Genomic DNA, 72,089 nt, shown 5'->3' with positions numbered 1-72,089 from the left:
GCAGAGTACAGTGAAAATCTCAGGCTCTGAGCTTGAACATGCAGGACTAAGTGAAATAAAATAATGAAAATGGTTATAAAAATAAAACATTTGAAATAGCATTATAAATACTTGTCCATTGGGTTGGAGGCAGAGTAAAAACTGCTAATGTTGTAGGGGGGAAGGACCATAGGGGGAGCAGCATGACCATTGAATGGATGTGGGGATCAAGTTAAGACAGACCTAATTTGTAAAGTATCCTGAGGTTGAAGAGTTGCTGTTGTGCTTTATTCCTCACGGTGTCTGTGTGGTTCTGGGTCAGTTTGACCCAGCAAGTTGACCTTGACCGTGGTCCATGTAATTATTGAATGCTTTGTCCTTGAAACAAGCTGCTTCGTGCACCAGAATGGTGAAACCATGCTGATCACATTGATATCATGATGTCCCTATGATGCTCAGGCACTGAGGAACAGTGATCTGAAGTCAATTTGACCTTGACCTTTGTGTTAGTAACAAATTGTATTCTGTGCAGTAAAGGTCTATCCATGCTGATCACAAGGATATAGGTACAGTTGAAGTCGGAAGTTTACATACAGTTAGGTTGGAGTCATTAAAACTAGTTTTTCAAACACTCCACAAATGTCTTATTCACAAACTATAGTTTTGGCAAGTCGGTTAGGACATCTACTTTGTGCATGACACAAGTAATTTTCCCAACAATTATTTACAGAAAGATTATTTCACTTATAATTCACTGTATCACAATTCTAGTGGGTCAGAAGTTTACATACATTAAGTTGACTATGCCTTTAAACAGCTTGGAAACATCCAGAAAATGATATCATGGCTTTAGAAGCTTCTGATAGACTAATTGACATCATTTGAGTCAATTGGAGGTGTACCTGTGGATGTATTTCAAGGCCTACCTTCAAACTCAGTGCCTCTTTGCTTGACATCATGGAAAATCAAAAGAAATCAGGCAGGACTTCAGGAAAAAAATCGTAGACCTCCACAAGTCTGGTTCATCCTTGGGAGCAATTTCCAAATGCTTGAAGGTACCACGTTCATCTGTACAAACAATAGTACGCAAGTACAGGAATGAGATGCGTTCTGTCTCCTAGAGATGAACGTACTTTGGTGCGAAAAGTGCAATCAATCCTAAAACAACAGCAAAGGACCTTGTGAAGATGCTGAAGAAAAAAAAAAGTACAAAAGTATCTATATCCACAGTAAAACCAGACCTATATCGACATAACCTGAGATGAACGTACTTTGGTGCGAAAAGTGCAAATCAATCCTTGAACAACAGCAAAGGACCTTGTGAAGATGCTGAAGAAAACAGGTACAAAAGTATCTATATCCACACTAAAAACCAGTCCTATATCGACATAACCTGAGAGGCCGCTCAGCAAGGAAGAAGCCACTGCTCCAAAACCGCCATAAAACAGCCAGACTACGGTTTGCAACTGCACATGGGGACAAAAATCCTACTTTTTGGAGAAATGTCCTCTGGTCTGATGAAACAAATAAAGAACTGTTGGGCCATAATGACCATCGTTATGTTTGGAGGAAAAGGGGGATGCTTGCAAGCCAAAGAACACCATCTCAACCGTGAAGCACGGGGGTGGCAGCATCATCTAGTGGGGGTGCTTTGCTGCAGGAGGGTCTGGTGCACTTCACAAAATAGATGGCATCGTGGGAAAGGAAAATTATGTGGATATATTGAAGCAACATCTCAAGACATCAGTCAGGAAGTAAAAACTTGGTCGCAAATGGGTCTTCCAAATGGACAATGACATCAAGCATACTTCCAAAGTAATGGCAAAATGGCTTAAGGACAAGAAAGTCAAGGTATTGGAGTGGCCATCACAGAGCCCTGACCTAAATTCTATGGAAAAGTTGTTGGCACATCTGAAAAAGCGTGTGCGAGCAAGGAGGCCTACAAACCTGACTCAGTTACACCAGCTCTGTCAGGAGGAATGGGCCAAAATTCACCCAACTTATTGTGGAGAAGCTTGTGGAAGGCTACCACGTTTGACCCAAGTTAACTCTTGTAACTACCCATCCCGGATCCAGGAGCGTAATCATCAACTGACACTAATTAGCATAACGCAACGGACATAAATATTACTAGAAAATAGTCATTATTCAAAATCACAAGTGAAATATATTGAAACACAGCTTAGCCTTTTGTTAATCACCCTGTCATCTCAGATTTTGCAAATATGCTTTACAGCCAAAGCAAGACAAGCATTTGTGTAAGTTTATCGATGGCCTAGCATAGCATTATGCCTAGCTAGCAGCAGGCAACCTGGTCACGAAAATCAGAAAAGCAATCAAATGAAATCGTTTACCTTTGATGAGCTTCGGATGTTTTCACTCAGAAGACTCCCAGTTAGATAGCAAATGTTCCTTTTTTCCAAAAATATTATTTTTGTAGCCGAAATAACTCCGTTAGTTCTTCACGTTTGGCTGAGAATTCGACCGGAAATTGCGGTCACGACAACGCTAAAAAATATTCAAAATTAGCTCCATAATATCGACAGAAACATGGCAAACGTTGTTTATAATCAATCCTCAAGGTGTTTTTCAAATATCTATTCAGTAATATATCAACCGGGACAGATGGCTTCTTAGTAGGAAAGAGAGAAACAATGGCCGCATTTGTCCTTTACGCACAAAACACTCTGAGAGGCTTCAGCTGACCACTGATGCAATGTTGACGTTCAGGCTCATTTTTCAAAATAAAAGCCTGAAACTATGTATTGTGACACTAGACACATTAGGGAAGCCATAGAAAAAGGAATCTGGTTGATATCTCATTCACTGCTCAATAGGGACGCATAGGAACTCAGAGGTTTCTAAATAAGAGTCACTTCCTGGTTTGATATTTCTCAGGGTTTTGCCTGCAATATCAGTTCTGTTATACTCACAGACAATATTTTGACAGTTTTGGAAACTTTAGAGTGTTTTCTATCCTAATCTGTCAATTATATGCATATTCTAGCATCTGGTCCTGAGAAATAGGCCGTTTACTTTGGGAACGTTATTTTTCCAAACATAAAAATAGTGCCCCCTAGCTTCAAGAGTATAATTATTAATGCAGGTAAACTTAAATCCGTTTGACCAAATTTCTATCAGCATGTTGGGGATAGACGTCACGCTAGCGGAACAACTTCCATTTAAACTGGAGGGCGCGTAACTCAAATAAATTCAAATAATTATTATAGATTTTAAACATTTAGGTACACATAAGAGTCTTATATCGGCTGAAAGCTTAAATTATAGTTAATCTAACTGCACTGTCCAATTTACAGTGGCTATTACAGCGAAAACATTCCATGTGATTATTTGAGGCACAGGTTTCATACATTCACATATTAAAGATGAAATATTCACTTACTTTTTGAAAATCTTCCTCTGATTTGTCATCCAATGGGTCCCAGAGATAACATGTAGTGTCGTTTTGTTTAATAAAATCCTTCTTTATATCCCAAAAAGTCTGTTTAGTTGGCGCCATCGATTTGAGTAATCCATTCGTTCAACTTGCAGAGAAAGGAATCTGAAAACCTTCCCCTAAACTTTGTTTCAACAGGTCAAAATTCATTTGTATTTTCTCCTCAGACACGCTAAAATGTAATCAAATTATAATATATATTTCAGAAAGAAGTATGTTCAATAGGAAATAGGATTTTAGCAGGTGCCCAACTTCATCATTACGCTCGGTGACACAGATTTTGCAGACTGTGACCTCATACAAAAACTCTTATTTGTTTTTGAAGTTACAATCCTACAATGTGATTTTCTGGATTTTATTTTTCTCATTGTGTGGGAGAACTTGCACAATTGGTGGCTGACTAAATACTTTTTTGCCCCACTGTATATACACTGTACTCGATACCATCTACTGCATCTTGCCTATGCCGTTATGTACCATCACTCGTTCATATCTTTATGTACATATTCTTTATCCCTTTACACTTGTGTGTATAAGGTAGTAGTTTTGGAATTGTTAGGTTAGATTACTCGTTGGTTATTACTGCATTGTCGGAACTAGAAGCACAAGCATTTCGCTACACTCGCATTAACATCTGCTAACCGTGTGTATGTGACAAATATTATTTTTTTTTATTGATTTGATTACTGTACCATTTGGTTTTTGAAAACAACTGCATCTGAAGTTCATTCACTCCCATTTGTTTTTGGGCAAAAATTAACCAATGAAAAAGGAATGAGGCAGGCTAAGTCGGAGAGCATTTGGTTTGTTTATTGCAGCTAAAGGCCTATATTGACTCTGACATTTCAAGTACTGTCAATTGAAGTCTAGGTCCTACTTCTAGAGTGTGAACCTAATAAGTCTTGTTTTGTCTGTCCCCTGCAGGTAGACAGGTTATAGCAGCAGCTGCCACGGATGCGTGGAGAAACATCTGTTCCTCAACATGTCTGTCTTCCGCACACCAAGGTTCCTCCTGGTGCCACAGGCCCTCAGTGTGTCACTGTACAAGGGAGAGGATCAAGCTACAAGGCCAAATGCAGGCTAGTGCTGTCCCAGTTGGTTAAGCTAGAACCAGAGCCCAGATACCTCACAGCGCAGGCAGAGAACTGGCATAAACCGGGTCATAACTATGGACTGGTGCTGGAGCTGCAGCCACATCCAGGCCACGCACTGACCACAGACACCTTCATATCCCACCACCCGGGGGAAGGCTGTCCCGTTCCAGTTGAGGGTTACCTGCCCACTGTCATTATTGTATATAATTATCCAGCAATCCTGTTCAGCTCAGCTGCTGGTAATCATGAGGGAGCAGTTGGCAAAATGGAAGAGCTTCACTGGTCGCTGTATCCCTAATTATAAATAAACTATTTACTAATCCATTACAAATTCTTTAGTGTGATACCCACTCTCTATATTCACAGCATCTGAGAGAGCTGCTCTTAAGTGATCCCTGACCTGTCAGCAGTGATGTAGTGTTGAAGTGTCTTGCACTGTAGTTTTAAATAATTAACGCATATAATGTAGTAGTTATTTATAAATGTGAGAATATCTGAGTAAAATTTTGCAAATGTGGAATTAATAATAAATGGTTAACACTGTAAATGCCTTAGAAATGGTTTATAACTGAACATTATAAAGTGTTACCAATAATTGCATATTCTTACATTTTACCATCAACTACTTACACAATTTAGTTAGACCTGGATGTTATCTGATATCTTGCAGTATTGTACATTTCAGCTTTACAGCGCTCGTTGCAGGCGTTGTGTCCAAATTACACCACTAGAGGGTGATGTTAGACAATACATAGAATGACTCATGACATTCTTGAAATGAACTTTTAGAATACTTACATACTATTTATAATTTTGGTGTTTATTAGGATCCCCATTATCCACTGCAAAAACATCAGCTAATCTTCCTGTGGCCCACATCAAATACCATGGGACATCAACAGGCTTTGATATTTGGAAAATACAACCCTAAAATTACTACAATGTATTTTATATAACAAGCTTATACCTTCTCCAAGTCATTCCAATCCAATCCAGACAAAACATTCTACACCACATGTATTTATGATGACAACACTGAGATAAGTAGTGTCAGTGTATTGTTACATGAAAGACGAAATTACAACAATTCTATAACATAACTATATCAAACCTACGTTCGTCAAATTTAGGAATAAAAACATAGTACTATGAACGCCTTAACTTGAGAGATAAAATAAGTTTAGCTGTCACTCTGAACCAAGGATAAAAGAAAGCATAAATTATTGGATTAATTAAGGAATTAACAAGTGGCACAAAACGGATGAAAAGTGATAAATTATCACTTAAAAATGACAAAAAAAAGAAAACAAATAGAGATGGAATCCAACAAACGAAATAGTTGACAACAACAATAGAAAGAGTTTTTGCTGCTTTTCTCTCAGACTTATTTGTCTGTACAGTTTTAACACCAGACACTCTGGCAGCCTCTTTTGAAAACACCTTTCTGGCCTGTGATCTGGCCACCACAAAGATTTTCATATAAAGTGTTATAATAATAGAGCACGGGACAACCATTGTAATAACAATGTCCATTATTTTACCCCACATAAACCCTTCAACAATAAAACATTCATTCAAACACCTACTGGGTACCTGTACATTTACAAAGCTATTTACAATAGCAGCACGGTATATGATACAACAACACCAGGTAATGGATATACAACACGTCATTCTTGTTATTGTTGTTTTAGAGTGGTACATTAAGGGATCACACACAGCAACATAGCGGTCAATAGAAATCAAGACCAAATTGCCCAGAGATAAAGAAGCACATAAAAAAGCCATATATAAATGAAACACACAGAAATATTCCCCAAAGCCCCAGCATGATTCCATTATTGCTACAGTCGTTACTGGTATCACAATCAGTCCCACCAGGAGATCTGCTACAGCCAGAGAGAGGATGAGCAGGTTGGTTGTAGTGTGGAGCTGCTTGAAGTGAGAGATGGAGATGATCACCAGTAGGTTCAAAAATACTGTAACTGCTGAAATCAATGAGAAGAAGATGTACAGTGTTATGTAGATAGATGTCGATAGCAAAGCCTTTCTGCAAGAAGAGTTTCTGTCTTGAAAACAATATTGAACATCTTCATGTTTTTCCATTTGTAATAAAGGGTAGAAATGCTGAGGTCCTGCTCCTGCTTGGTCCTGTGTGTGACCCTGTCAGGTCAGCCTTCTGACAAACTCTGAGCTCTGCCTCTCTATTTATCCCTGAGTTACTGACAGAAACTCCCCTCCCCAGCGTCTCTCTACACACACACACACACACACACACACACACACACACACACACACACACACACACACACACACAAATTAACTAATGTTTAGATAAACAAATAATTTATGATGTAATATATGAGAGGATTGGATGTTTCTGTGCCCACTTAGCCTGTCCTTTCAACCTTATTGATAGTTAGAAATTAGAATAAAGATACATTTTCTCAACTGAGCATTTTAATATGGAAAATATAGTATAGGTGATGTTTTGGTTACTCAAAGGCTATTTCACATGGGAAGTAGGGTGACTGTGCTGACTAACTGGTTTGGGGGATGTCAGTGCTCAGTTTGGACAATATTCCACAACCTCAGGAGAGATGACGGCACACCACATGTCAGCTGGTCAGTGTTTAGGAAAGTTGACAGTAGGAAAGTTGATGAATGGCATAATTTGATGCTGCCCTACAAAGACAAAACGCAGTAACTACGAATTCAGGTATATTATCTGATTAATGTGGTATTTAGTTTCCTGACACAAGAACAAGCCAGTTGATCAGAATATATCATGGAGTATCAGCAATTGGTGTCTGTCTAGACAGAAAAAGACTTTGAAGTCAGATTTTGCAGTAAAATAAATGATGTAGTAACTGTGTTTTGCCTTTGTAGGGCAGTATGGGGTATGCACTAGAGCACATGCAGTCAAAATGAATAGTGGCATTCTATATGAACATTCCATAGACGTTTAGAAATGTCCATCTGAACGAAATTATGAATAGTACTTCTTCAAGTTGAGGTAGACTCTGCCTCAGTTACATCACGGGGACAAATATTATTTGTCAGACATCAGAACAACAACACTGTCTGACCCAATCACCCCGTAATGTTGTTTTCCTTTTCTGGTGTGTTGTTTTCTCTGATTTAAACAAAATAATAAATGTAATTTCCATTTAATTTAGTTGAATAAATCATCTCAAAATCACTTATAAAATAACCTTTCAGAAAAAAATGACAAATCTTTTGGAATAATTCAATATTAGCCATTTAATCAAGTTAGCCCTCCGGGGCGGCAGGGTAGCCTATTGAGTAGAGCGTTAGACTAGTTGGACTAGTAACTGAAGTCAAATCCCCGAGCTGACAAGGTACAAATCTGTTGTTCTGCCCCTGAACAGGCAGTTAACTCACTGTTCGTAGGCCGTCATTGAAAATAAGAATTTTTTCTTAACTGACTTGCCTCGTTAAATAAAGGTTAAAAAAAACAGCTTCAGCGGTAGCCCCCAGACCCTGGGCACAAGGACCACCTATAATACAAGTCTAAATACTGTTCTGTAACAGTAAACAGTGTGATTGTGTGAATCAGACTTCAGACAAACACTTTATAATAACATTCAGTAATAAAGCATTTACAGGCCTTTACAGTTTTGTGACCATTTATGAATCATTTCTCCCATATTTGTTAAATGTTAGTCAGCTAGGTATTTTCACATTTATAAATAACTTTTAAATGATGTTTTAATGAGTCATTGGATTTTGTATATTTAAACCATTTACTAATCAATAGTACTAATAGTACTAGTACTAAGCTCTGTGTTGTGTGATTATTGTTTAACCATTGATATGTTCCAGGTCATTCTGAGAGTGTATAAAAGTGTAAATCGCATAATTTTGGTAATATCTCACAAAACATATATATATATTTTCATTTAAGTAACCTGGTATTTTCCTAGATCACTTGTAAATTTGACGGTTGAGTTTTGAGTTGAGTCCTGCCCACTAACAGGGGATGGTGTAACGCCAGAATTGTCATGCATGGAGAAACTGCTGCACAGATTGCGCTCTAACCAATCCTACAATAGAACCAGTGAGACAGAACAGTGAGACAGGCCTGCAGCAACTCAGACATGTTAGAGTGGAGAGGAGGAAGACTGGATAGGAAGAAGAGTGAAAGAGATAGAGGAGGAAAGGTAAAGATATGATTACAGAGCCTGGCAATTTATTATTGCAAACCCTTTTTTTATAGATAAAATACAAAAATGAGGCAAGCAATGGGAATCTGTTAACCAAAGTATTTTATCTAATAGTGTACTATTTATTATTAAAGATTGGAGAGGAAGGAGAAGGAAAAGTTAAGGGAGTAAAAGAGTGAAGCGAGGAGAGTGTGGAAGAGTGAGGTGGAAAGGTAAAGAAAGGGAAAGGTAGAAAGAGCAGGAAGACGAGTGAAGAAAAGAGGAGGAGAAGAAAAAGTTAATAGTTAGAAGAGTGACACAAGGAGAGTAAAGAAGAGCAGACAGAGGAGGTACAATGGCTCTTTCCAAGAAACGGAAATGCCATTTTAATGACAACATGATGAGAGAATTTCCATTTATACGCTCAGGTTAAGACGATAGAATGGTTTACTGCACCCTTTGAAATTCCTCTTTTTCAATTGGCAGTGGGGGAAGAACGGCAGTGGTAGAACATCAACAGACGAAAAAGCATAAAGCCTCTCTGATTGGCCGTGTTAGTTTGCCCTCTGTCACCACATTCTTCAAGAAGGTAGAGCCTTCCCAAGAACAATATGATTTAGCTGTGCAGGAGGGTGTCTTTGCATACCACACTATGCGACTGTCACGTTCTGACCTTTATTTCTGTTGTTTTTGTAATTATTTAGTATGGTCAGGGCGTGAGTTGTGGTGGGCAGTCTATGTTTGTTTTTCTATGATTTTTGGATTTCTATGTTTCGGCCTAGTATGGTTTTCAATCAGAGGCAGGTGTCATTAGTTGTCTCTGATTGAGAATCATAGCCTGGGTTTCACTGTTTGTTTGTGGGTGATTGTCTATGTTAGTGGCTTGTGTCAGCACAGTCCTTATGATAGCTTCACAGTCGTTATTTGTTTATTGTTTTTGTATTCAGTGTTCAGTACTTTCTTTAATTAAATATTCATCATCAACATATACCACGCCGTATTTTGGTCCTCCGATCCTTCTCGCCTCTCCTCTTCAGATGAAGAGGAGGAAGACCGTGACAGCGACACAATCATAGTTACTGATCTATGGACTGCACAGCACAACTGACACGAAAGCTTTATGAGCCGAAGTTTACATGTGCTAGGACAAAATGTGAAGCCACAGTGAGTAACGTGTTAGCAACATGGGCAACTACTTTGGTAACACAGGACCTAGACCAGGTTGAATTTGTGTCCCTGTCCATTGATGCGTCCAATCATGGACATGTAAAGCTGCTGCCAGTAGTAGTCAGATATTGTAAGATGTATGGGTGCAACACATATGGGGAAACAAAACTGCATGATTTTGTTGAATTGAAAGGAGAAACGGCAGAGGAGATTGCAGCTGAGGTCCTGGGGGTCATCCAAAAATGTAACCTGGAAAACAAAGTCGTGGCATTCTCTGCCAACAACACAAATACCAACTTTGGATGACTGAATAGGCTGGGGAGGGTTAATGTCCATACCAAAGTTAAAAATGCTCTGCAGCGGGAGGTGTTTGGCTTAGGTTGTCCTGCCCACATCATTCATAACACGGCCAGAACAGCTTTGGATATGATTCCCCTTGAAGTTGAGTACCTGCTCACAAAAATATTTGGATCTTTTCACCATCAGAGTAGAAAGACTGAAGAGCTTTTGTGAGTTTGTTGACCAGGAGTACCATAACATTTTAAGACACAGCAATGTTCGCTGGCTGTCCATGCGCCCTGCTCTAGAAAGAGTGTTGAAAAGGTATGTGCCATTGAAATCCTTTTTTCTTTCTGAAGACAAATGCCCTGTTGTCCTGTGAGCAATGTTCGAAGATCAACTGGCTGAACTTTGGCTGGCCTTTGTCCATGGAAATTGACCATATTCAGTGATGCTTGAATGCCAGGACCGCTGTGCTGTGGAGTCAGCTGCAATTCTGAGAAACATTGAGGCAAAATTGACTGCAAGATGTGATGACAACTTCATTCCAGTTTTGGTCAGAGGACTTCTGAGAGAGCTAGAGGGAAATGAAGGAATGTCTTTTTTTTATTTCACCTTTATTTAACCAGGTAGGCTAGTTGAGAACAAGTTCTCATTTGCAACTGCGACCTGGCCAAGATAAGGCATAGCAGTGTGAACAGACAACACAGAGTTACACATGGAGTAAACAATTAACAAGTCAATAACACAGTAGAAAAAAGGGGAGTCTATATATACATTGTGTGCAAAAGGCATGAGAAGGTAGGCAAATAATTACAATTATGCAGATTAACACTGGAGTGATAAATGATCAGATGGTTATGTACAGGTAGAGATATTGGTGTGCAAAAGAGCAGAAAAATAAATAAATAAAAACAGTATGGGGATGAGGTAGGTGAAAATGGGTGGGCTATTTACCAATAGACTATGTACAGCTGCAGCGATCGGTTAGCTGCTCAGATAGCAGATGTTTGAAGTTGGTGAGGGAGATAAAAGTCTCCAACTTCAGCGATTTTTGCAATTCGTTCCAATCACAGGCAGCAGAGAACTGGAACGAAAGGCGGCCAAATGAGGTGTTGGCTTTAGGGATGATCAGTGAGATACACCTGCTGGAGCGCGTGCTACGGATGGGTGTTGCCATCGTAACCAGTGAACTGAGATAAGGCGGAGCTTTACCTAGCATGGACTTGTAGATGACCTGGAGCCAGTGGGTCTGGCGACGAATATGTAGCGAGGGCCAGCCGACTAGAGCATACAAGTCGCAGTGGTGGGTGGTATAAGGTGCTTTAGTGACAAAACGGATGGCACTGTGATAAACTGCATCCAGTTTGCTGAGTAGAGTGTTGGAAACAATTTTGTAGATGACATCGCCGAAGTCGAGGATCGGTAGGATAGTCAGTTTTACTAGGGTAAGTTTGGCGGCGTGAGTGAAGGAGGCTTTGTTGCGGAATAGAAAGCCGACTCTTGATTTGATTTTCGATTGGAGATGTTTGATATGGGTCTGGAAGGAGAGTTTAGAGTCTAGCCAGACACCTAGGTACTTATAGATGTCCACATATTCAAGGTCGGAACCATCCAGGGTGGTGATGCTGGTCAGGCGTGCGGGTGCAGGCAGCGAACGGTTGAAAAGCATGCATTTGGTTTTACTAGCGTTTAAGAGCAGTTGGAGGCCACGGAAGGAGTGCTGTATGGCATTGAAGCTCGTTTGGAGGTTAGATAGCACAGTGTCCAAGGACGGGCCGGAAGTATATAGAATGGTGTCGTCTGCGTAGAGGTGGATCAGGGAATCGCCCGCAGCATGAGAAACATCATTGATATATACAGAGAAAAGAGTCGGCCCGAGAATTGAACCCTGTGGCACCCCCATAGAGACTGCCAGAGGACCGGACAGCATGCCCTCCGATTTGACACACTGAACTCTGTCTGCAAAGTAATTGGTGAACCAGGCAAGGCAGTCATCCGAAAAACCGAGGCTACTGAGTCTGCCTATAAGAATACGGTGATTGACAGAGTCGAAAGCCTTGGCAAGGTCTATGAAGACGGCTGCACAGTACTGTCTTTTATCGATGGCGGTTATGATATCGTTTAGTACCTTGAGCGTGGCTGAGGTACACCCGTGACCGGCTCGGAAACCAGATTGCACAGCGGAGAAGGTACGGTGGGATTCAAGATGGTCAGTGACCTGTTTGTTGACTTGGCTTTCGAAGACCTTAGATAGGCAGGGCAGGATGGATATAGGTCTGTAACAGTTTGGGTCCAGGGTGTCGCCCCCTTTGAAGAGGGGGATGACTGCGGCAGCTTTCCAATCCTTGGGGATCTCAGACGATATGAAAGAGAGGTTGAACAGGCTGGTAATAGGGGTTGCGACAATGGCGGCGGATAGTTTCAGGAATAGAGGGTCCAGATTGTCAAGCCCAGCTGATTTGTACGGGTCCAGGTTTTGCAGCTCTTTCAGAACATCTGCTATCTGGATTTGGGTAAAGGAGAACCTGGAGAGGCTTGGGCGAGTAGCTGGGGGGGGGGGGGGAAGAGAGCTCTAAAGAGAGCTTTCCCAAAACATCCCAATCATTCTTCACTACGGCTGTGAACTTCTTGCAAGCATGGGGAAAGCACACAGATAATCTAAAATATTTACATGGTCTCCTTTTAAAAAGGCAACCTCAGCGTGAAGAGATCCAGACGGCAGCAGGCACACTGCAGGAAAAATGCCCCAATGTGACCATCAATGAGGATACATTGTTTGACGAGGTTACTGGCCTGCAAGAGTTCCTAACGGGGGGATTGCTTAAAGAATGGAAAACATCTGAGACACGACTTAGTCAGAGATGGAGCACGGTGGTTATCCACTTCAAAGAGAACGACATCCCACACACTAACGTGGCTAGATTAGCGTCTATTGTCATGTGCTTACCTGGAAGTAATGCACCAGTCGAGAGAGTGTTCTCCCAAATGAATGATAAATGGACAGCAGCAGGGCCTCCCGGGTGGCGCAGTGGTTAAGGGCGTGGTACTGCAGCGCCAGCTGTGCCATCAGAGTCCCTGGGTTCGCGCCCAGGCTCTGTCGACGCACAATTGGCCTAGCGTCGTCCGGGTTAGGGAGGGCTTGGCCGGTAGGGATGTCCTTGTCTCATCACGCACGACTCCACCCTCCGACACATTGGTGCGGCTGGCTTCCGGGTTGGATGCTCGCTGTGTTAAGAAGCAGTACGGCTGGTTGGGTTGTGTATCGGAGGACGCATGACTTTCAACCTTCATCTCTCCCGAGCCCATACGGGAGTTGTAGCGATGAGACAAGATAGTAGCTACTACAACAATTGGACACCACGAAATTGGGGAGAAAAAGGGGTAAAAAAAATGGACAGCAGCAAGAAATGGGTTCACTGTTCTTACCATCAATGCCATGCTTATTGTGAAGACAAACGTCAACCTCCCCTGCCAGGAATTCATGGAGAAGCTGGCCAAAGACAGAGCAATCCTGAAGAAGATACATTCTTCTGAGAAATATACAGATTATATGGTAGTTACCAATCACATCATCGTCTTATTTCTTTATTATGTTGTTAAGTATTTCACATATACTATTGTCTGTTTTTTCAGTTTTGCCCATGTTCTCTTCTGCTCTTAGTCTACCCAGACTACCAGGACCACTGAATGGCTGTTCAGATTGGACTGTCTTGTCTTGAATGGCTGTTCAGGAGTTCTGTCTTGTCTGTAGTGTTTCTGTAATATAGTTGTTTTCTCTATCACAGTGGACCTGTTAGACTAAATATATGAAACCGGAATTATCCCCCTTTTTTATTTCATAGATAACAACATTGGATATTTTAATGATACAGTGCCTTGCGAAAGTATTCGGCCCCCTTGAACTTTGCGACCTTTTGCCACATTTCAGGCTTCTAACACAAAGATATAAAACTGTATTCATGAAGTGGAACGACATTTATTGGATATTTCAAACTTTTTTAACAAATCAAAAACTGAAAAATTGGGCGTGCAAAATTATTCAGCCCCTTTACTTTCAGTGCAGCAAACTCTCTCCAGAAGTTCAGTGAGGATCTCTGAATGATCCAATGTTGACCTAAGTGACTAATGATGATAAATACAATCCACCTGTGTGTAATCAAGTCTCCGTATAAATGCACCTGCACTGTGATAGTCTCAGAGGTCCGTTAAAAGCGCAGAGAGCATCATGAAGAACAAGGAACACACCAGGCAGGTCCGAGATACTGTTGTGAAGAAGTTTAAAGCCGGATTTGGATACAAAAAGATTTCCCAAGCTTTAAACATCCCAAGGAGCACTGTGCAAGCGATAATATTGAAATGGAAGGAGTATCAGACCACTGCAAATCTACCAAGACCTGGCCGTCCCTCTAAACTTTCAGCTCATACAAGGAGAAGACTGATCAGAGATGCAGCCAAGAGGCCCATGATCACTCTGGATGAACTGCAGAGATCTACAGCTGAGGTGGGAGACTTTGTCCATAGGACAACAATCAGTCGTATATTGCACAAATCTGGCCTTTATGGAAGAGTGGCAAGAAAGCCATTTCTTAAAGACATCCATAAAAAGTGTTGTTTAAAGTTTGCCACAAGCCACCTGGGAGACACACCAAACATGTGGAAGAAGGTGCTCTGGTCAGATGAAACCAAAATTGAACTTTTTGGCAACAATGCAAAACGTTATGTTTGGCGTAAAAGCAACACAGCTGAACACACCATCCCCACTGTCAAACATGGTGGTGGCAGCATCATGGTTTGGGCCTGTTTTTCTTCAGCAGGGACAGGGAAGATGGTTAAATTGATGGGAAGATGGATGGAGCCAAATACAGGACCATTCTGGAAGAAAACCTGATGGAGTCTGCAAAAGACCTGAGACTGGGACGGAGATTTGTCTTCCAACAAGACAATGATCCAAAACATAAAGCAAAATCTACAATGGAATGGTTCAAAAATAAACATATCCAGGTGTTAGAATGGCCAAGTCAAAGTCCAGACCTGAATCCAATCGAGAATCTGTGGAAAGAACTGAAAACTGCTGTTCACAAATGCTCTCCATCCAACCTCACTGAGCTCGAGCTGTTTTGCAAGGAGGAATGGGAAAAAAATTCAGTCTCTCGATGTGCAAAACTGATAGAGACATACCCCAAGCGACTTACAGCTGTAATCGCAGCAAAAGGTGGCGCTACAAAGTATTAACTTAAGGGGGCTGAATAATTTTGCACGCACAATTTTTCAGTTTTTGATTTGTTAAAAAAGTTTGAAATATCCAATAAATGTCGTTCCACTTCATGATTGTGTCCCACTTGTTGTTGATTCTTCACAAAAAAATACAGTTTTATATCTTTATGTTTGAAGCCTGAAATGTGGCAAAAGGTCGCAAAGTTCAAGGGGGCCGAATACTTTCGCAAGGCACTGTATATTGACTGGAAATGTCCCCGGTTTTAATTTCAGAAATCTGGTCACCATCTGGTCAGCCTAGATGTTCAATGTTCCTGCTAGCTGCTAGCTAGCGTCATTGACAAACACAGAGATGGAACTTAGCTAGCAAGCTAGTGATTTTCCACACTGATAAACAGCTTATAGCTTGTGCTTTATTTACTACAGTTTGACAGCCTGCTGATGGAGTTGTAGACATGTTCTCAGAAATCAGTCATGAGCGCAGCAGCAGCTGACTCAATACTGTCTGCAGTGCACTAACTATAGTTTTCATGCAATTTTTTAAACCTTGAGAAATACTGCACCAAACACCTTAGCTAGATGTAAACTTCCAAATGAATTACAGATTTCTTGATTGATCTTAATTCTGACTATTTTGAGGGTGAAAGGTTGCTACCATTACTCAAGAAGGACAATAAACTGTAACTTGGTCCTCTGTAGCTCAGTTGGTAGAGCATGGCACTTGCAAAACCAGGATAGTGGGTTCAATCCAAATCACTTTGGATAAAAGTGTCTGCTAAATAGCATATGGGTACGATGTAGCGAAGTTAAGCCGTCATTTGGCTTTATACGTACCACTTACTTATGGAGATATAGCCATGCGAATCCTACCAATTAGAACCGATAAAGATGGTTGGTGGCCATTTTGGAAAACTGGTTAAATCTGCAATGGAACTAGATATATTCATTAAGACCTTTACTTGCTTTCTGCATAGGATAAATGGTCTCATCATAAAGGCATTTAGTTCAAATGGGTTACATCTCTCTATGCTGGATGTAATGCATTCCTATGGGGTTCTATTAACAGTGATGTGTAAAGGCCACATTTAGTTGAAATGGGTTACATACAGTGCCCTCCGTAATTATTGGGACAGTAAAGCATATTTTATTATTTTGGTTCTATGCTTCTAAAGTTTGTGTTTTTTTGTTTGTTTATCTGCGTTGTTTGTGACTTATTTTTTAAACTATTTTTGTACATAATGTTGCCGCTACCATCTCTTATGACCGAAAATAACTTCTAGACATCAGGACTTCGATTACTCACCACGGACTAGCAGAATTCTTTTTCTTCTTTCACGACTCTCACGAGCCCGAGGTGGATCATATGCGGCTCCCTCGGGAACAGGCCCCGACCCCAGTGATCTGCATGAAGAGGAGGCGGAGGAAGAGAGGCCGCAGGGCGGACTGCCTTCTGAGTAGTAGGAGGCGATCGAATAAACTCCCACTCCTCTGAATTCTGCTCGCAAACATGCAATCTTTGGACAATAAAATGGACAAGTTATTGGGAAGATGAAACTACCACCGGGACATTAAAAACTGCAACATTTTATGCTTCATGGAATCGTGGCTGAATGACGACAATATCAACATACAGCTGGATGGTTATACGATGTATTGGCAGGATAGAACAGCGGCATCTGGTAAAACAAGGGGCGGCGGTCAACGTATTTTTGTGAACAACAGCTGGTGCGCAATATCTAAGGAAGTCTCAAGCCATTGCTCGCCTGAGGTAGTTTCTCATGATAAGCTGCAGACCACATTACCTGCCGAGAGAGTTTTCGTCTATATTCTTTTTAGCTGTTTACGTACCACCACAGTCAGAGGCTGGCACCAAGATAGCATTGAATGAGCTGAATTCTGCTATAAGCAAACAAGAAAACGCTCACCCAGAGGCGGTGCTCCTAGTAGCCGGGGACTTCACTGCGGGGAAAATTGAATCCGTTTTACCTCATTTCTATCAAAATGTTAAATGTGCAACCAGAGTAAAAAGAACTCTGGACCACCTATACTCCACACACAGAGATGCATTCAAAGCTCTCCCTCGCCCTCCATTTGGCAAATCTGACCATAATTCTATCCTCCTGATTCCGGTTTACAAGCAACAATTAAAGCAGGAAGCACCAGTGACTAGATCAATAAAAAAGTGGCCAGATGAAGCAGATGCTAAGCTGCAGGACTGTTTTGCTAGCACAGACTGGAATATGTTCCGGGATTCCTTCAATGATATTGAGGAGTACATCACATCTGTTATTGGCTTCATCAATAAGTGCATCGATGACGTCATCCCCACAATGAACGTATGTACATACCCCAACCAGAAACCATGGATTGCCGCTTTCAAGAAGTGGGACTCTAACCCGGAGGCTTATAAGAAATCCCGCTATGCCCACCGACAAACCATCAAACAGGCAAAGTCTCATTACAGGACTCGTACTCGAGTCGTACTACACTGGCTCTGACGCTCGTTGGATGTGGCAAGGCCTGCAAACCATTACAGACTACAAAGGGAAGCACAGCAGAGAGCTGCCCAGTGACACGATCCTACCAGACGAGCTAAACTACTTCTATGCTTGCTTTGAGGCAAATAACACTGAAACATGCATGAGAGCACCAGCTGTTCCGGAAGACCCTGTGATCACGCTCTCCGCAGCCGATGTGAGTAAGACCTTTAGACAGGTCAACATTCACAAGGCCGCAGGGCCATGCGCTTACAAACTAGCAAGTGTCTTCACTGACATTTTCAACCTCTCCCTGTAGCCATGAAGTGCTTTGAAAGGCTGGTCATGGCTCACATCAACACCATCATCCCAGAAACCCTAGACCAAGCACCGCCCTCCTTTTGAAGCTTTCAGTCTGTTATTCGAACTCAATCAGCATGACAGAGTGATCTCCAGCCTTGTCCTCGTCAACACTGACACCTGTGTTAACGAGAGAATCACTGACAGCTGGTCCTTGTGTTGCAAGGCTGAAATGCAGTGGAAATTTTGTAAATTTTGTAAATGTTAGTAAATGTTAGTAAGTTAGTATTTGTAAATGTTAGTAAGGTAGTTGTTCACATGTTTATTAACAAGTGATAACTAGTAAGCTAGTTATTGACACATTTATTACTAAGTGATGAATAACCTATTTATTAATCCAGTATAAATGCTTTATTACAGTGTGTTATTATAAAGTGCTACCAATTAGGGTTACAGTATGAACGTTGTAAACATCTCAAAAAGCAAACTAATGTCTACTTTGAGTAAACAACTTGAAAAGGCCTTATCAGTGGCCTGCTTCAAGTCATGAAACCAGTGCTGCATTTGTGAAGCAAGCATTTAGCATGTAAGATGTGTCTATATTGATCCTGCATCATATTATATCTGGGTTAATCCTGCATCATATTATATCGTTGTTGATCCTGGATCTTCATATATCAGTGTTGATTCTGGACTGGACATATATCAGTGTTGATCCTGGATCATTGTTTAGATGTGTTGATCCTGGACCCCATGAAATCTGAGAGAGGCCATATAAAAAAATACAAGTTCAGTTGGGTATTTATGAAAATTACTTGTTATCTGTCTAACCCTAACCCATAGAGGGGGGTGTAGGATTGAGACTTAAATAAGGTTAGGGGAGGTGTACTCTGAAAACCTACCTCTTTATGAATATCTTGATTAAATCCCCTAGAGTCTAGTGTAGCACAATGTAAGAAACATAATAAAAAATCCCCATCAAAATCCATCAGTTTAAACTAGATGTGTCTGCATGGGCTGCGCTTCAATCCACCGCATCCGCCCATGGCGGTCTTCAACAGCTGCGGTGAAAGGTGGCCGATCTACAGCGGTATTTGACAGACCATGAGACATCCCGAAAATCTCACAAAAAAAGTCTGTTTGGCCTACAAATTTATAAGGACCACTTTGCTCTACGACCCTCACAAGCCCCAGGGGACTTGTCTGAGTTCGGTACCGTCAATATTCCAACTTCTGTTTGTAGCATCCAAACCGTTTGGGCTACAAGCTAATGTGAAAAGGAAAGATTCTCCGTTTTATTCTACTACCCCCAGTTTTGTGACAATGCAAAAAAAAGGGGTTAAATATGTGTAAAAAAAAATCCCTTCGCATTTGCTAGATTTTGTTATGGTACAAGCTTATTCAAAAATGTATTAAATTCATGTTTTTCATCAATCTACACACAATAACCCATAATGACAAAGTGAAAATAAGTTTTCATAAATTTGCTAAAAAACTGAATAGCTTATTTACATAAGTATTCAGACCCTAGGCTATGAGACTCGAAATTGAGCTCAGTTGCATCCTGTTTCTATTGACCATCCTTGAAATGTTTCTACAACTGGATTGGATTCCACATGTGGAAATTAAATTGATTGGACATGATTTAGAAAGGCAAACTTTCTACATAAGATCCCACAGTTGACAGTGCATGTCAGAGCATATACCAAGCCATGAGGTCGAAGGAATTGTCTGTAGAGCTCAGAGACAGGATTGTGTCAAGGTACCGATCTGGGGAAGGGTACCAAAACATTTCTGCAGCATATACGGTCCCCAAGAACACAGTTGCCTCTATCATGCTGAAATGGAAGAAGTTTGGAACCACCAAGACCTCTTCCTAGAGCAAACTGAGTAATCAGGGGAGAAGGGTCTCTGCCAGGGAGGTGACCAAGAACCCAAAGGTAAGTCTTACAGAGCTCCAGAGTTCCTCTGTGGAGATGTGAGAACCTTCCAAAAGGACAACCATCTCTGCAGCACTCCACCAATCAGGCCTTTATGTTAGAGTGGCTAAACGGAAATCACTCCTCAGAAATCGACCCCCACCCCCCCCCCCCCATCTGCTAAATGACTGAAATGTCAAATGTGTAGCAGAGGTGAGACAGGTCAGACTCTCACAATGACGTAGCCCTGCCTGGTACTTCAAAGTCAGGGTCACCCTGGGCCTCGGTCGAAGAGGAACTTTCCTCTTGGACAATTGATTAAGATGTTTATTTTCCACACAGGATGGCGAGTTTCTGGTCAGGTCACTTAGAATGTTTATGCTCTATTGGGGCCTTATTGGGTCCCTTGAGTAAAGCGTTTGTGTCTCTAACACCTTTAATTGGTGGAATTCCTTAGAGTTTTGGACCTCATTATTCCAGAGCCTTGCATACAGGTGATAACAGGACCCTCTGGTGTGAGAAACTTAAAGTCAAACTAATATCATTAAAGAGGTGTTCACTTACAGTATTGTGCCAGTGACGTCAGTCACAGAGCACAGGTTGAGTTTTGCTAATGCAATATGCTCTTTGAGAATCATGAGTGCTAGAGAGATCAAATTACAGTGTACTATATGTTTGTATGTGCTTGTGTATGTGTTTGTGTGTGTCTGTCTGACTGTGTGTGTGTGTGTCTGACTGTGTGTGTGCGCACGCGTGTGTGTGTTCTTGTTTGACACCTTTAATTGGTAGAGTGATGTAAGTGTCATTATTACAGAGCCTTGCAGGTCAGTGCTAACAGGTCAGTGCTAACAGGTCCCTCTGGAATCTGAGACAACAACTAATTAGACAAACAATATGATTGGGTCAGAATACTGCAGGGTGATGTCTGGCAAATATTATGTGTCCCAATAATGTAACTGTCTCTGTTGACTTGAATCATTGTTTCATAATTCAGTTCAGATGGACATTTTTACAAGTCTATGGAATGTTCCTATGAAATGCAATTAGCAAATACACCATAAAGATGTACCATCTTATCAACTGCCTGACTGTCAATTTTCTAATGCACTGGCCAAATGACTTATGCCTTGATGTGTCCTGTAGTTTCACAAGGCCATCCTTCTGAATCTTATTTCGTTGTATTGAATATTGGAAGTCTAAAGAACTTCAGTTTCACATCTTGCATTTGAATAGGAGGGCTGGCATCTAACGCTCACAGTTAGTTTTGTATCTTACGATAGCTAGCTTGTTGCTGAACATTTTTCAGAAACACAACCTCAGTTTGGAGCTCCATATAGGCAAAATAGTTGATTGGTTTGATAAGTGGCAACCTGTCACCAGTTCACAGAACCTTTTTACAACCTTATGAAAGGGTTCTATATAGCACCATAAAGGTTTCAATTAGAACCTTACGATCATGGTTCTTTATACCTTGAACTGTCTCTTCTTGAAAAACATGATGACATTATGTTACTATTACTAACAAATCAAATAGCAATTTCCAATATAATTTTTTGGGGGAAAAAAACTAACTCTACCAGGCAGTTGAGAAGTCAACAAGGTGAAACCAGCAACACCATTATAGAATGGCAATTTGTGTAGCATTAATACAGGTAACGAGTGGAGGACAGAGGAGCCTCTTAAAGAAGAAGTTACAGGTCTGTGAGAGCCAGAAATCAACTTACCTGGTAAAATGACAGAAAAATAAAAAAATCTTTGCCTTCTTGGGTACAGGAACAATGGAAGCCATCTTGAAGCATGTGGGGACTACAGACTGGGATAGGGAACGATTGAATATGTCCGTAAACACATCAGCCAGCTGGTCTGCGCATGCTCACACTTCTTAGTCACATTAAAAAAACATTGGGTCAGAACACAGATTGGTTGTTCTGATGTCTGATGTCTGATGTCAAACATTATTTGTCCCCATGATGTAAATGAGCCAAAGTCTGCCTCAACTTGAAGAAATATGGTTCATAATTCAGTTCATATTGACATTTTTTAAGTCTATGGAATGTTTCAATGGAATCCCAATATTAATTTTGATTGAATGTGCTATAAGCGCATACACCATCAAGTTCGCCATCTCATCAACTTCCTTACTGTCAGTTTTCCTACACTAGCCAGCTGACGCGTGGCGTGCCGTCTAATTTCCCGAGGTTGTGGATTATGTTCCAAACTGAGCATTGGCATCAGCAAAAACAGTTAGTCTAGCACAGTTATCCTATTTCTCATGTATAATAACCTTTAAGTGACCAAATAATCACCCCTACTATATTTTCCCATTTAAAATGCTCAGAATGGACTTCCTGACTCCATGTGGTAAGGGTAGGTAACAACACATCCGCCACACTGATCCTCAACACCGGGTTCCCTCAGGGGTGCGTGCTCAGTCCCCTCCTGTACTCCTGTTCACTCATGACTGCATGGTCAGGCATGACTCCAACACCTTCACTAAGCTTGCAGATGGCACAACAGTGGTAGGCCTGATCACCGACAACAATGAGGCAGTCTATAGAGAGGAGGTCAGAGACCTGGCCGTGTGGTGCCAGCTTCAAGTTCCTTGGTGTCCACATCACCAACAAACTATCATGGTCCAAAGACACCAAGACAGTTGTGAAGAGGGCACGACAAAGCCTATTACCCTTCAGGAGACTGAAAAGGTTTGGCATGGGTCCTCAGATCCTCAAAAACATTCTACAGCTACACCATCGAGAGCACTGGTTGCATCACTGCCTGGTATGGAAACTGCTCGGCCTCCGACCGCAAGGCACTACAGAGGCTAGTGTGTATGGCCCAGTACATCACTGGGGCCAAGCTTCCTGCCATCCAGGACCTCGATACCAGGCAGTGTCAGAGGAAGGCCCTAAAAATCGCCAGAGACTCCAGCCACCCTAGTCATAGACTGTTCTCTCTGCTACCTTACGGCAAGCGGTACCGGACCGCCAGGTCTGGATCCCAAATATTTCTTAAAAGCTTCTACCCCCAGGCATTAAGACTGCTGACCAGCTAATCAAATGGCTACCCAGACGATTTGCATTGCCTCCCCGCCTCTTTTACACTGCTGCTACTCTCTGTTTATTGTCTATGCATAGTCACTTAAATAACTCTACCTACATGTACAGTTGAAGTGGGAAGTTTCCATATCCATTAGCCAAATACATTTAAACTCAGTTTTTCACAATTCCTGACATCTAATCCTGGTAAAAATTCCCTGTCTTAGGTCAGTTATGTTCACCACTTTATTTTAAGAACGTGAAATGTCAGAATAATAGGAGATAATTATTTATTCCAGCTTTTATTTCTTTCATCACATTCCCAGTGGGTCAGAAGTTTACATACACTCAAGTAATATTTGGTAGCATGGCCTTTAAATTGTTTAACTTGGGTCAAACGTTTTGCGTAGCCTTCCACAAGCTTCCCACAAATAGTTGGGTGAATTTTGGCCTATTCCTCCTGACAGAGCTGGTGTAACTGAGTCAGGATTGTAGGCCTCCTTGCTCACACACACTTTTTCAGTCTGCGCACAAATTTTGTATAGGATTGAGGTCAGGGCTTTGTGTTGGCCACTCCAATACCTTGACTATTTTGTCCTTAAGCCATTTTGCCACAACTTTGGAAGTATGCTTGGGGTCATTGTCCATTTGGAAGACCCATTTGCGACCAAGCTTTAACTTCCTGACTGATGTCTTGAGATGTGGCTTCAATATATCAACATAATTTTCCTACCTCATGATGCCATCTATTTTGTGAAGTGCACCAGTCCCACCTGCAGCAATGCACCCCCACAACATGATGCTGCCACCCCCATGCTTCATGGTTGGGATGGTGTTCTTCGGCTTGCAAGCATCCCCCTTTTTCCTCCAAACATAACGATGGTCATTATTGCCAAACAGTTCTATCTTTGTTTCATCAGACCAGAGGACATTTCTCCAAAAAGTACGATCTTTGTCCCCATGTGCGTTTGCAAACCGTAGTCTGGCTTTTTTATGGCATTTTTGGAGCAGTTTCCTTTTTCCTTGTTGAGCAGCCTTTCAGGTTATGTCGATATTGGACTCGTTTTACTGTGGATATAGATACTTTTGTACCTGTTTCCTCCAGCCTCTCCACAAGGTCCTTTGCTGTTGTTCTGGGATTGATTTGCACTTTTCGCACCAAAGTACGTTCATCTCTAGGAGAACACGTCTCCTTCCTGAGCGGTATGATGGCTGCATAGTCCCATAGTGTTTATACTTGCATACTATTGTTTGTACAGATGAACGTGGTACCTTCAGGCGTTTGGAAATTGCTCCCAAGGACGAACCAGACTTGTGGAAGTCTACAATTTTTTTTTCCGGAGGTCATGACTGATTTCTTTTGATTTTCCAAAGATGTCAAGCAAAGAGGCACCGAGTTTGAAGGGTGGCCTTGAAATACATCCACATGTACACCTCCAATTGACTCAAATGATGTCAATTCGCCTATCAGAAGCTTCTAAATCCATTACAGCATTTTCTGGAATTTTCCAAGCTCTTTAAAAGCACAGTCAACTTAACGTATGTAAACTTCTGACCCACTGGAATTGTGATACATTGAATTATAAGTGAAATAATCTGTCTGTAAACAATTGTTGGAAAAATGACTTGTGTCATGCACAAAGTGTATGTCCTAACCGACTTGCCAAAACTATAGTTTGTTAATGAGACATTTGTGGAGTGGTTGAAAAATGAGTTTTAATGACTCCAACCTAAGTGTATGTAAACTTTAACTGATCATACAGTATTATCTCAATTTCCTCGACTAACTTGTGCCCCCGCACATTGATCCGCACATTGATTCTGTACCTGTACCCCCTGTATATAGCCTTGCTATATATTGTTTTTTTTTACTGCTGCTCTCTAATTAGTTGCTACTGTTATTTTAAATGTTTTACTTAACTTATTTTTTTCATAAAACTGTATTGTTTGTTAACTGCTTGTAAGTAACCATTTCACTGTAAGGTCGCATGTGACAAATAAAATTAGATTTTAAAGAAAATGCACCTTTTCTCTCATCTCTAACTATCAGTAAGGTTGAAGGACAGGCTACGAGACCACAACAACATCCAATCATGTCACACATTACGTCAAGCTTTCACTAATTATTTGTTTATCCAACAGTTATTTTTTCATTTCTGTGCTCTATTGTGTGTGCAGAGAGACTCCGGGGAGGGGAGTGGTTGTCAGCTATTCAGGGATAAATAGAGAGTCAGAACTCAGAGTTTGTCAGAAGGCTGAACTAACAGGGTCACACACAGGACCAAGCAGGAGCAGGACCTCAGCATTTCTACCCTTTATTACAAATGGAGAAAAACAAAGATGTTCAATACTGTTTTCAAGACAGAAACTCTTCTTGCAGAATGGAATTGCTATCGACAACAATCTACATAACACTGTACATCTTCTTCTCATTGATTTCAGCAGTTACAGTATTTTTGAACCTACTGGTGATCATCTCCATCTCTCACTTCAAGCAGCTCCACACTACAACCAACCTGCTCATCCTCTCTCTGGCTGTGTCAGATCTCCTGGTGGGACTGATTGTGATACCAGTAACGACTATAGCAATAATGGAATCATGCTGGGGTTTTGGGGAATATTTCTGTGTGTTTTATTTCTACATTGCTTGTTTATGTACTTCTTTATCTCTGGGAAATTTGGTATTGATATCTATTGACCGCTATGTTGCTGTGTGTGATCCCTTATTGTACCACTCTAAAATAACAATAACAAGAATGATGTGTTGTATATCATTTACCTGGTGTTGTTGTATCATATACCGTGCTGCTATTATAAAAAACTTAGTAAATGTACAGGTACCCAGTAGGTGTTTGAATGAATGTTTTATTGTAGAGGAGTTACATTGGGTTAATATCATTGCCCTTGTATTTACAATGGTTGTCCCGTGCTCTATTATTATAACACTTTATATGAAAATCTTTGTGGTGGCCAGATCACAGGCCAGAAAGGTATTTTCAAAAGAGGCTGCCTGTGTGTCTGGTGTTAAAACTGGACAGGCAAATAAGTCTGAGAGAAAAGCAGCAAAAACTCTTGCTATTGTTGTTTTCAACTATCTAATTTGTTGGATTCCATTTTTGTTCATAAATATGTTTTTTTTTTCAAGTGACAATTTATCATTTATCATCGGCTTTCTGCCACTTGTTAATTCCTTAATTAATCCAATAATTTATGCTTTCTTTTATCCTTGGTTCAAAGTGACAGCTAAACATATTTTAACTCTGAAGTTAAGGCATTCATAGTTCCTATATTTATATATATTTTTTTTAATCTACAAGCATTGGTTGGATATAGTTATGTTAAACAATTGCTCTAATTGCTTCTTTCATGTAACAATACACTGACATTACTTACAGTATCTCAGTATTGTCATTATGGATACATGTGGTTTTGATACAGAATTATTTGGCTGGATTGGATTGGAATGACTTGGAGAAGGCATTAGAAGGAACAAGCTTGTTTTACAAAAGACATTGTAGTCATTTTGGGTAAAAAATTCCAATACCAAAATCTGTAGTTGTTCCATGTTATTTAATGATAAATAGTATGCAATTATTCTAAAAGTACATTTGGAGGTGCCATATGTTGTTTATCATTGTCCTCTAGTTACTGCATTGGGACACAATGCCTTCAACAAGTGTAGTAAAGGGTGTGGTATATGGCCTATAGACCACGGCTAAGGGTTGTTTTTGTGCACGATGCAACACAGAGTGCCTGGATACAGCCCTTAGCCGTGGTATATTGGCCACATACCACTAACCCCCAAGGTGCCTTATTGTTTTTATAAACCGGTTGCCAACACAGCAAGGAAAGGAAGACACATCTAAATTGAAAATGTTGTTTTTAAGAAATAAATTCATAATAAATACATTCTGCCAGAAAAACTAGTTCAGACAAAAGTTGTGTTGCTAGACTGGTTGCTAAGTAACATAGCTACAGGCTAGCTAACATTAAATGTATGCAAAAACAGAGCATTAGCGCTACTTCTACAGTGACCAACACATGCCAATTATTTATTCATGTTGATCAGAATGTTGCGATTTAATGAACACGAACGAAAAAATTGCCCCATTTTATTGTTGGCTTGCCCAATGATGTCGTTTTGTTTCCTCCACTCTGCTGGAAATGTAGCCATTATTTTAGCTGGGGGAGTTTCTGCTGTGTTGTAGATATAATAGTGCTCCACCACTTTCTCGCTTCCAGATTTGACCTCTTGTAACTTTGAAGAGAGGTTTTGGATCTGTGTCCTCTGACAGACATTATTTTCCGTGCCTCTAGACCGGCATCAGCCAGATTCTGGATACCTAAAAGAGTCCTAAAATTCAAAACCAAATAGCTAAATGATCCATGGTCGTACATTAAAAAAAATGCATATGTTAGTTTATTAACCCCCAAATGCTTAGCCTTTTAGAGGTTTTAAACATACTTGAAGCAGCTCGCTTACAAGCCATGGTGCAAGAAATTGTGTGCCCTATAGGAAATATCAAAATGTGCAGAAATAACCTTAGAAATAGATTTTCATCTGGCGCATTAAATTAGGCCACCTGTGTTAGTGGGCTATATCAGCCAATGGGCTGTAGTTTGAAGAGAGCAGAGTAGGAGAGACAGAGAGGACACGTGCACTTTCTCTTGCGCTATGTTTTGCATATAGCCTACTAAAATTGTCCTACTTCTAGGAGCAGGACAATTTTCAGACGGAGACAAATATGGATGGTGAATATTTATTTCTAGGCAATGTTGTAAACTATAGCTTAGACATACTTAGAAAATACATTTCTTTGGATAGACAACTGCCCCGTACTTCTATGCACATGCATAGGATATAGCCTACTCTTTTTAATTGAGACCGCACGCACACCTGATCTCACACGCCCAACTAGGAGAGGAGAGGTATGGCTACTGAACTTGAAGCAGCAAGAATGATTAAAGTGGACACTAGCTAGTAAAAAATGGTCCCTTTGCTAAATTAGCCATGGAAGGAGACTTAAATATCCGTACTGGCCAATGATTATAACGGTGATTTTGATCTAACCATAAATTAATACATTGTGCCCCATGTAATGTAGCTAGATGTAGAATTCTAATGTTATAACTAGCTGGCTTATCGTTTCCTATGAAATAAAGTTCAGCTAGCGAGCAAGCATTTTAGCCAGTTAGCCTTGGACAACAAAAACTCAAAGGGTGTACTTTATGCAGTGGGGATTTTAACATGCACATCTTGGTGGGGCAAACTTAACCAATGTTTTGAGATGCATGCCAGCGAAGCCACTACAACAACACTAAACAATACATTAATGGCACTATAACATTGACAAACGGTGCCCACAAACTGTTGGGGCATAAACCTGTCCAGACAGCGGAGCTTTCCTTCCAGCACCATGGAGTGAATCCTTACCAACGCTACACCTGGCTGTCAGAGGAGCCTCATCTGGCAGCAAAAAAAGGTTATTTCAGCCTCAGTGCTTCTACACCTGCATTGCTTGCTGTTTGGGGTTTTAGGCTGGGTTTCTGTACAGCACTTTGAGATATCAGCTGATGTACGAAGGGCTATATAAATACATTTGGTTTGATTTGATTTGATTTACTTTTTAAAAACCATAGCTGATATGACTGACTTGCTTATATCATAGTACATAGTCCATCGGTAAATAGTCCACCCAATTTACCTACCTCATCCCCATACTGTTTTTATTTATTTACTTTTCTACTCTTTTGCACACCAGTATCTCTACCTGCACATCTGATCATTTATCACTCCAGTGTTAATCTGCAAAATTGTAATTATTCGCCTACCTCCTCATACCTTTTGCACACAACGCATATAGACTCTTTCTTTTTTTTCCTACTGTGCTATTGACTTGTTTGTTTACTCCATGTGTTGTCTGTCACACTGCTATGCTTTATCTTGGCCAAGTCGCAGCTGTAAATGAGAACTTGTTCTCAACTAGCCTACCTGGTTAAATAAAGGTGATTATTATTTTTTTTTAAATTATACTTATCTCTAAGTATAAGCAATTGCAAGCAAACGAGCTGTGACGAGACAGGCCTTACGTCAGCACTTTCAAAATGGACACCGATAGAAATTTCCACTTCAAACATGGTTGCAGACCAAGTATCCCCTCCTCGTGGAGAAAAGCACATGAGCTAAATATAATACACAAAGAAAGAAAAACAGAGAAATGCATCATTCCAACATTGACTAAAATGATGAATACTGATGAGATATACTATATAAGCAATATAACAATTGAGATATACAAACTACGGCATTAAGGAACGATGAGCGGATAAGAGGCAAGCTGTAAATTCGATTAAGACATTAATGAGCGAGCTAAGACAAACAATATGCCTATTTGTTCAGCACTTTTGAAATGGACAGCGACAGAATTCAGAATATTGGCCAGCGACAGAATTCAGAATATTGGCCAGCGACAGAATTCAGAATATTGGCCAGCGACAGAATTCAGAATATTGGCCAGCGACAGAATTCAGAATATTGGCCAGCGACAGAATTCAGAATATTGGCCAGCGACAGAATTCAGAATATTGGCCAGCGACAGAATTCAGAATATTGGCCAGCGACAGAATTCAGAATATTGGCCAGCGACAGAATTCAGAATATTGGCCAGCGACAGAATTCAGAATATTGGCCAGCGACAGAATTCAGAATATTGGCCAGCGACAGAATTCAGAATATTGGCCAGCGACAGAATTCAGAATATTGGCCAGCGACAGAATTCAGAATATTGGCCAGCGACAGAATTCAGAATATTGGCCAGCGACAGAATTCAGAATATTGGCCAGCGACAGAATTCAGAATATTGGCCGTTCTTACAGCATTCTCCCTTTATTCAATGGCAGGTTGTGAGCATGTTAAGTAAAAATGTCAGTCTAATAGTTGTATTATCTTTATAAAGTTTGTATGAACAATCTAGTTTTGTAATTGGATACTTAAAAAATGTAGCACAGTGTTGTGTGCCATTTCTGCCGCCCACGCAACATTGTTGATGATCATCTTTCTTTCTTTTTTACATGACATCAACTGACACAGTATATCCTGTCTCTCTGCTCACACCGTATCAATGAAATTCAGTTAATGAGTGGAATATATATATATATAGGCATCATTTTATCGGATTCACATGGAATTGTTGTTCAATTGAAATGTTTGAATATTAAATTATTTATGATGGGATGAAATGTGATTTTAGCTTCTAAAATGTGAGAATTGGGTTTTCATAAGGCTAGGGCTCTGCTCAATCAGTGGCCCACCCCTGTGAAGAGTCATGGGTTATAAAACTTTTCAGACACAACCTTCTGGCTCCACTATATACAGCCTTGACGACAACATAACCTCCTGTTCCGAGGATGTGAGGACGACTGTCCGATGTCAGAATGGTTTAGATAATAACTACAGAACGAAGGACTTGGTTTGGCAACACGCTCTTCCATCTATCACCAACCTACTGAAGCGTAGCTCAGAGTAAATATTTATTGCATTTCCCTTTTCCAAATGGGCGGTAATTTAGAATGCATAAGATACTGTATTTACGATAGCACAGCGTCTTCCTTTGTTACTCAGTCTTCCTGCTCTTTCACTCAAACCCAGCCCATTTTCTTTTGTGTAACAAGCTGTCATATCTGTTCCGCCCGCTAATGACGTTTTCCTTTGTGACGGAATTTGTAATCAAGTTATGATTAATTATGTGTATGTGTAATTCTGTGTGATTAGTTAGGTATTTAGTAAATAAATAATTAAACCCAGTTTTGTATTACTGATTCAACTTGTTAGCCAGGGTTCTTGAAGATAACCAAGAATTTACAGCTTTCAGATGAGACTGAATTAAGGTGACGATTAATATTGACTGCTATTGATATAAAATATTACTAGGTTTTTTCGGAAGATAACAGCTCTATAAATATTCTTTCATGGTGCCCCAACTCTCTAGTTAATTACATTTACATGATTAGCTCAATCAGGTAATATTAATTACGAAGAAATGATTTTATAGAATAGCATGTCATATCACTTAATCCGGCAAAGCCAAAGACACGACAGCAGGGTATAATAGATATACGTCTCTAGCAGTTTGGGTCTAGAGTGTCTCCCCCTTTGAAGAGGGGTATGACTGCGGCAGCTTTCCAATCTATGGGAATCTCAGACGATACAAAAGAGAGGTTGAACAGGCTAGTAATAGGGGTTGCAACAATTTTGATGGATACTTTTAGAAAGAGAGGGTACAGACTGTCTAGCCTGGCTGATTTGTAGGGGTCCAGATTTTGCAGCTCTTTCAGAACATCAGCTATCTGGATTTGGGTGAAGGAGAAGTGGGGGAGGTTTGGGCGAGTTGCTGTGGGGAGCGCAGGGCTGTTGACCGGGATAGGGGTAGCCAGGTGGAAAGCATAGCCAGCCGTAGAAAACTGCTTCTTGAAAATCTCAATTATTGTGGATTTATCGGTAGTGGCAGTGTTTCCTAGCCTGGATGCAGTGGGCAGCTGGGAGGAGGTGCTCTTATATTCCATGGACTTTACAGTGTTCCAGAACTTTTTTGGGTTTGTACTACAGGATGCAAATTTCTGTTTGAAAAAGCTAGCCTTAGCTTTCCTAACTGCCTGTGTCTATTGGTTCCTAACTTCCCTGAAAAGTTGCATATCACCTGGGCTATTCGATGCTAATGCAGAACGCCACAGAATGTTTTTGTCCTGTTCAAGGGCAGACAGGTCTGGAGTGAACCAAAGGCTATATCTGTTCCTGGTTCTACATTTTTTTGAATGGAGCATGCTTATTTAAGATGGTGAGGAAGGCACTTTTAAAGATTAACCAGGCATCATCTACTGACAGGATGAGGTCAATGTCATTCCAGGATACCCCTGCCAGGTCGATTAGAAAGCCCTGTTCGCTGAAGTGTTTTAGGGAGCGTCTGACAGTGATGAGGGGTGGTCGTTTGACTGCAGAGTCATTACGAATGCAGGCAGTGAGGCAGTAATCGATGAGATCTTGGTTGAAAACAGCAGAGGTGTATTTGGAAGGCGAGTTGGTTAGGATGATATCTATGAGGGTGCCCGTGTTTACGGATTTGGGGTTGTACCTGGTAAGTTCATTGATAATTTGTGTGAAATTGAGGGCACCAAGCTTAGATTGTAGGATGGCTGGGGTGTTAAGCATGTCCCAGTTTAGGTCACCTAGCGGCATGAGCTCAGAAGATAGATGGGGGGCAAGTAAGGGAAGACCTCCATGAAATGGACAAAAATGAATAGCAACTTATTGGCATTGGGCAAAACATAAACACAATCGCAAATCCCACTCAAGTGGACGGCAGTTCATCAAAACCATATTGCAACTTGAACATTACAAATGCCAAGTATAATAAACCAACAATTCCATAGGGGGCGAGCGCGCTCCACCGTAGATTTTCATATGGGAAATGGTCACAAAGTCAGGTCCCAAGGGTGACATTTTAAAACCTCATAAAAAGTGAGTTTTTGGACAGTTTTTCTAAATGTTTTCAATGTTTTTGTCAATTATACATATGTAGTAACAGTATGGACATACATTTGTGTTATTTTATTGAGTTTGTCCATAAGGTTCATTTTTTGTCCATTTGACATATATGATCATAGGAAGTTGGCTTCCGAACCCGAAAGTCAATGAACCATGTCCAAATGTCATAAGAAATGTCCAAATGGCATAAATAAGTATTGAAAGTACCATATCAGGATATTATGTCCATTTGCATTATATGATCATAGGAAGTCGGCTTCTGAACCCAAAAGTCAGTGAACCATGTCCAAATGGCATACGAAATGTCCAAATGGCATTTATACTGACCAAATGATATATATCATGCCCTGAATCATGTCAAAGCCCTGAATCATGTCAAAGCCTATGTCAAGCCCTGAATCAACTAGAAGGTCTATTTGTCGTGTTTGATCATAGGAAGTCATTGGAAGTAAGAATTTCTCTTTGATGTTGATTCAGTATGTCCATTTCGTAGTGGGAAGTCCTTATGGATATACATTGGCAATGGAAACAGTCAACTTGCAGAAGACACTGTCCAATCGCTCATTGGTGTTGATTTCAGCCTGACCATTTGGTGATGTTAAATCCCTCATTAAATACATTGGAAGTGTACACTTGAACATTGTCCATTTGGAATGTATTTCAATGGGCATTTCCCATGATGCATTGGACATGCTCTAATATACTGCAGAAATGCCCAATTGACTGGCTCGTTGAACTCGGGATCTTTGTGGGCTATACTCAGCCTTGTCTCAGGATGGTAAGTTGGTGGTTGAAGATATCCCTCTAGTGGTGTGGGGGCTGTGCTTTGGCAAAGTGGGTGGGGTTATATCCTTCCTGTTTGGCCCTGTCCGGGGGTGTCCTCGGAGTGGGCCACAGTGTCTCCTGACCCCTCCTGTCTCAGCCTCCAGTATTTATGCTGCAGTAGTTTATGTGTCGGGGGGCTAGGGTCAGTTTGTTATATCTGGAGTACTTCTCCTGTCCTATTCGGTGTCCTGTGTGAATCTAAGTGTGCGTTCTCTAATTCTCTCCTTCTCTCTTTCTCTCTCTCGGAGGACCTGAGCCCTAGGACCATGCCCCAGGACTACCTGACATGATGACTCCTTGCTGTCCCCAGTCCACCTGGCCGTGCTGCTGCTCCAGTTTCAACTGTTCTGCCTTATTATTATTCGACCAAGCTGGTCATTTATGAACATTTGAACATCTTGGCCATGTTCTGTTATAATCTCCACCCGGCACAGCCAGAAGAGGACTGGCCATCCCACATATGCTCTCTCTAATTCTCTCTTTCTTTCTCTCTCTCGGAGGACCTGAGCCCTAGGACCATGCCCCAGGAATACCTGACATGATGACTCCTTGCTGTCCCCAGTCCACCTGACTGTGCTGCTGCTCCAGTTTCAACTATTCTGCCTTATTATTATTCGACCATGCTGGTCATCTATGAACATTTGAACATCTTGACCATGTTTTGTTATAATCTCCACCCGGCACAGCCAGAAGAGGACTGGCCACCCCACATAGCCTGGTTCCTCTCTAGGTTTCTTCCTAGGTTTTGGCCTTTCTAGGGAGTTTTTCCTAGCCACCGTGCTTCTACACCTGCATTGCTTGCTGTTTGGGGTTTTAGTCTGGGTTTCTGTACAGCACTTTGAGATATCAGCTGATGTACGAAGGGCTATATAAATAAATTTGATTTGATTTGATTTGATTTGGGATGGCCGAGCTGTGATAGTGGTTCCTCTCCACCGCTCGTTGGTGTTGATTTCAGCCTGTCCATTTAGTGATGGTAAATCCCTCAGAAAAGGAACACAGAAAGTCCTTTATAAACTGCATGTAATTTAAAATTGGACCCTTATGTATATGAGATATTTCTGTATTTAATTTAATTTGCAATATATTTACAAAAAATAAAGTAATGAAAGGCTTTGGTATTATTCATTCAGATTTTATGTATTTTACTAGGCAAGTCAGTTAAGAACAAATTCTTATTTACAATGACATCCTAGGAACAGTGGGTTAACTGCCTTGTTCATGGTCAGATGTTTACCCGTTCTACAAATTACATTTCTATCTGAACTTTCTGTTTTAGGTGAAAAGTGTGCCTTTGCCAAACTTAGAAGAAACCATCTTTGGGTGGCAGGTAGCCTAGTGGTTAGAGCATTGGGTCTGTAACTGAAAGGTTGCTTAATCGAATCCCTGAGCTGACAGGACATGCTTCTCTTTCATATAGAATGAAGTTATCCCTCTCAGTCACAGATTGTGAATTATACTGCCATCCTGTGGCCACTGCACCTACTGAAAGCAATCTATGCCCAATGGGTACAGATGTCAATTCAATGTCAACTCCATGTTGGTTAAATAATAAACAATGTTGATTTAACCAGCGTGTGCCCATTGGAATGTAAAACTCTGCAGTAAAATTGTTTTTAAAGTTGTCTCTTTACTCCAGCATTTTGGGTTTGAAATCAAATCTTTCATATGAGGCGACATCATAGAATGTCACTTTTTAGTTATTTTTATACATATTTTTATACATAAGAAAACACCTTATGTATATTGTACCCCACCCCCATTTGATTAAGTCATAACTATTTGGACACATTCACTTGTAGTGTATTAAAAGGTAGTAACCCTTTAAACGTGATATTCAGTTAAGATATATATTTAGATATCGGTTCCTTTACCCTGCAAGCAGTTTATGAACTGCTCTAATGAGTGACAGCAATCCACACCTTGGGTTTTGGAAGTCACTGCCAACAAACAAGAATGTAATCATTTTCAGACAAACACATTACTTCCTTCAGCACACTACTACAACAGTGTGACTGTTTTGGAATAAAATGTTCAATATATTTACTTTAACATCCTCTGTGTTGTGTGCTTATTGTTTAACCATTGATATGTTCTAGGTCATTTTTAAACTTTAAGGAGCATCAGGTATTGCTGAAATGTCTACCAATGGCATGTCCATCTTTTTGTGAGAAATTACACTGGTCACAGTTCAAAACATTTATAAAGTAGTAAGAAAGTATGAATAGTCCTCCCTTTAGATTAGGGACTGCAAAACTACTTTACTAATGATTAGTAAATGGTTTATAAGGATATTTATTAAACATCTTATGAATGATCTTATGAATCATTTAAAAGTGATTAATAAATGTGTGAATAACTAGCTTACTAAAACAAATGTGGGAACTATTTACTAATCCATTGTAAGTTATTTATTGTGTTATCCAATTTCTATATTTATTCACACGAAACAACATCTGAGAGAGCTGCTCTGGTGTGACCCCTGACCTGGTAGCAGTGATATAGTGAGAGTTGTGGTAGTGAGAGTAGTGGTAGTGTTAATACCCAGTATGTTGAGGTTGAAGTATCTGTTGTGGTCTCCTGCGCTGTTGTGTTTAATCATTAATGCATATAGAAGTAATTTATAAATGTGAGAATAACTAGCTGACTAACATTTAACAAATGTGGGAGTAATGATTTAATACTCCACAACATTATAAAGTGTTACCCATAATTGCATATTCTGATATTTTACCATCGAGTACTTACACAATACACAATTTCTTATTTAATTTTGTACCTTTATTTAACTAGGCAAGTCAGTTAAGAACAAATTATTATTTTCAATGACAGCCTAGGAACAGTGGGTTAATTGCCTGTTCAGGGGCAGAACGACAGATTTGTACCTTGTCAGCTCGGGGATTTGAACTTGCAACCGGTTACTAGTCCAACGCTCTAACCACTAGGCTACCCTGCCGCCCCATTGAGTTAGACCTGGACGTTATATGTGTCACATTCTGACCTTAGTTCCTTTGTTTTGTCTTTGTTTTAGTATGGTCAGGGCGTGAGTTGGGTGGGTTGTCTATGTTAGTTTTTCTATGATTTTCTATTTCTGTGTTTGGCCTGATATGGTTCTCAATCAGAGGCAGCTGTCTATCGTTGTCCCTGATTGAGAACCATATTCAGGTAGCCTGTTTTCCATTGTGTTTTGTGGGTGGTTGTTTTCAGTCTTTGTGTGTTTCTGCACCAGACAGAACTGTTTCGGTTGTTTCTTTGTTATTTCAGTTTTGATTTTTATTAAATAAGATGAACACTAACCACTCTGCGCTTTGGTCCTCTCCTTCTTACACCGACGACAGCCGTTACAATATGACATCATGCAGTATTGTATATTTAAACTTTGCTACACTTGATGAAGTCATTGTGTCCCAATTGAGCCACTAAATGGAGATGTTAAACAAAATCTAGAATGCCTCATGACATCCTCAGAATGTACTTTTAGAATACTTATATACTATTTATAATTTTGGTGTTTATTAGGATCCCCATTAGCCACTGCAAAAGCATCAGCTAATCTTCCTGCTGTCCTCTTCCTGGTGTCCACATTATATAACATGGAACAAGCACAGACTTAGGTATTTGGAATACACAACCCAATATGACAACAATGTATTTTATAAAACAAGGTTATGCCTTCTCCAAGTCTTTATAATCCAGTCCAGCATTCTTTATCAACACCACATGTATCGATGATGACAACACTGAGATAAGAAATATCAGTGTATTTTTATATGAAAGAAGCAATTACAACAAAACAGTATAACCATTTTTTGGTCCAATTTAGGAATAGAAACATAGGAACTATGAACTCCTTAATTTCAGAGTGAAAATATGTCTACATGTCACTTTGAACCATGGATAAAAGAAAGCATAAATTATTGGATTAATTAAGGAATTAAGAAGTGGCAGAAAGCTGATGATAAATGATATCAAATTGTCACTAAAATAAAAGGAAAAAACAAAAGGAAATAGAGATGGAATCCAACAAATTAGATAGTTGAAAACAACAATAGCTAGAGTTTTTGTTGCTTTTCTCTCAGACTTATTTGCCTGTACAGTTTTAACACCAGACACACTGGCGGCCTCTTTTGAAAATACCTTTCTGGCCTGTGATCTGGCCACCACAAAGATTTTCATATAAAGTGTTAAAATAATAGAGTACGGAACAGCCATTGTAAATACAAGACCAATTATATTAACCCAATTTAACCCTTTCACAATAAAACATTCTTTCAAACATCTACTGGATACCTGTACATTTACAAATATTTTTATAATAGCAGCATCATATATGATACAACAACACCAGGAAATGGAAATACAACACATAATTCTTGTTATTGTTATTTTAGAGTGGTACAATAAGGGATCACACACAGCAACATAGCGGTCAATAGATATCAAGACTAAATTGCCCAGAGATAAAGAAGTACATAAATAAGCGATGTAGAATTCAAACACACAGAAATATTCCCCAAAACCCCAGCATGATTCCATTATTGCTACAGTCGTTGCTGGTATCACAATCAATCCCACCAGGAGATCTGACACAGCCAGAGAGAGGATGAGCAGGTTGGTTGGAGTATGAAGCTGTTTGAAGTGAGAAATGGAGATGATCACCAGTACGTTCAAAAATACTGTAACTGCTGAAATCAATGAGAAGAAGATGTACAGTGTTATGTAGATATATGACGATAGCAAAGCCTTTCTGCAAGAAGAATTTCTGTCTTGAAAACAGTATTGAACATCTTCATGCTTCTCCATTTGTAATAAAAGGTAAAAATGCTGAGGTCCTGCTCCTGCTTGGTCCTGTGTGTGACCCTGTCAGGTCCGCCTTCTGACAAACTCTGAGCTCTGCCTCTCTATTTATCCCTGAGTTACTGACAGCCACTCCCCTCCCCAGTGTCTCTCTGCAAACACACACACACACACACACACACACACACACACACACACACACACACACACACACACACACACACACACACACACACACACACACACACACACACACACACACACACACACACACACAAAATACACTGCTCAAATAAATAAAGGGAACACTAAAATAACACATCCTAGATCTGAATGAATGAAATATTCTTATCAAATACTTTTTTATTTACATAGTTGAATGTGCTGAGAACAAAATCACACAAAAATTATCAATGGAAATCAAATTTATCAACCCATGGAGGTCTGGATTTGGAGTCACACTCAAAATTAAAGTGAAAACCACACTACAGACTGATCCAACTTTGATGTAATGTCCATAAAACATGTCAAAATGAGGCTCAGTAGTGTGTGTGTGGCCTCCACGTGCCTGTATGACCTCCCTACAATGCCTGGGCATGCTCCTGATGAGGTGACGGATGGTCTCCTGAGGGATCTCCTCCCAGACCTGGACTAAAGCATCCGCCAACTCCTGGACAGTCTGTGGTGCAACGTGGAGTTGGTGGATGAGGCAAGACATGTTGTCCCAGATGTGCTCAATTGGATTCAGGTCTGGGGAACGGGCAGGCCAGTCCATAGCACCAATGCCTTCCTCTTGCAGGGACTGCTGACACACTCCAGCCACATGAGGTCTAGCATTGTCTTGCATTAGGAGGAACCCAGGGCCAACCGCACCAGCATATGGTCTCACAAGGGGTCTGAGGATCTCATCTTGGTACCTAATCGCAGTCAGGCTACCTCTGGCGAGCCCATGGAGGGCTGTGCGGGCCCCCAAAGAAATGCCACCCCACACCATGACTGACCCACCGCCAAACCGGTCATGCTGGAGGATGTTGCAGGCAGCAGAACGTTCTCCACGGTGTCTCCAGACTCTGTCACGTCTGTCACATGTGCTCAGTGTGAACCTGCTTTCATCTGTGAAGAGCACAGGGCGCCAGTGGTGAATTTGCCAATCTTGGTGTTCTCTGGCAAATGCCAAACGTCCTGAACGGTGTTGGGCTGTAAGCACCTGTGGACGTCGGGCCCTCATACCACCCTCATGGAGTCTGTTTCTGACAGTTTGAGTAGACACATGCACATTTGTGGCCTGCTGGAGGTCATTTTGCAGGGCTCTGGCAGTGCTCCTCCTGCTCCTCCTTGCACAAAGGCGGAGGTAGCGGTCCTGCTGCTGGGTTGTTGCCCTCCTACGGCCTCCTCCACGTCTCCTGATGTACTGGCCTGTCTCCTGGTAGCGTCTCCATGCTCTGGACACTACGCTGACAGACACAGCAAACCTTCTTGCCACAGCTCGCATTGATGTTCCATCCTGGATGAGCTGCACTACCTGAGCCACTTGTGTGGGTTGTATACTCTGTCTCATGCTACCACTAGAGTGAAAGCACCGCCAGCATTCAAAAGTGACCAAAACATCAGCCAGCAAGCATAGGAACTGAGAAATGGTCTGTGTTCACCACTTGCAGAACCACTCCTTTATTGGGGGTGTCTTGCTAATTGCCTATAATTTCCACCTGTTGTCTATTCCATTTGCACAACAGCATGTGACATTTATTGTCAATCAGTGTTGCTTCCTAAGTGGACAGTATGATTTCACAGAAGTGTGATTGACTTGGAGTTACATTGTGTTGTTTAAGAGTTCCCTTTATTTTTTTGAGCAGTGTATATATACTGTATATACTATACTCAAAAATGAATTGCAAAAAAAATTCCTCATCAATCTACACACAATACCCCATAATGACAAAGCAAAAACAGGTTTCTGAATTTTTTGCAAATGTACAGTAGTAAAAACAAACAACTTAAACATTGAGATAAATATTCAGACCCTTTACTCAGTGCTGCGTTGAAGCACCTTTGGCAGCGATTACAGCCTCGAGTCTTCTTGGATCTGACGCTACAAGCTTGTCACACCTTTATTTCTCCCATTCTCTGCAGATCCTGTTAAGCTCTGTCAGGTTGAATGGGAAGCGTCGCTGCACACCCATTTTAAGGTCTGTCAAGAGATGTTTTATCAGGTTAAATTCCGGACTCAAGGACATTCAGGGACTTGTCCTGAAGCCACTCCTGCATTGTCTTGGCTGTGTGCATAGGGTCATTGTCCTGTTGGAAGGCGAACCTTCACCCCAGTCTGAGATCCTTAGTGTTCTGGAGCAGGTTTTCATCAAGGATCTCTGTACTTTGCTCAGTTCATCTTTCCCTCGATCCTGACTAGTCTTCCAGTCCCTGCTGCCACCACCATGTGTCATCATAGGGATGGTGCCAGGTTTCCTCCAGACGTGACTCTTGACATTCAGGCCAAAGAGTTCAATCTTGGTTTCTTCAGACTAGAGAATCTTGTTTCTCATGGTCTGAGAGTCCGTTAGGTGCTTTTTGGCAAACTCCAACCAGGCTGTCATGTGCCTTTTACTGAGGAGTTTCTTCCATCGGGCCATTCTACCATAAAGGCCTGATTGGTGGAGTGCTGCTGAGATGGTTGTCCCATCTCCAAAGAGAAACTCTGGAGTTCTGTCAGTGACCATCGGGTTCTAGGTCACCTCCTTGACCAAAGCCCTTCTCCCCCGATTGCTCAGTTTGGCCGGGCGGCCAGCTTTAGGAAGAGTCTTGGTAGTTCCAAACTTCTTCCATTAAATAATGATGGAGGCCACTGTGTTCTTGGGGACCTTCAGCGCTGCAGAAATGTTTTGGTACTCGACACAATCCTGTCTCGGAGCTCTATGGACAATTCTTTCAACCTCATGGCTTGATTTTTGCACTGATATGCACTGTCAACTGTGGGACCTTATATAGACAGGTACAGTGCCTTGCGAAAGTATTCGGCCCCCTTGAACTTTGCGACCTTTTGCCACATTTCAGGCTTCAAACATAAAGATATAAAACTGTATTTTTTTGTGAAGAATCAACAACAAGTGGGACACAATCATGAAGTGGAACGACATTTATTGGATATTTCAAACTTTTTTAACAAATCAAAAACTGAAAAATTGGGCGTGCAAAATTATTCAGCCCCTTTAAGTTAATACTTTGTAGCGCCACCTTTTGCTGTGATTACAGCTGTAAGTCGCTTGGGGTATGTCTCTATCAGTTTTGCACATTGAGAGACTGACATTTTTTCCCATTCCTCCTTGCAAAACAGCTCGAGCTCAGTGAGGTTGGATGGAGAGCATTTGTGAACAGCAGTTTTCAGTTCTTTCCACAGATTCTCGATTGGATTCAGGTCTGGACTTTGACTTGGCCATTCTAACACCTGGATATGTTTATTTTTGAACCATTCCATTGCAGATTTTGCTTTATGTTTTGGATCATTGTCTTGTTGGAAGACAAATCTCCGTCCCAGTCTCAGGTCTTTTGCAGACTCCATCAGGTTTTCTTCCAGAATGGTCCTGTATTTGGCTCCATCCATCTTCCCATCAATTTTAACCATCTTCCCTGTCCCTGCTGAAGAAAAACAGGCCCAAACCATGATGCTGCCACCACCATGTTTGACAGTGGGGGTGGTGTGTTCAGGGTGATGAGCTGTGTTGCTTTTACACCAAACATAACGTTTTGCATTGTTGACAAAAAGTTCAATTTTGGTTTCATCTGACCAGAGCACCTTCTTCCACATGTTTGGTGTGTCTCCCAGGTGGCTTGTGGCAAACTTTAAATGACACTTTTTATGGATATCTTTAAGAAATGGCTTTCTTCTTGCCACTCTTCCATAAAGGCCAGATTTGTGCAATAGGATTGTTGTCCTATGGACAGAGTCTCCCACCTCAGCTGTAGATCTCTGCAGTTCATCCAGAGTGATCATGGGCCTCTTGGCTGCATCTCTGATCAGTCTTCTCCTTGTATGAGCTGAAGGTTTAGAGGGACGGCCAGGTCTTGGTAGATTTGCAGTGGTCTAATACTCCTTCCATTTCAATATTATCGCTTGCACAGTGCTCCTTGGGATGTTTAAAGCTTGGGAAATCTTTTTGTATCCAAATCCGGCTTTAAACTTCTTCACAACAGTATCTCGGACCTGCCTGGTGTGTTCCTTGTTCTTCATGATGCTCTCTGCGCTTTTGACGGACCTCTGAGACTATCACAGTGCAGGTGCATTTATACGGAGACTTGATTACACACAGGTGGATTGTATTTATCATCATTAGTCATTTAGGTCAACATTGGATCATTCAGAGATCCTCACTGAACTTCTGGAGAGAGTTTGCTGCACTGAAAGTAAAGGGGCTGAATAATTTTGCACGCCCAATTTTTCAGTTTTTGATTTGTTAAAAAAGTTTGAAATATCCAATAAATGTCGTTCCACTTCATGATTGTGTCCCACTTGTTGTTGATTCTTCACAAAAAAATACAGTTTTATATCTTTATGTTTGAAGCCTGAAATGTGTCAAAAGGTCGCAAAGTTCAAGGGGGCCGAATACTTTCGCAAGGCACTGTAAGTGCCTTTCCAAGTCATGTCCAATCAATGTATTTTTCCACAGGTGGACTCCAATCAAGTTGAAGAAACATCTCAAGGATGACCAATAAACAGGATGCACCTAAGCACAACTTCGAGTCGCATAGCAAATGGTCTGAATTCTTATGTAAACAAGGTTATTTCTGTTATTTAAAAAACTGTTTTTGTTTTGTCATTATGGGGTATTGTATGTAGATTGTGTGTAGATAAAATGTATTTCATAAATGTTTGTATAAGGCTGTAACATAGCAAAATGTGGAAAAGGGGAAGGGGTCTGAATACTTTCCGAATGACATAGATACAGACACATTACATTGATAAAGACAAAGAAAAGGTAGATTGTTCCAATCAACAGCGATGTGTTCTTACCAGATACACTCCTATATATAAAAGAGTGAATATTAGAGTCTCTGACTGGTATTATGATGATGTACATCTCTTACAAAATAAAAATAGTTGGATAGGTACCTGGGGAATGCATGTGATAATTATGTGGACCAGACCAAGTTAAGTTAATACTACTCTTTTCTCAACAGATAGCCAGCCTAGCTGCTTAAAATGCTTGACTTCCATATCACAAATATCCAAGATGGTGTAGCAGGTCGTAGCAGATGGTGTAGTCTTTGTCCTGTCGTGTCCCATGTATATATATATATATATTTATATATATATTTTTTTTTATATATTTTAATTTGCATACTTAAAAAAAATATTTTTCCTAAACCTCAACTTCAAAATACTCGTCTGCAACCCACCTCACCCAATGTGGTGTGGATCAGTTTTTTTCTAAAGTATTTCTATTTACCTCGGAATTGGAATCCCTCAACTGAAGCCAGCCAGCTAACCAGTCAGCTAACCACTGCTAGCGGTCATCAGCTAACCTTTAGCTCGGAAAGCTCTCGTCAGTTCGTACAACGCGTTTCAAACCAGAGCAAACAGCTGGAGGCAGGGCTTTCTCCTATAGAGCTCCATTTTTATGGAACGGTCTGCCTACCCATGTCAGAGACGCAAACTCGGTCTCAACCTTTAAGTCTTTACTGAAGACTCATCTCTTCAGTGGGTCATATGATTGAGTGTAGTCTGGCCCAGGAGTGGGAAGGTGAACGGAAAGGCTCTGGAGCAACGAACCGCCCTTGCTGTCTCTGCCTGGCCGGTTCCGCTGTTTCCACTGGGATTCTCTGCCTCTAACCCTATTACAGGGGCTGAGTCACTGGCATACTGGGGCTCTCTCATGCCGTCCCTGGAGGGGGTGCGTCACCTGAGTGGGTTGATTCACTGATGTGGTCATCCTGTCTGGGTTGTCTCAGGATGGTAAGTTGGTGGTTGAAGATATCCCTCTAGTGGTGTGGGGGCTGTGCTTTGGCAAAGTGGGTGGGGTTATATCCTTCCTGTTTGGCCCTGTCCGGGGGTGTCCTCGGATGGGGCCACAGTGTCTCCTGACCCCTCCTGTCTCAGCCTCCAGTATTTATGCTGCAGTAGTTTATGTGTCGGGGGGGCTAGGGTCAGTTTGTTATATCTGGAGTACTTCTCCTGTCCTATTTGGTGTCCTGTGTGAATCTAAGTGTGCGTTCTCTAATTCTCTCCTTCTCTCTTTCTTTCTCTCTCTCGGAGGACCTGAGCCCTAGGACCATGCCCTAGGACTACCTGACATGATGACTCCTTGCTGTCCACCTGACCGTGCTGCTGCTCCAGTTTCAACTGTTCTGCCTTATTATTATTCGACCATGCTGGTCATTTATGAACATTTGAACATCTTGGCCATGTTCTGTTATAATCTCCACCCGGCACAGCCAGAAGAGGACTGGCCACCCCACATAGCCTGTTTCCTCTCTAGGTTTCTTCCTAGGTTTTGGCCTTTCTAGGGAGTTTTTCCTAGCCACCGTGCTTCTACACCTGCATTGCTTGCTGTTTGGGGTTTTAGGCTGGGTTTCTGTACAGCACTTTGAGATATCAGCTGATGTACGAAGGGCTATATAAATACATTTGATTTGATATATTTCTCTCCATATCCCCTGATTCCTATCGCAAACTCTGAACCTTTTCATCAGGATCATCGCAGCTAGCTAACCGCAACCCAGGTTGACAACTCCTGGCTAACGTTTCCGCCCCAGAGAAATCACCAATTAGCCTGGAGCTAGCCCATGCTAGGCCAACTCCCGGCTAAGGCTCCTGGGCTACTCCTGAAGCCCACTCCTGGGCTACAATATCCGGACCCCTTCTACTGCCGGTACGGGGCACGGAACCCCGCTGATCCATCACGACTGGAATACCGACCTAATCTGCCCGAGGATTCCAACAGGCCCCTCAGGCGCGATGTCCCCTGAAGGCCCATTCTGCTAACCATGGCCTGCTAGCTATCTAGAGCATTGACTGTTAGCTGATCCATCGGCCAGTTTCTTGGACCACTATACCCATTTTGCCAATTGGACTTGGTCCCCTCTGCTACTTGGAACCCTACTAATCCACAACTGGTCTATCGACGTGACGTCCCTCTAAGACCCTTCTGCTAGCTTGCTAGCCCCGGCCTGCCAACTGCTAGCTTGCTAGCCCCGGCCTGCCTCTCCCTAATATCAATATGCCTTATCCATTACTGTCCTGGTTAGTGATTACAGTCTTATTTCACTGTAGAGCCTGTAGCCCTGCTCACTATGCCTTAACCAACAAGGTTGTTCAACCTCCCACATATGCGATGACATCACCTGGTTAAACATCTCCAGATACTATATCTCTCTCATCATTACTCATTACCCAGCGCACTCTCTTCCTACCATACCTTAGTCTGTACATTATGCCTTGAATCTATGCTATCGCTCCTTTTACTCTCTGTTCCAAACATGCTAGTCGTCCAGTTCTACTTCTCATCTATTCCTCTGGTGATGTAGAGGTTAATCTAGGACCTGCAGTGCCTAGCTCCACTCCTACTCCCCATGTGCTCTCAGTTGTTGACTTCTGTAACTGTAAAAGCCTTGGTTTCATGCATGTTAACATTAGAAGCCTACTCCTTACGATTGCTTTATTCACTGCTTTAGCACATTCTGCCAACCCGGATGTCTTAGCCGTGTCTGAATCCTGGCTTTCCATCCCAAACTATAGCATTGTCAGGCAAGATAGAAATGCCAAAGTGGGCGGTGTTGCAATCTACTGCAAAGATAGCCTGCAGAGTTCTGTCTTACTATCCAAGTCTGTACCCAAACAATTCGAGCTTCTACTTTTAAAAATAAATCTTTCCAGAAACAAGTCGCTCACCGGTGCCGCTTGCTACAGACCACCCTCTGCCCCCAGCTGTGCCCTGGACACCATATGTCAATTGATTGCCCCCCCATCTATGCTCAGAGTTCGTTCTGACACCCCGGCCATCCTACAATCTAAGCTTGATGACCTCAATCTCACACAAATTATCAATGAACCTACCAGTTAGAACCCCAAATCCCAAAACACAGGCACCCTCATAGATATCATCCTAACCAACTTGCCCTCCAAATATACCTCTGCTGTTTTCACCCAAGATCTCAGTGATCATTGCCTGCATCCGTAATGGGTCTACGGTCAAACGACCACCCCTCATCACTGTCAAACGCTCCCTAAAACACTTCAGCGAGCGAGGCCTTTCTAATCAGGCCTTCCCGGGTGTCCTGGAAGGATATTGACCTCATCCCGTCAGTAGAGGATGCCTGGTTATTCTTTAAAGGTGCCTTTCCTCGCCATCTTGAATAAGCACGCCCCCTTCAAAAAATTTTGAACAAGGAACAGATATAGCCCTTGGTTCTCTCCAGACCTGACTGCCCTTGAACAGCACAAAAACATCCTGTGGCGATTTGCATTAGCATCAAACAGCCCCCGTGAGATGCACATTTTCAGGGAAGTTAGGAACAAATATACACAGGCAGTTAGGAAAGCTAAGGGTTAGGGTTAGGGTTAGGGTTAGGGTTAGGGTTAGGGTTAGTTCTTCGTCGTACACATCACGGACAACCTGAAATGGTCCACCCACACAGACAGCGTGGTGAAGAAGATGCAACAGCGCATCTTCAACGTCAGGAGGCTGAAGAAATTTGGCTTGTCACCAAAAACACTCACATCATTTTATAGATGCACAATCGAGAGCATCCTGTCGGGCTGTATCACCGCCTGGTACGGCAACTGCCCCCCCCACAACTGTAAGACTCTCCAGAGGGTAGTGAAGTCTGCACAACGCATCACCGGGGGAAATCTACCTGGCCCCCAGGACACCTACACCACCTGATGTCACAGGAAGACCAAAAAGATCATCAAGGACAACAACCACCCGAGCCACTGCCTGTTCACCCCACTATCATCCAGAAGGAGAGATCAGTACAGGTGCATCAAAGCTGGGACCCAGAGACTGAAAAACAGCTTCTATCTCAAGGCCATCAGACTGTAAAACAGCCATCACTAACATTGAGTGGCTGCAGCCAGCATACTGACTCAAAAAATTGGATGTATTAAATGTACAGTGCCTTGCGAAAGTATTCGGCCCCCTTGAACTTTGCGACCTTTTGCCACATTTCAGGCTTCAAACATAAAGATATAAAACTGTATTTTTTTGTGAAGAATCAACAACAAGTGGGACACAATCATGAAGTGGAACGACATTTATTGGATATTTCAAACTTTTTTAACAAATCAAAAACTGAAAAATTGGGCGTGCAAAATTATTCAGCCCCCTTAAGTTAATACTTTGTAGCGCCACCTTTTGCTGCGATTACAGCTGTAAGTCGCTTGGGGTATGTCTCTATCAGTTTTGCACATCAAGAGACTGACATTTTTTACCATTCCTCCTTGCAAAACAGCTCGAGCTCAGTGAGGTTGGATGGAGAGCACTTATGAACAGCAGTTTCCACAGATTCTCGATTGGATTCAGGTCTGGACTTTGACTTGGCCATTCTAACACCTGGATATGTTTATTTTTTAACCATTCCATTGTAGATTTTGCTTTATGTTTTGGATCATTGTCTTGTTGGAAGACAAATCTCTGTCCCAGTCTCAGGTCTTTTGCAGACTCCATCAGGTTTTCTTCCAGAATGGTCCTGTATTTGGCTCCATCCATCTTCCCATCAATTTTAACCATCTTCCCTGTCCCTGCTGAAGAAAAGCAGGCCCAAACCATGATGCTGCCACCACCATGTTTGACAGTGGGGATGTTGTGTTCAGGGTGATGAGCTGTGTTGCTTTTACGCCAAACATAACGTTTTGCATTGTTGCCAAAAAGTTCAATTTTGGTTTCATCTGACCAGAGCACCTTCTTCCACATGTTTGGTGTGTCTCCCAGGTGGCTTGTGGCAAACTTTAAACGACACTTTTTATGGATATCTTTAAGAAATGGCTTTCTTCTTGCCACTCTTCCATAAAGGCCAGATTTGTGCAATATACGACTGATTGTTGTCCTATGGACAGAGTCTCCCACCTCAGCTGTAGATCTCTGCAGTTCATCCAGAGTGATCATGGGCCTCTTGGCTGCATCTCTGATCAGTCTTCTCCTTGTATGAGCTGAAAGTTTAGAGGGACGGCCAGGTCTTGGTAGATTTGCAGTGGTCTGATACTCCTTCCATTTCAATATTATCGCTTGCACAGTGCTCCTTGGGATGTTTAAAGCTTGGGAAATCTGTTTGTATCCAAATCCAGCTTTAAACTTCTTCACAACAGTATCTCGGACCTGCCTGGTGTGTTCCTTGTTCTTCATGATGCTCTCTGCGCTTTTAACGGACCTCTGAGACTATCACAGTGCAGGTGCATTTATACGGAGACTTGATTACACACAGGTGGATTGTATTTATCATCATTAGTCATTTAGGTCAACATTGGATCATTCAGAGATCCTCACTGAACTTCTGGAGAGAGTTTGCTGCACTGAAAGTAAAGGGGCTGAATAATTTTGCACGCCCAATATTTCAGTTTTTGTTTGTTAAAAAAGTTTGAAATATCCAATAAATGTCGTTCCACTTCATGATTGTGTCCCACTTGTTGTTGATTCTTCACAAAATAATACAGTTTTATATCTTTATGTTTGAAGCCTGAAATGTGGCAAAAGGTCGCAAAGTTCAAGGGGGCCGAATACTTTCGCAAGGCACTGTATCTCTAGTCACTCTAAACAGTGCCACTTTATATAATGTTTACATACTGTACTCTCTACCATCTACTGCATCTTGCCTATGCCGTTCGGCCATCGCTCATCTAGAAGCACAACTAGAAGCACAAGCATTTCACTAACGTCTGCCAACCATGTGTATGTGACCAATACAATTTTATTTTATTTTATTTGAAGGCTCTCCACGATGAACTGGGGCCCACGATCCGAGACAATGTCCTGGGGAAGTCTGTGTAGTCAAAAGACATGGGTAATCATAAGATCAGCAGTCTCCTTCGCCTAGCGCAACTTGGTTAATTAAGATTATGAAATGGACTTCCTTGGATAACCGATCGACGACCACCAGGAAAGTGGTAAGACCTTGGGATGGCGGTAACCCACGGCGATAAAGTCTACTAACAGGTGGGACCAGAGCCGGCTGGGGATGGGCAGAGGTTGGAGCAACCCAGCTGGTCACAGTCATGAGCACTTGCTTTGGGCACAGGTGGGACAGGCTGCAACGAAGGATCTCACATCCTCAATCACGTTGGGCCACCAGAATTTCCGCCTCCAGTGTCCGAATAACCACTGGGTGCCCAGTCAATTTAGAGGAGAAAAAAATCCAGAAAATCACATTGTAGGATTTTTAATGAATTTATTTGTAAATTATGGTGGAAAATAAGTATTTGGTTAATAACAAAAGTTTATCTCAATACTTTGTTATATACCCTTTGTTGGCAATGACAGAGGTCAAACGTTTCTGTAAGTCTTCACAAGGTTTTCACACACTGTTGCTGGTATTTTGGCCCATTCCTCCATGCAGATCTCCTCTAGAGCAGTGATGTTTTGGGGCTGTTGCTGGGCAACACAGACTTTCAACTCCCTCCAAAGATTTTCTATGGGGTTGAGATCTGGAGACTGGCTAGGCCACTCTAGGACCTTGAAATGCTTCTTACGAAGCCACTCCTTCGTTGCCCGGGCGGTGTGTTTGGGATCATTGTCATGCTGAAAGACCCAGCCACGTTTCATCTTCAATGCCCTTGCTGATGGAAGGAGGTTTTCACTCAAAATCTCACGATACATGGCCCCATTCATTCTTTCCTTTACACGGATCAGTCGTCCTGGTCCCTTTGCAGAAAAACAGAACCAAAGCATGATGTTTCCACCCCCATGCTTCACAGTAGGTATGGTGTTCTTTGGATGCAACTCAGCATTCTTTGTCCTCCAAAACACGACGAGTTGAGTTTTTACCAAAAAGTTATATTTTGGTTTCATCTGACCATATGACATTCTCCCAATCTTCTTCTGGATCTTCCAAATACTCTCTAGCAAACTTCAGATGGGCCTGGACATGTACTGGCTTAAGCATGGGGACACATCTGGCACTGCAGGATTTGAGTCCCTGGCGGCGTAGTGTGTTACTGATGGTAGGCTTTGTTACTTTGGTCCCAGTTCTCTGCAGGTCATTCACTAGGTCCCCCCGTGTGGTTCTGGGATTTTTGCTCACCGTTCTTGTGATCATTTTGACCCCACGGGGTGAGATCTTGTGTGAAGCCCCAGATCGAGGGAGATTATCAGTGGTCTTGTATGTCTTCCATTTCCTAATAATTGCTCCCACAGTTGATTTCTTCAAACCAAGCTGCTTATCTATTGCCGATTCAGTCTTCCCAGCCTGGTGCAGGTCTACAATTTTGTTTCCGGTGTCCTTTGACAGCTCTTTGGTCTTGGCCATAGTGGAGTTTGGAGTATGTGTTTGAGGTTGTGGACAGGTGTCTTTTATACTGATAACAAGTTCAAACAGGTGCCATTAATACAGGTAACGAGTGGAGGACAGAGGAGCCTCTTAAAGAAAAAGTTACAGGTCTGTGAGAGCCAGAAATCTTGTTTGTTTGTAGGTGACCAAATACTTATTTTCCACCATAATTTGCAAATAAATTAATTAAAAATCCTACAACGTGATTTTCTGGATTTTTTTTTCTAATTTTGTCTGTCATAGTTGAAGTACCTATGATGGAAATTACAGGCCTCTCTCATCTTTTTAAGTGGGAGAACTTCCATAATTGGTGGCTGACTAAATACTTTTTTGCCCCACTGTACAACACATCATTCTTGTTGTTGTTGTTTTAGAGTGTTACAATAAGGGATCACACAAAGCAACAAAGCGGTCAATAGATATCAAGACCAAATTGCCCAGAGATAATGATGTACATAAACAAGCGATATGGATTTGAAACATACATCAATATCTCCCAAAACCCCAGCATGGTTCCATTATTGCTACAGTCATAACTGGTATCAAAATCAGTCCCACCAGGAGATCTGACACAGCCAGAGAAAGGATGAGCAGGTTGGTTGGAGTGTGGAGCGGCTTGAAGTGAGAGATGGAGATGCTCACCAGTACGCTCAAAAGTACTGTAACTACTGAATCAATGAGAAGAATATGTAGAGTGTTATGTAGATTGATTTCGATAGCAAAGCCTTTCTGCATGAAGAGTTTCTGTCTTGAAAACAGTATTGAGAATCTTTGTTTTCCTCCATTTGTAATAAAATGTCAAAATGCTGAGGTCCTGCTCCTGCTTGGTCCTGTGTGTGACCCTATCAGGTCAGCCTTCTGACAAACTCTGAGCTCTGTCTCTCTATTTATCCCTGAGTTACTGACAGAAAGAAAACACAGGGCTTATCACTAGGAAGGCTACTGCATGTACCACTGATCTGTAACTATGGCTGTGGAAGAGTGAATGTGTGGTTTCTCTGAGAGAGCAGAATACAAAGTAATATTAAGAATACAATTATCAGATAAAAAGGAACAAAGTTGTACATTAAACAAGGATTCAGTAATCTTAGCAAAACAAATTAGTCTTGAAATGGGGCGATAGTTGTCAAGATCATTTGCATCCCCTTATGGAGTGCCATCACATATGCGGATCTCCATGCTTTCTAATAAATTATTTCTAATAAATCCAATACCTTAGCTCCAGGAAAACAATGTGTATTTCGGACTTCCACCGAACTAACCATGGAGATTCCCATAATAATGGTTGATGGCTGTTGTTCATTTCGAGCCAGAGCCCTCAGCCCAACCCTAGCCACACCAAGGGCTCCTCTAACTTAGCCCCCACAAATGATAGGAATATCAGAACCCACCTTAGTCCCTGGCGATGCCATTCCAATGTTGGCCGAAACCGAAGGAACCAAAGGAAACTGCCACTCTCCATGCGAAGATGGAGCCGGGACATCAGGCTCCAGAACACAAAGTTATTCGATGTCGGCAGCCCATTCATGAATCCCGTCACCGCAGAGGGCTCAGAAAGTAGAGGACGCCGCCCTCGACTTCTGCAATAAACGGCGAAGTGTCTCCCTGTCTGGCCAGCCAGGTCCAGGAGAGGATCATCCCGCGATTCAGCAACAAAGGTCCCTGCGTCTCCATTCTCCGTCTGTGAGCAATCACTTCCGAGCAGCAGCCAGTCCACCGAAGATAACCTGCCCGATGGCGAGACTCCCATCAGCCCAGCTCGATCCACAGTTCTCGGAGTTGAGGAATGCAAAAAAAGCTTTCCCAGTAGCCTGTGCAAATCAGCTATTTGTATCCAATACAAATAGTGCAGGGTAGCCTAGTGGTTAGCGAGTTGGACTAGTAACCGGAAGGTTGTAAGTTCAAATCCCCGAGCTGACGAGGTACAAATCTGTCGTTCTGCCCCTGAACAGGCAGTTAACCCACTGTTCCTAGGCCGTCATTGAAAATAAGAATTTGTTCTTAACTGACTTGCCTAAGTAAAATTTTAAAAAATCCACAGCGTTGCAACTTCTTCTCTGTAGCCCTCCTTGAGCAGGCAAATCAATGGAATGCCACAAATGTTGATTTCATTTGCTATAAGTGCGTTCAACATAAACATATGCCCTCATCAACTTCCCTACTGTCAGCTTTCCTACACACTGGCCAGGTGACATGTGACGTGCCGTCATGTCTCCTGAGGTTGTGGGTTATGGTCCAAACAGAGCATGGACATCACCAAAACAGTTACTCTAACACAGCTATCCTATTTCCCATTAAAAAAGCCTTTGGGTGACCAAAACATCACACATAATATATTTTCCCAATAAAATGCATAGAATTTGAGAAAATGTCCCTTTCTCTCATATCTAACTATCAGGGAGGCTAAAGGACAGGCCACAGCAACATACAATTATGTCATACATTACATCATTTTGTGCTCACTTGTGTATGTTTTCGTGCTTTTGTGTGCAGAGAGACTCCGGGGAGGGGAGTGGCTGTCAGTAACTCAGGGATAAATAGAGAGGCAGAGCTCAGAGTTTGACAGAAGGCAGACCTGACAGGGTCACACACAAGACCAAGCAGGAGCAGGACCTCAGCATTTTGACCCTTTATTACAAATGGAGGAACACAAAGATGATCAATATTGTTTTCAAGACAGAAACTCTTCTTGCAGAAAGGCTTTGCTATCGATATCTATCTACATAACACTCTACATCTTCTTCTCGTTGATTTCAGCAGTAACAGTATTTTTGAACGTACTGGTGATCATCTCCATCTCTCACTTCAAGCAGCTCCAGACTCAAACCAACCTGCTCATCCTCTCTCTGGCTGTGTCAGATCTCCTGGTGGGACTGATTGTGATACCAGTAATGATTGTAGCAATAATTGAACCATGCTGGGTTTTTGGGAAATATTTCTGTGTGTTTCTTCTCTACATTAGTTGTTTGTGTACTTCTTTATCTCTGGGCAGTTTGGTCTTGATATCTATTGACCGCTATGTTGCTGTGTGTGATCCCTTATTGTACCACTCTAAAATAACAATAACAAGAGTGATGTGTTGTATGTCCATTACCTGGTGTTGTTGTATCATATACGATGCTGCTATTATAAAAGACATTGTAAATGTACAGGTACCCAGTAGGTGTTTGAATGAATGTTTTACTGGTGAAGGATATATGTGGGGCAATATAATTGACTTCATTATTACAATGCTTGTCCCATGCTGTATTATTATAACACTTTATATGAAAATCTTTGTGGTGGCCAGATCACAGGCCAGAAAGGTATTTTCAAAAGAGGCTGCCAGTGTGTCTGGTGTTAAAACTGTACAGGCAAGTAAGTCTGAGAGAAAAGCAGCAAAAACTCTGTCTATTGTTGTTTTCACTTATCTAAGTTGTTGGATTCCATTTCTATTTCATTTTTTGTTTCTTTCTTTCTTAAGTGACAATTTATTAGCATTCATCATCAGCTTTCTGCCACTTGCTAATTCCTTAATTAATCCAATAATTTATGCTTTATTTTATCCATGGTTCAAAGTGACGGCTAAACATATTTTATCTCTGAAGTTAAGGCGTTCATAGTACCTATATTTTTATTTCCCAGTTTGAAAAACATAGTTACGTTACACAATTGTTCTCTGACAATACAGAGATGAATGTGGTGTTGATACAGAATGATTTGTCTAGATTGGATTGGAATGACTTGGAAAACGTATAAGAAGCCATAAGCTTGTTTTCTAAAATACATTGTAGTCATTGTGGGTTGTATATTCCAAAAACCAACGTCTGTTGTTGTTCCATGTTATTTAATGATAAATAGTATGTAAGGATTCTAAAAGTACATTTTGAGAACGAGTCATTATGTATGTTTAACATCACCCTCTAGTGGCTCGATTGTTACACAACACCTTTAGCAAGTGTACTGAATTTTAAATGTTCAATACTGCATGATATCAGATAACGTCCAAGTCTATCTCAATGGCGTATGTAAGTAGTTGAGGGTAAAATGCACAAATATGCAATTGTGTACCACTACAATGTTCAGTAATAAACCATTTGAAAGGCATTTACAGGTTGCTCACCATTTATTATTACGCACACATTTGCTAAATGTTACTGGATATTATGACATGTATTAATGACTACAAAATGCTTTTTTGAATCAACTCAACAGTGCAGGACACTGTAGCAGACACTTCAACCTCAGCATACTGGTTATGAACTCTACCAATACTCTCACTACATCACTGCTGCCAGGTCAGGGGTCATACCAGAGCAACTCTCAGAAGCCGTTTTCTCTGAAATATTATAGAGATTGGTAACACTTTATAATAACACCTTGCAAAACATTTTCTTATAATGGATTAGTAAATAGTTTATTAATAAGTAATTTATCATTACTCCCAAATTAGTTTTAGTAAGCTAGTTATTCACACATTTATACACTTTTATCGTATGTAATAATGATTACAAAATTCATGAAATGTTTAATAAATGTCATTATCAACCATTTACTAATCATTAGTAAAGTCCTTTTGCAGACCATAAACACATGACTTCCTTCAGCACAGACTGTTTCAGAATGAAATGATTCCTTAAATAACCTCTGTGATGTTAAACCTCCTCTGTTAATACTTTAACAATTGATATGTTCTAGATCATTTTGAGAATTGTCAATTGAAAGAACTGTTGCGGCCGCCATGGCATTTGTCTTTATATATATTTTTATATATATTGTTTAATATATTTCACTGTGACCTGATGCTGCTGACTATCAGGCAGTGTGCAGGCTGTTACTGAGTGAGTGGTTGTGGGGAGGGGGAGGGCCGAGTGTGTTGAGAGCACACTGCAGGTGAGTCATGGAGACAGAGCAGCATTCACATACGTGTTGTCAACTTTTTTCCAGTGGTAGGTAGGCTACTTAGATTGTCATTATGGAGACACCTATTTTCAGTCCTTTTTCCATAAAACATTTAACACGCTAGAACTGATAAAACAGCAACAAAGCACTGGAAAATTACTTTAGGCGCTCTCGAACCTTTAGAGTAATTCACTCAGAGATGGTTTAAAGTAAACTGTTTTCTAATGTCGACTTTTCTAATGGATAAACCATATCAATCTAAGGATCTTACACATGCTCAGTTCTTGGGTCTCGAGCTTTGCATGAGTTGACATTTGAAATGGAAGTTATTAAACTCCCTTGCCTGCTTGTGTTATGGGAAAAAGTCCACAATGAAACTGGCATTAAATGGTTTCGAGGGCTTTATCACATACACTGTATATACAATTGGCTACCAAAATAATGTTTGATATATTTTCATAAATAACATTTTTATAATTTTATTCATACCATTTCATCCTTCCACTAACTATAGTCCCGACACAAATCTAAGGTTGCTGCCCAAGCAGGCTGGTCGTTCGTTCTATCGGTTTGGTTGCCAGAGACGAGACCCAGTTAAGTATTTTTGTTCTGTATTTGTGGACACGACCCAGTCATTAATTCTAAATGTTCCATAGCCATACTGGTTTTCAATGTTCTTATCCCTTGCTTGCTAGCTAGCCAACTACAGCTAACTTACAGTCACGTCAAACAGTGCAGCCAGAATAATGACAGTAGCTACATTTGCATTTGTTTAAACTGTTTTCTAGTGACATTTATTTGGACACATTCATAACAATGGGCTAATGATGCACAATTTCGCCTGCAATAGAAAATGTGCTCTGTCGTCAGGACATTGTTGTTCAGGGGAGCTAGCCAACAACACATCTAACACAATCACTTCAAATTGAAGCTGGAAACACCTCAAAATAGCTGCATTTAGTTTGGATTTACTTGTTTTCTTTTGACATTTCTTATCCATAAAAATGTGGCATGCAGATTCATGATTTCGACTGGCTGAGAAAAGTTCTCTGCCTTTTCCCGACTCCCAACACGTTCATCACTATGGGACAACTGGATATAGAATTTCAATATTGAAACAATGTTGGAAATGTTGGAAAGATAGCCAGCAAGGCTGATACAAATCTCTGCTTGCTCTACATGATTTTCATAGTGGTAATCCAGTTTATAAATTGCCTTGCTTGGCTGATGAGACAGTGAATTTCACACTGAGATGGAACAGAGCAAATAGGCAATTCAATGGCATAGCATTAGCCGGTGTTTACCTGTGGAAAAGACAGACTGGAATGGGGTTTTAACCAATCAGCATCCAGGATTAGACCCGTCCGTTGTGTAATTGCATCTGTCATAAACTAGGCTATTCATTTCTATGCCATTGTAGGCTACTGTAGCCTATCATTTTATACAATAATTATGTTGAAATTATGATATTGCTGGAGCAGTTGTGTAAAGTACTTTTGTAAAAATACTACATAAGTCATTTTTTGGGCTATCTGTACTTTAAGTTACTTTTTATATTTTGGACAACTTTTGCTTTTACTTCACTACATTCCAAAAGAAAATAATGTACTTTTTACTCCATACATTTTCCCTGACACTCGTAGCAGGACAGGAACATGGTCCAATTCATGCACTTATCAGGAGAACACTCCTGGTCATCCCTACCGTCTCTGATCTGACGGACTGACTAAACACACATGGTTCATTTGTAAAGGATGTCTGAGTGTTGGAATCTGCCCCTGGCTATCCATAAAATAACAATAAAAAAAACTAATTATGTTTAATATAAGGAATTTGAAATTATTTATACTTTTAATTTAGATACTTTTAGGAATTGCATATACTTTTGATACTTAAGTATATTTAAAACCAAATACTTTTAGACATTTACTGAAGTAGTATTTTACTGAGTAACCATTTATTTTACTTGAGTCATTTTCTATAAACTTCTTAAGGGGGCAGCATCTTCACTTTTGGATAAATCGGGTGCCCAATTTCAACTTCCTGCTATTCATGCCAAGAATACAAGATATGCATAGTATTAGTAGTTTTGGATGGAAAACACTCTGAAGTTTTTGAAACGGTTTGAATCATGTATGTGAGTATAACAGAACTTATGTAGCAGGCAAAACCCAGAGGACTAACCGTTCAACATTTTTTTTGAGGTCTCTGTCTGTTCGGTGAATTCCCATTGGGAAATTATATTTCTTAGGAACTTGTTTTCAGTTCCTACCGCTTCCACTGGATGTCACCAGTCTTTGGAATTTGGTTGAGGTTATTCCATTGTGCAATGAAGAAGTACGGCCATCTAGGAACTGCGTAACACTGTTGAGAGTTACGCAAGACTTGAAAAGTAGCTTGAACACAGATAGACCCGTCTTCGGGGGTGGCAATGGGATGACAACCCAACTCGGGATGAGGAGGGCTTTTAGCGGGTGGAATAGTGGGGACCAATTGGAGGTTTACTTAGTAGCAATGCAAATATCATGGTACAGCTATATCGACACTCAATCATCATGTTACTTTTTAATGGTACGTTTACAAACATATATTTTGATAAATAGAATTGAAATGTGTGTCTCATTATGGTAAGTGGTGAAATAAGTATAGCCAGTTACAATTGTAATGGCTTAGCAGATAATAAAAGACGATCAGTATTTACCTGGCTAAAAGAGAAGGAATATAATATCTATTGTTTACAGGAAACTCAGTCAACAATTTTAGATAAAGTTTTGTGGAAAAAGGACTGGGGGTGGAGGGGGGATGTGTTTCTCCCAAGGGCAAAGAAATTCAAAAGGGGTGATGCTATTAATTAACAGTAATTTTGATCCAAATGTGCAAATTGTCCAAACAGATCATCAAGGTGGATTATTTTAAATATGTTATTGGACAATAAACAGATAAAGATGATCCAAGCTTCTTTGAAAATATATATAAGAATTTACTACCTCTACAAGCAACACTAGACTCTATTATTTAGGTGGGACATTTTAATACGGTCTTAAATACCTCTATGGACCGGAAAGGAAATCACACTACAAACTATCTTCCTCAGGCACTTAAGGAAGTCATGAATGTCATGGATATATTTGAATTAGTGGATATATGGAGGCTTAAATTCCCTGACTTAGTGAGATGTACATGGTGGAGGCTTAATCAAGCTAGTCGTCTTGACTACTTTCTTATGCCAATCTCTCTGGCACCAAAATATAAAAAAGTGTTGATAGGGGACAGAATGCGGTTGGATCATCACATAATTTGGCATATATATTACTCTTACAGAATGTGCATTTAGAGGCCATGCAATTCAGTATAAAACAAAATCAATTTAGATCAGAAGAGTCCATATTAACAAAGGAAATTGAATGACAAATAGTAGGCACAGAATAAATTAGAAAAAAAAACAAAAAGAAATGGAGGAACATTTTATTTTCCACCATAATTTGCAAATAAATTCATAAAAAAATCCTACAATGTGATTTTCTGGATTTTTTTTTCTCCTCAATTCGTCTGTCATAGTTGAAGTGTACCTATGATGAAAATTACAGGCCTCTCTCATCTTTTTAAGTGGGAGAACTTACACAATTGGTGGCTGACTAAATACTTTTTTGCCCCACTGTATATAAAGATCCAGTTCATTTAAAAAATTGGAGGCCTCCTACACTTCAGTTTTGTGATGCAAAAATCATAGCAAAATGCTTGGCGCATTGAATTTAAAAAAGTATTGTCAGATATTATTCATACTAATCAGACAGGTTTTTTACATGGATGATACATTGGAGATAATATAAAAAAAGTAATGGAAACATTAGAACACTATGAAATATCGGGGAACCAGGCCTGATTTTCATAGCAGATTTTGAAAAGGCTTTTGATAAAGTACGACTGGATAAAGTACGACTGGAGCATGCACAGACGAGCTGGCTGGTGTGTTTACGAACATATTCAATCAATCCTTATCCCAGTCTGATGTTCCCACATGCTTCAAGAGGGCCACCATTGTCCCTGTTCCCAGGAAAGCTAAGGTAACTGAGCTAAACGACTACCGCCCCGCCCCGTAGCACTCACTTCCGTCATCATTAAGTGCTTTGAGAGACTAGTCAAGGACCATATCTGTCACGAATCCCGTTTCCTGAGTCTGTTTTTTGCCTATGTTCTGTCCTGGAGTGTTTTTTCCGGCGTCCTGGAACGCACCCTGTCTGGTTGCCGGGCAATGTAGCCAGTTGGTGTTTCTGATTACCCGCACCTGTATCCCATCAGCTATCTGCACACCTGGTCCTGATCATCGTCTCTCCTCTTCATAAGCCCGGACCTGACATCCATTCCCTGCCGGATCGTTAGCCATGAACATTACTCACCCGGATCATTTACCCCATTCCCGCCTGGTCGTCGGAGGATTCCGCTTCCCCATTGGATCCACCTATTTACTCCCATCAACTCACCACCGCTACCCGCTACGCCACCTGGATATATCTACCCATTCACATTCACTTGTAAATAAATACTCACCTTCTTCCTACTCTCCTTGTCCTGGTCTGCTTCTGGGTTCGATTTTGAAGAAACGTGACAATATCACCTCCACCCTAAACCCACTCCACCCTACCTGACACCCTAGACCCACTCCAATTTGCTTACCGCCCAAATAGGTCCACAGACAATGCAATCTCAACCACACTGCACACCGCCCTAACCCATCTGGACAAGAGGAATACCTATGTGAGAATGCTGTTCATCGACTACAGCTCAGCATTTAACACCATAGTACCCTCCAAACTCGTCATCAAGCTCAAGACCCTGGGTCTCGACCCCGCCCTGTGCAACTGGGTACTGGACTTCCTGACGGGCCGCCCCCAGGTAGTGAGGGTAGGTAACAACATCTCCATCCCCACAAGGGTGCATTCTGAGCCCTCTCCTGTACTCCCTGTTCACCCATGACTGCGTGGCCATGCACGCCTCCAACTCAATCATCAAGTTTGCGGGCGACACTGCAGTGGTAGGCTTGATTACCAACAACGACGAGACGGCCTACAGGGAGGAGGTAAGGGCCCTCGGAGTGTGGTGTCAGGACAATAACCTCACACTCAACGTCAACAAAACAAAGGAGATGATTGTGGACTTCAGGAAACAGCAGAGGGAGCACCCTCCTATCCACATCGATGGGACAGTAGTGGAGAGGGTAGTAAGTTCCTCGGCATACACATCACGGATAAACTGAATTGGTCCACCCACACAGACAGCGTCGTGAAGAAGGCTGAAGAAATTTGGCTTGTCACCAAAAGCACTCACAAACTTCTACAGATGCACAATCGAGAGCATCCTATCGGGCTGTATCACCGCCTGGTACGGCAACTGCTCCGCCCACAACCGTAAGGCTCTCCAGAGGGTAGTGAGGTCTGCACAACGCATCACCAGGGGCAAACTACCTGCCCTCCAGGACACCTACACCACCCGATGTCACAGGATGGCCATAAAGATCATCAAGGGCAACAACCACCCGAGCCACTGCCTGTTCACCGCGCTATCATCCAGAAGGCGAGGTCAGTACAGGTTCATCAAAGCAGGGACCGAAAGACTGCAAAACAGCTTATATCTCAAGGCCATCAGACTGTTAAACAGCCACCACTAACATTGAGTGGCTGCTGCCAACACACTGACTCAACTCCAGCCACTTTAATAATTGGAATTGATGAAAATTGATGTAAAATATATCATTAGCCACTTTAAACAATGCTACGTAATATAATGTTTACATACCCTACATTACTCATCTCATATGTATATGTATATACTGTACCCTACATCATCTACTGAATCTTTATGTAATCCATGTATCACTAGCCACTTTAAACTATGCCACTTTGGTTACATACCCTACATTACTCATCTCATATGTATATACTGTACTCGATACCATCTACTGCATCTTGTCTATGCCGTTCTGTACCATCACTCATTTATATATCTTTATGTACATATTCTTTATCCCTTTACACTTGTGTGTATAAGGTAGTAGTTTTGGAATTGTTAGGATAGATTACTCGTTGGTTATTAGCGCGTTGTCGGAACTAGAAGCACAAGCATTTCGCTACACTCGCATTAACATCTGCTAACCATGTGCATGTGACAAATAAATTTGATTTGATAAATGCCTAGAATATGGGTTAAAGTTATGCATAGTAACCCTAGGTGTAAAATAGGAAACAATGGCTAGATCTCAGAAAGTTTTACCACAAAAATGGAAGAGGCAAGTAGAAGGGGAAAAAAGTAAGGAACTTGTATGTCGAACTTGTGTGTTGGCCATGCATTAACCTTTTTGGGATAGGGGGCAGCATTTTCACTTTTTGATGAATAGCGTGCCCAGAGTGAACTGCCTCTTACTATGTCCCTGATGCTAATATATGCAGAGTAGTATTAGTATTGGATAGAAAACACTCTGAAGTTTCTAAATCTGTTTGAATGATGTCTGTGAGTATAACAGAACTCGTATGGCAGGTGAAAACCTGAGAAAAATCCAACCAGGAAGTGATACATCTGATGTTTGTAGTTTTTCAAAGCTTGGCCTACCGAATACACATTGAGATATGGATGAGGTTGCACTTCCTACGGCTTCCACTAAATGTCAACCGTCTTTACAAACGGGTTTGAGGATTCGACTATAAAGTAGGGGCTCATGAGACCTCTTTGAGTCAGTGGTCTGGCAGAGAGTTTTGGTCTCATGACGCGCGCTCCCGACAGAGTTACTTCTCGTTCCAGTGTTTTTCTGAAGACATAGGAATTCTCCGGTTGGAACATTATTGATGTTTTATGTTAAAAACATCCTAAAGATTGATTCCATGCATCGTTTGACATTCTAAAGGACTGTAACGGAACTTTTCGAGTTTTTGTCTGGACGAAATGCTTGCGCCTCATGATGATGGATTACTGGGCTGAACACGCTAACAACAAGTGGCTATTTGGACATAAATGATGGAACTTTATGGAACAAATCAGTCATTTATTGTCGACCTTGGATTCCTGGGAGTGCCTTCTGATGAAGATCATCAAAGGTAAGTGAATATTTATGGTGTTGTTTCTAACTTTGTTGATTCCAAAATGGCGGATATTCCTCTGGCTGTTTTGGGTTCTGAGCACCGTTCTCAGATTATGCTTTTTCCATGAAGTTTTTTTTAAATCTGACACAGCGGTTACATTAAGGAGAAGTCTATCTTTAGGTCTGTGGTTTAACCAACACAAAAACATCCTATGGCATTCTGCATTAGCACCGAACAGCCCCCGTGACATGCAACTTTTCAGGGAAGTTAGAAACCAATACACACAGGCAGTTAGAAAAGCCAAGGCTAGCTTTTTCAAGCAGAAATTTGCTTCCTGCAACACAAACTCCAAAAAGTTCTGGGACACTGTATAGTCCATGGAGAATAAGAACACCTCCTCCCAGCTGCCCACTGCACTAAGGATAGGAAACACTGTCACCACCGATAATTCCACTATAATTGAGAATTTCAATATGCATTTTTCTACGGCTGGCCATGCTTTCCACCTGGCTAGCCCTACCCCGGTCAACAGCACTGCACCCCCCACAACAACTCGCCCAAGCCTTCCCCATTTCTTCTTCTCCCAAATCCAGTCAGCTGATGTTCTGAAAGAGCTGCAAAATCTGGACCCCTACAAATCATCCGGGCTAGGCAATCTTGACCCTTTCTTTCTAAAATTATCTGCCGAAATTGTTGCAACCCCGATTACTAGTCTGTTCAACCTCTCTTTCGTGTCGTCTGAGATTCCAAAAGATTGGAAAGCAGCTGTGGTCATCCCCCTCTTCAAAGGGGGGCACACTCTTGACACAAACTGCTACAGACCTATATCTATCCTACCCTGCCTTTCTAAGGTCTTCGAAAGCCAAGTCAACAAACAGATTACCGACCATTTCGAATCCCACCATACCTTCCTCGCTTTGCAGTCTGGTTTCAGAGCTGCTCATGGGTGCACCTCAGCCATGCTCAAGGTCCTAAACAATATCTTAACCGCCATCGATAAGAAAGAATACTGTGCAGCCGTATTCATTGACCTGGCCAAGGCCTTCGACTCTGACTCTGCCACATCCTCATCGGCAGACTCGATAGCCTTGGTTTCTCAAATGATTGCCTCGCCTGGTTCACCGACTATTTCTCTGATAGTGTTCAGTGTGTTAAATCGGAGGGCCTGTTGTCCAGGCCTCTGGCAGTCTCTATGGGGGTGCCACAGGGTTCAATTCTTGGACCGACTCTCTTCTCTGTATAGATCAATGATGTCACTCTTGCTGCTGGTGAGTCTCTGATCCACCTCTACGCAGACGACACCATTCTGTATACTTCTGGCCCTTCTTTGGACTGTGTTAATTAGAACCACCCACCCCAGATCCGGTATATTTCTCATCAGCAACGCTGAATAGCATAGCGCAACAGTCAAATAATATTACTAGAAAATATTCATATTCATGAAATCACAAGTGCAATATAGCAAAACACAGCTTAGCCTTTTGTTAATCACCCTGTCGTCTCAGATTTTGAAATTATGCTTTACAGCGAAAGCAATTCAAGCGTTTGTAAGTTTATCCATAGCCTTATCCTTATCCATAGCATTATGTACACTTAGCATCAGGAAGCTTGGTCACGAAAATCAGAAAAGCAATCAAATTAACCGTTTACCTTTGATGATCTTCGGATGTTTTCACTCACGAAACTCCCAGTTACACAGCAAATGTTCCTTTTGTTCCATAAAGATTATTTTTATACCCAAAATACCTCCGTTTGTTTGTCGCGTTATGCTCAGAAATCCACCGGAAAAAGGGGTCACGACAACGCAGACGGAAATTCCAAATAGTCTTCATAATGTCCACAGAAACATGTTTCAAATGTTTTTTATAATCATTCGAGGTAGTTTTTAAAATATATATTAGATAATATATCAACCGAGTCTGTAGCTTTTTCCATAACAGCGGGAGGAACAATGGCCGCTTCACTCAATTGCGCACAGCTCACTCTGAGAGCCCCCACCTGTCCACTTACGAAATGTGGTCGTTCACGCTCATTCTTCAAAATAAGAGCCTGAAACTATGTCTAAATGCTGTTGACACCTTAGGGAAGCCATAGAAAAGGGAATCTGGTTCATATCCCTTTAAATGGGCAATAGGGATGCATAGGAACACAGGGGTTTCAAAATAAGAGTCACTTCCTGATTGGATTTTTCTCAGGCTTTCACCTGCAATATCAGTTCTATTATACTCACAGAGAATTTTTTACAGTTTTGGAAACTTTACAGTGTTTTCTATCCTATTATGTCAATTATATGCATATTCTCGCATCTGGTCCTGAGAAATAGGCAGTTTACTTTGGGAACATTATTTTTCCAAACGTAAAAATAGCGCCCCCTAGCTTCAAGATGTTAACAACCCTCCAGACGAGCTTTAATGCCATACAACTCTCCTTCCGTGGCCTCCATTTTGCTCTTATATACAAGTAAAACTAAATGCATGCTCTTCAACCGATCGCTGCCTGCACCTGCCCGCCCGTCCAGTATCACTACTCTGGACGGTTCTTACTTAGAATATGTGGACAACTACAAATACCTAGGTGTCTGGTTAGACTGTAAACTCTCCTTCCAGACTCACATCAAACATCTCCAATCCAAAGTTAAATCTAGAATTGGCTTCCTATTTCGCAAACAAAGCTTCCTTCAATCATGCAGCCAAACATACCCTTGTAAAACTGACCATCCTCTCGATCCTTGACTTCGGCGACGTCATTTACAAAATAGCCTCCAATTCCCTACTCAATAAATTGGATGCAGTCTATCACAGTGCCATCCGTTTTGTCACCAAAGCCCCATATACTTCCCACCACTGTGACTTGTACGCTCTCGTTGGCTGGCCCTCGCTTCATACTCGTCGCCAAACCCACTGGCTCCAGGTCATCTACAAGACCCTGCTAGGTAAAGTCCCCCCTTATCTCACCTCGCTGGTCACCATAGCAGCACGCGCTCCAGCAGGTATATCTCTCTGGTCACTCCCAAAATCAATTCTTCCTTTGGCCGCCTCTCCTTCCAGCTCTCTGCTGCCAATGACTGGAACGAACTGCAAAAATCTCTGAAACTGGAAACACTTATCCCCCTCACTAGCTTTAAGCACCAGCTGTCAGAGCAGCTCACAGATTACTGCACCTGTACATAGCCCATCTATAATTTAGCCCAAACAACTACCTCTCCCCACTACTGTATTTATTTATTTATTTTGCTCCTTTGCATCCCCATTATTTCTATCTCTACTTTGCACATTCTTCCACTGCAAATCTACCATTCCAGTGTTTTTATTTTTTTTTAAATTTTTTCACATGCTATATTGTATTTACTTCGCCACCATGGCCTTTTTTGCTTTTACCTCCCTTATCTCACCTCATTTGCTCACATTGTATATACCGGTAGACTTATTTTTCTACTGTATTTTTGACTGTATGTTTGTTTTACTCCATGTGTAACTCCATGTGTTGTTGTACGTGTCAAACTGCTTTGCTTTATCTTGGCCAGGTCGCAGTTGTAAATGAGAACTTGTTCTCAACTTGCCTACCTGGTTAAATGAAGATGAAATAAATAAATAAAATAAAAAACAGGGGGGCCCTCAGGGGTGAGTGCTCAGTCCCCTCTTGTACTTCCTGTTCACTCATGACTGCATGGCCAGGCACGACTCCAACACCATCATTACATTTGCCTGACGACACAACAGTGGTAGGCCTGATAACCGACAACGATGAGACCTGGCCGTGTGTTGCCTGGATAATAACCTCTCCGTCAACATGATCAAGACAAAGGAGATTATTGTGGACTACAGGAATAGAAGGACTGAGCACGCCCCCATTCTCATTGATGAGGCTGTAGTGGAGCAGGTTAAGAGCTTGATGTTCCTTAGTGTCCACGTCACCAACAAACTATAAAGATCCAAACACTCCAAGACAATCATGAAGAAGGCACCACAAAGCTTATTCCCCCTCAGGAGACTGAATTTTTTTTGCATGGGTCCACAGATTATCAAAAGGTTCTACAGCTGCACCATCGAGAGCATCCTGACTGGTTGCACCATTGCCTGGTATGGCAACTGCTCTGCGTCTGACTGAAGACACTACAGAGGGTAGTGCATACGGCCCAGTACATCACTGGGGCCAATCTTCCTACCATCCAAGACTTCTATATTAGGAAGGTGTCAGAGAAAGGCACAAAACTTGTCAAAGACTCCAGCCACCCTAGTCATAGACTGTTCTCTTTGCAAGCGCATGGCAAGCGGTACCGGATCGCCAAGTCTAGGTCCAAAAGGCTTCTCAACAGCTTCTACCCCCAAGCCATAAGACTCTTGAATAGCTATTCAAATGGATACCCAGACTATTTGCATTGTCCCCTCACCTCTTTTACGCTGCTGCTATTCTCTGTTCATTATCTATGCACAGTTGCTCTTGAGGAGATCTGCATGGAGGAATGGGCCAAAATACCAGTAACAGTGTGTGAAAACCTTGTGAAGACTTACAGAAAACGTTTGACCTCTGTCATTGCCAACAAAGGGTATATAACAAAGTATTGAGAAAACTTTTGTTATTGACCAAATACTTATTTTCCACCATCATTTGCAAATTAATAAAAAATCCTACAATGTGATTTTCTCATTTTGTCTGTCATAGTTGAAGTGTACCTATGATGAAAATTACAGGCCTCTCTCGTCTTTTTAAGTGGGAGAACTTGCACAATTGGTGGCTGACTAAATACTTTTTTGCCCCACTGTACATATTACCTAAATTACCTCAACAAACCTGTGCCCCCGCACATTGAATTTGTACCGGAACCCCCTGTATATAGCCTCGCTATTGTTATTTTACTGCTGCTCTTTAACAATTATTTGTTATTTCTATTTTTTACTTAACAATTATTTTTCTTAAAACTGCCTTGTTGGTTATGGGCTTGTAAGAAAGCATTTCACTGTAAGGTCTACTACACCTGTTTTTTTCAGTGCACACAACAAGTAACATTTTACTGATTGATTGATTGAAAAACTTTGAGTTTTTCTCCTACGTTTCGCAATAGCGATTGTCTTAAGATAAGACATGTTCTGTATCAGGTGGAACATCCCAGCCTGGGTATGTATTTGCAAAGGATGTCTGCGGGTGAGATGATTAGAAAGCCATTTGAATCTCTGCAGTAACATACAGTCCAGACTGCAATGTGATAATTTTAGGTTGTTCTAAATTCAATAGGGCAATTGCCACTATACGTGTTATTTCGTATGTATTTTCAAACACTTGCACAGTGGTCAACTATTTTGTGCCTGTCTTTAGCTTCATGATTTAACAAGTCCAACAGATTTTCCACAATCATGAACATTTACTAAGATGGTCACTTCTGTCCTAAAGACTAATCTTGAGCATAACGGCAAGAAGGTTGGTCTATCATCAAAAAGAGAACATACGAAACCTGGAAGGCCATGGAAAGCCAGCGTGGAAGAGGCAATGTCTGAGGCCCTCACAGCTTGACACGGGGATTTGGTGGTGTCGGGTTACAATAGGCCACTGAAAATGAGTAACAATGCTGCTTTCTCTTAGAAAAATAATAATGAACAGTATTTCCTACAAAAAATTATTAGACATATAAACAGATATTGTGTAGTAGTGTGTAGTATTGTATAATAATAATGTGCATGATTTATATAAAGGTTTAGTAAAAAAAGACAGGTGTTATAGTTTAAAATTGTAGTTAACTTTTTAATGATTGTAATATGTATGCATTTCTGTACTAATTTCTGTACTTTTTCGTCATTCATACAAAAAATACTTATACACATAAGCATTTATTGGGTTTTAAAGGGTAGCATTTGTTTAATAACAATATGTATAACTTATATATAAGAAAAGTAAACATGTTTTTTTAATATTGCATAGTAAACCTTTAATAATTGTAATATGGATGCATTTCTGTACCAAAGATTTAGAAGAAAATAAAAGGTTTGAAAGAAAATTGTATTTACCTTAATTGAATGATCTCTCTCTCTCTCTTTCTCTCTCCTCAAGAGGAATTAATTGTTTGGGGTGTGTGTGTTCGTGTGTGTCTGAGGCCAATCTGTACGGTTGGAGTCAGGTTACAAGCTATGGGTGTTACAAGCAGAGAGAGAGAACTGTGATCAAGGGGCAAAATAAAATAATAATAATCCGCCTTTCCTACAAATTTGTTTTAACATTTAAATATTTATTGGGAATTAAAATGTAGTATTGTTTAATGGTAAATTAAACATTTGTGGTATAGTTTAGAACAGTAAATGTTAATAATAGTAATATGTATGCATTTCTGTACTAAAAAATGTAAAAGAAAAAGAAAACGATTTGAAAAGAAAATGTAATTTACCTTTAATGAAATCGCTGTCTCTGTCTGCCGATCTGTTTATGTCTCTCTCTATCTCTCTACACAAGATAAATTGGTTTGTTGGTGTGTGTGTGTGTAGCGTTTCTTTGAAACATCTGTTTATTTAAAACCTGTTTTATGAATGATCAATTATCAATTATGAATATTTTAATGGTTAAAGGGTTAGGGGTGATGGTCGGATTTGCGCTTATCGTCAAAGAAATGAGCTTTTACACCGAGGCCTGTACTCTGGAGCAGGAACGATTTGGAGGTGGAGCGCCCGCAATCTCAATGCTGTGTATTACAGGGAAGACATCCTCCTCCCTCATGTGGTACCCTTCCTGCAGGCTCATCCTGACATGACCCTCCAGCATGACAATGCCATCAGCCATACTGCTAGTTCTGTGCGTGATTTCCTGCAAGACAGGAATGTCAGTGTTCTGCCATGGCCAGCAAAGAGCCCGGATCTCAATCCCGTTGAGCACGTCTGGGACCTGTTGGATCGGAGGGTGAGGGCTTGGGCCATTCCCCCCCAGAAATGTCCGCGAACTTGCAGGTGCCTTGGTGGAAGAGTGGGGTAACATCTCACAGCAAGAACTGGCAAATCTGGTGGAGTCCACGAGGAGGAGAAGCACCACCACTACAGTACAAGAAGTTAATGCAGCTGCTGGCCACACCAGATACTGACTGTTACTTTTGATTTTGACACCCCCCCCCCCCCCCCTTTGTTCAGGGACACATTGTTGCATTTCTGTTAGTCACATGTCTGTGGATCTTGATCACTTTATGTCCATACAAATATTTACACATGTTAAGTTTGCTGACAATAAATACAGTTGACAGTGAGAGGACGTTTATTTATTTATTTTTTTATATATTTTTTTCATCACAGCACCCGTCTCCGCAGGAGGCCTTTTTTCATTTGGTAGGCCGTCATTGTAAATAAGAATTTGTTATTAATTGATTTGCCTAGTTAAATAAAGGTTAAATAAAAAATATTGAAAAGAAAAACAAATCTCCAATGCCTCATCAAAACATGGAAACGCATCACAACACAAAAGTCACTCAGGGCAATGCACCACATGTTCTTCCAGGCTCAAGATGGAGGATGAAAAGGCAACATTACTGCTCAAAGCTGAGACATTGAAAAGATGACAAGCATTGACAAGCGGAGGAATTGGTGCTTGAAACTGAAATGTTGGCTAACAGTGCGAAGTTGAATGTATTCACTGAGTATAAATCCACATACAATATCAAGTGATAGAATGAACGATTACCTGAAAGCAATGGGAAGGCCTGAGGAAACCTTGGGGAAGGTTACTGAAAGCAAAACTTTCCCAACCACCACTCAGATCGTCAAAGGACTCCATAGCACACAACCACACACCATGGCTGAACTGGGATCCCTATTGTTCACGATATCTGCTCATACTGCAAAGGGACAGGGTCAAAGGAGTATATTGCAGCAAAGTGCTGCCACAACATACCGCTCTGTTCATCTTAGGTCAACTAACACACGGGCAGAGCCTGTTTTAAGACCGAAATATAGTCCTCTGCAACTTCCAACTGGGGGAGAAAGGCCTATCAACCCAGACATACATGGTGGAACTGAAAACATGGACAGTATTGTCAACATTATGCTTCTCCAAAATGAATTGCTAAAATGTTGGTAATGCAAAAAAACTTGTCCTCATTACCACCTCATAGGGTGACCAACTACACTACAGGTTATTTGTAATTGCCTTTAAACATGCTATTGAAGGCAGGAGTGAGAACAGCGAAGACAGGCTGTACTTTTTTGAGCAATTCACCGTAGTACAATCAAGACATCTAGTCCGCAGTTGTCAACATATGGAGGCTGACAGACAATACGCAGAAGACAAAAGGCTTCTGAAAAAACACAGCTTAAATTGAGAAAGCTCTCAGCAGCTCCAATCCATCAAGGTTGAAGATTCAAAACTTTACAAACCTTTGCAGTTGTCTTCACTGGATGTTACAACTCTATGGATTATGTTCACTATATGGAGGAAATGGACAGGCCATCAAATATTAGAGCCATGGTCAAAAAGCTGATGTTTAAAGGAAAAGGGATAGTGTTGGTTTATGACCTACCGGGATGAAATGGCAGGAGAGAAAAGTATTCTGATCTGGTTAACTCTGTTGATCGCCGAGCCAGGATAAACCCCCATAGTAGCAGTGAGGGGAGGTTCAGGGCCTGTGAGTAGGCCAAGTGTTCTGAACACTTAATGTGTTAGAAAAGTAAAGTTATTTTTTTTGAGTAAAGGATTAATGTAAGAGGTTACTTTTAAAAATGCAGTAATAATAATATAGTTACTTTTTCAAGTAAAACGTGCCCTACGTTTCTGAAAATATTTCCCCAGTGTTTCCATGAGCTGATCTCGTTTCTGCATTTAGTTCTCAAGGCCAGTCGATGAGAATGGGGGCGTGCTCGGTCCTCCTTTTCCTGTAGTCAACAATAATCTCCTTTGTCTTGATCACATTGAGGGAGAGGTTGTTATGGTGCTGGTACTGGTCTTCTGGTGCCAAATGTATTTTCCAGCTAGCCTAAAACAATGAGATGGGGGAGTGGATTTCCTCAGTATTTGCAATGTACTCAAAGTGGAGTCTATCATACCAAGAAGGAGAAAGCAACAGAAAGCATGAAACTTGCAGAAGCCCAAGTTAATGTCCAGTCTTGAACCTAGAGTCAATATTTCTGAAATCTCCCACATAGTTGTTCCTTTTGTAGAGGTGGGAAAGTGCAGTGTGGAGTGCAATAGAGATTGCGTCATCTTTGGATCTGTTGGGCCGGTATGCAAATTGGAGAGGGTTTAGAGTTTCTGGAATAATGGTGTTGATGTGAGCCTTGACTAGCCTTTAAAATCACTTCATGGCTACAGACGTGAGTGCCAAGGGTCAGTAGTCATTTAGGCAGGTTACCTTATTGTTCTTGGGCACAGGGAGGGTGGTCTGTTTGAAACATGTTGGTATTATAGACTCAGTCAACGACAGGTTGAAAATATCAGTGAGTATACTTGCCATTTGCT

The 72,089-nt window shown here is 41.3% G+C and overlaps 4 protein-coding genes and 1 long non-coding RNA gene across 5 annotated transcripts in view; 3 read left to right on the top strand and 2 right to left on the bottom strand.

The window, feature by feature from the left end:
* The window catches only part of LOC118936581 (uncharacterized), a 37,727-nt gene extending 32,655 nt beyond the window's left edge, over positions 1–5,072 (top strand). Inside the window, exon 5 of the long non-coding RNA XR_016490680.1 lies at positions 4,361–5,072. This is a non-coding gene — a long non-coding RNA (uncharacterized LOC118936581). The remainder of the gene's footprint in view (positions 1–4,360) is intronic.
* A 265-nt stretch (positions 5,073–5,337) lies between these two features.
* On the bottom strand, positions 5,338–6,709 carry LOC149972889 (trace amine-associated receptor 13c-like). Its single transcript, XM_090216275.1, has one exon. It carries the CDS (start codon positions 6,634–6,636, stop codon positions 5,677–5,679), a length of 960 nt encoding a protein of 319 aa, XP_090072401.1. The 5' UTR covers positions 6,637–6,709; the 3' UTR covers positions 5,338–5,676.
* An 18,705-nt stretch (positions 6,710–25,414) lies between these two features.
* On the top strand, positions 25,415–26,530 carry LOC110502166 (trace amine-associated receptor 13c-like). Its single transcript, XM_021580023.3, has one exon. The coding sequence runs from the start codon at positions 25,415–25,417 to the stop codon at positions 26,369–26,371; it is 957 nt and encodes a 318-aa protein (XP_021435698.3). The 3' UTR covers positions 26,372–26,530.
* A 10,766-nt stretch (positions 26,531–37,296) lies between these two features.
* On the bottom strand, positions 37,297–38,335 carry LOC149972888 (trace amine-associated receptor 6-like). Its single transcript, XM_090216273.1, has one exon. It carries the CDS (start codon positions 38,257–38,259, stop codon positions 37,297–37,299), a length of 963 nt encoding a protein of 320 aa, XP_090072399.1. The 5' UTR covers positions 38,260–38,335.
* A 15,025-nt stretch (positions 38,336–53,360) lies between these two features.
* On the top strand, positions 53,361–54,323 carry LOC149972887 (trace amine-associated receptor 13c-like). The gene has a single exon (XM_090216383.1). The coding sequence runs from the start codon at positions 53,361–53,363 to the stop codon at positions 54,321–54,323; it is 963 nt and encodes a 320-aa protein (XP_090072509.1).
* The last annotated feature ends 17,766 nt before the right edge of the window (positions 54,324–72,089 follow it).

This window comes from Oncorhynchus mykiss, chromosome 22 (genome assembly GCF_057628025.1).
Source record: "Oncorhynchus mykiss isolate SJ-2025 chromosome 22, ASM5762802v1, whole genome shotgun sequence".
NCBI lineage: Eukaryota > Metazoa > Chordata > Actinopteri > Salmoniformes > Salmonidae > Oncorhynchus > Oncorhynchus mykiss.
This window is presented reverse-complemented; position numbering and strand designations above follow the sequence as displayed.

Bases quoted from the DNA above. Each gene is read 5' to 3' on its own strand.
- LOC149972889 (XM_090216275.1), bottom strand. From the start codon at position 6,636: ATGGAAAAACATGAAGATGTTCAATATTGTTTTCAAGACAGAAACTCT.
- LOC110502166 (XM_021580023.3), top strand. From the start codon at position 25,415: ATGGAGAAAAACAAAGATGTTCAATACTGTTTTCAAGACAGAAACTCT.
- LOC149972888 (XM_090216273.1), bottom strand. From the start codon at position 38,259: ATGGAGAAGCATGAAGATGTTCAATACTGTTTTCAAGACAGAAATTCT.
- LOC149972887 (XM_090216383.1), top strand. From the start codon at position 53,361: ATGGAGGAACACAAAGATGATCAATATTGTTTTCAAGACAGAAACTCT.